At 45.7% G+C, this 72,089-nt stretch overlaps 2 protein-coding genes across 5 annotated transcripts; both read left to right on the top strand.

Moving 5' to 3' along the window:
• The first annotated feature begins 22,491 nt into the window (after window positions 1-22,491).
• On the top strand, window positions 22,492-47,658 carry LOC142576004 (monocarboxylate transporter 9-like). Of its 4 annotated transcripts, XM_075685874.1 has the most exons (5): window positions 22,493-22,684; window positions 33,627-33,852; window positions 36,039-36,182; window positions 37,194-38,264; window positions 42,802-47,658. In XM_075685874.1, exons 2-5 carry the CDS (start codon window positions 33,660-33,662, stop codon window positions 43,020-43,022), a joined length of 1,629 nt encoding a protein of 542 aa, XP_075541989.1. In that variant the 5' UTR covers window positions 22,493-22,684; window positions 33,627-33,659; the 3' UTR covers window positions 43,023-47,658. The 4 variants fall into 4 exon arrangements, with proteins under 4 accessions (XP_075541991.1, XP_075541990.1, XP_075541992.1 ...); XM_075685876.1 differs by lacking the exon at window positions 33,627-33,852 and having other exon boundaries at window positions 22,492-22,684; XM_075685875.1 differs by lacking the exon at window positions 36,039-36,182 and having other exon boundaries at window positions 22,492-22,684.
• A 5,817-nt stretch (window positions 47,659-53,475) lies between these two features.
• Window positions 53,476-69,832, top strand: LOC142574598 (uncharacterized). The gene is made up of 6 exons (XM_075683644.1): window positions 53,476-53,538; window positions 54,633-55,012; window positions 56,432-56,655; window positions 63,732-64,168; window positions 68,232-68,507; window positions 69,354-69,832. The coding sequence occupies exons 1-6, from the start codon at window positions 53,480-53,482 to the stop codon at window positions 69,697-69,699; spliced, it is 1,722 nt and encodes a 573-aa protein (XP_075539759.1). The 5' UTR covers window positions 53,476-53,479; the 3' UTR covers window positions 69,700-69,832.
• Window positions 69,833-72,089: the final 2,257 nt, after the last annotated feature.

The raw sequence follows: 72,089 nt of genomic DNA, 5'->3' as shown, positions 1-72,089 counted from the left end.
ATCGGGTGCTATCGTGCATACGCTCACCGGTGCTCTGGAAGTTGTGCAGGGGGCAAATCGTTTCTTTTTTTTTTTTTTGTTTTTCGCACCGGTTGGTGATGGTCACTGGGACGAAAGGAACTTGCCTGGAACACTGACATATGCCCTCCTGGGCGGTGCGATGTCTTTTTCTTGCTGAGGTTGTTGCGGATCCTCTACAACACCAACATTTGGCAGGGACTTTCTAACGGATTGTGGATCATCTGAGGTTACGGCGTCGGGCGGTTTAGAAGAATCAGTCGAATTCTTTAACTTCGATGTTTTCAATCTGTCGGCCGCTTTAGCTGTAAGTTCGGCAGTCTTCGACTGTCTGATTCTTGACCCACTGGCAGCAACAGAGCTTTTCGTCGTCTTGTCCTTCGCAAGCCGGCTGCTGTCTTGAGGCATGGCATCGTGCGACTTTGATTTGCCCTACGCAAAACGAAAGTGAATTTGATTAGCTATAAGGAGGTCAGATGAAGCTGGAACATAAAGAATAACAAATTCAAGAAAAAAAACACAGTGATTCCAAACGCACTCGACAAGTGAAAACACCGACATGAACACGCACGCACGCACGCACGCACGCACGCACGCACGCACGCACGCACGCACGCACGCACGCGCACACACACACACACACACACACACACACACACACACACACACACACACACACACACACACACACACACACACACACACACACACACACACACACACACACACACACACACACACACACACACACACACACACACACACACACACACACACACACGCACGCACGCACGCACACAGACGCACAGAGAGAGGGAAAGAGACGCAGACGAACAAGCTTGCTCATTAACGTTTATATGTTTGTGAACTTGTCTGCAATGGCGTTACTCTATAAAAATTCAAACATAACAGGCGTTTCGCCAGCTATGCGTGTGACGTGTCTTTCTATCGTAGCACAGTTATTGTGATTGGAAATGTTGATTTAAAATACTGCGTTATAGCACGGAATAAAGATCAGTAAATAGAGCTTTCGTGCTTGTTACGAATCCTTGCCTTCTGCGCTGCAACGGTGTTTACTGCGTTCGAGCAGCTTGTGAGAGCAGTAGATCAACAATTGTTTAATGAACATAACTAACCGGAGTGACCGGGCAAACAAAGGCACGTTTTAGGAGCGTAAAACTCTATGAATTTGGCTGGCATTGGGATGGCATTGCGAAGGGAACTTGCTGGGTGTGCAAATCGTTTGCTCGATACGCACTGGGCGTGCCATGTTTGCTGCCCCGTAATCCGGACACGCGTAATCATGCCACTCGCCTCGACTAGAGTAAACGCGGCAGATTCCAGCTACACTTAGCGTTGCCGAAGTTTGGCGCACGCTTATGAACTCGTTTAACTCGGCCTATTTGCCAATGAACAGCAAGATCGAGATGTGAGGGCCGATTGTTCGCTACTAACAAAATCAATTACATGAAAGTGGAAGTTTAATGGAAGCAGTGTCGCGTGAAGGGCACATGACCCATACCTTTGGAGACAATGTGTACGAATGTTCGTACTCAGAAGGGCGGCAGATTAGGTACTAGTTGGCATTGCATCATGTTGCAAGGGTGCACAGCACAGAAATGGTCACAACAATATGACAAGAGAAAGGGACTGGCGCTATATAACCTCTCTTGTTGTCCTGTCGTTAACACTTCGCTCAAAACACTCCGGAAGCGTGATGAATATTTGAAACTTTCTCGTCTAGCTTAAAGCTTCGTTCCCCCGACTCGCGTGATAAGTTTATGCCGCGTTGTAATGGTTGAGGCTATAACGCTCCACCCTTCTCGAAACTGAGAACTTGTCGAAATTGTGCTTCATCCGCTAGTATTCAGACAAAACACGTGGGGCCCTGCTTTCAACCACAGCGTCAGCCTTTACTGGCGGGTGACTGAGCTGCAGCTGCTGCTTCTGTTGGTGACGGCCGCAAAAACAGGCTACACTGCACTAGATTCCATTGCAGCTGGTTCACGGCTAACGCTGCATGCGAAATTTTCGTATTTCTCTCTCTCTCTCTCTCTCTCTCTCTCTCTCTCTCTCTCTCTCTCTCTCTCTCTCTCTCTCTCTCACACACACACACACACACACACACACACACACACACACACACACACACACACACACACACACACACACACACACACACACACACACACACACACACACACACACAAACACACGCACACGCACACATGCATGCGTGTGCGTTGCGATGTCGGTCACTGATGCGGTAGTAAAAAAATTTGCTGAAAGATGGCGCTGTGATACCACTTCGATGTGTCTTTGCAGAGTTGCTGAGTTTTGATCTCAATTCTATAATTATGTCCTTCGCTGATAAATCGTATGTCCAGAAGAAAGGCATACGCATTGGGTCCAGTGTCACGCCAGGGCTTTGTGAAATTTTCCTTGCCGCTTTTGACCGTGCGCTGAAGCTTAAACTGACTCATCGTTCGATTTTGAGACTCTTTGGATACGTAGATTATTATTTAGTCATACAAAAAATTTCACCACGCGACGACCTTGCAGAATTGGCTCTTGAGATTTTGCCAGTCTTTTCTAGTTGCTCAAGCCAGTTGAAATTCACTCACGACCTTCTGCATAATGAGACAATTCAAGTTTTAGATTTAAAGTTAGGTTTCTTTTCCGCTGATCATGCTTGCTGGCTCTTCAAGCCCAGTTCCGAAAAATAATCGCGTTTCGACTCATCTCATTCAAGGCCTAGAAAACGAGGTATGGTTTCGTCATATTTTAGATCAGTGCATTCAAGATCATGCCACCACAAGCAGCTTTCCAGTTCCCGACTTCAACTGTGCGTGTGTGTGTGCGCGCGCCCACGCACACGCGCACACACAGGGAGAGAAAGAGACGAGAGAGACGCAGACGGATAAGTTTGCTCACTAACGGTCATATGTTTTGAATAAATGCGTGCGCCAAATGAGATTGTCTCAAGCATTGCTGGCGATGGGTACCCGGTGCCCGCTGCGTAATTTAGGGCGTCCGCGCGTTGCTTTGCATATGAATGCGAGCGACTGCAAATGCGAAGCGTACACACTAAAAATAAATGTAGTAAAATGTAGTTGTGGATGTAGATAAAGACTTTATCAGTTATTACTATCTTTTTAAAGTCCCTTTTACTACCTCCAAAAATAGATATTAGGTTGTGCTTTCCTGCTTAGAAAGAATCCGCAAGCGCTACATTTACTAAGCCAGACTTGGTAAATGCTGTCTTTCGCTTGTCCGTGATCTATTATGATGTGTAGGTGCAGCGTTAGTGCGGCATTCAGATGAACTGCTCTTTATTCCATGGCGTTTGATTAACAGTTATGTGCTACCCCCATTATGCCCATGCGTTGAGACTGCACTTTATACAAATGCATGTTTGAACTTATACCCAATTAACTTATTTACACTAACTTTATTTATCTTAACGTATACATCAATTTATTTGTCCAAATGCAGAGGTATATTCGGTAATCCTGGCCTCCCAAGACTACCGACTATGCACATGATGTCGTCCACAAACACATGACGTGTAGTGTCTCGCTCGTTGCCTTGTGCGACATTTTGTTCACCTTTGTTGTTTGTCATTTTCTGCGCCACTCAACTAAACGAAGAGTGACGTCCTTCGTAAAGGTGATATTTAAATACCACAAATTTATGGTGTTAAAATAATGACAAATTCGCGTAACAATGTCTTTCTCGCTTCATAATATTTCACCTGAATAGACCACCTGCGATGGTATTAACTGCGGTTGCTAAGTCCTTTGTCAACTTTTCGAGAACCTTTCGTAACCTTTTAATTCGTAATGGGCCCGTAGCTTTCTGTAACAACAGTGCGCGCTCTCACCTCGTCTTGTGGCCCTTCCGGACCGCTCTTGTCAGGGGTCCGTCTCTTTCTGTGGCGACGCTTTTTGTGACGCATTTCATGGCTTCTCAACTTCTTAGGCGATGCTCGACGTGATTCGTGACCCTGGACAGCTTTGTCACCTTTTGCTGCTGACGCCGTGGTCGATGCAGGCACTGTATCCTTCCCTTGGTCCATTCTTCTTCTTCTTCCCCCAGAAGATTCTGGTACATTCATATTTTGAAACAATGGGCAAGAGTCATACATGGATGTGAATGTAAAGCCTTGACGTTAGTGGCACATACTTGCTATGGGGGGTTGGCCAAGGTCCGGGTAGTTCAATATTACATAAAAAATGTAAAAATGTAAATGAATGAATGAATGTAAATGAATGTAAAATAACGTAAAAACAACTTTAGCAAAGTTGGACGAGATTAAACAGATACAAATTGTAGATAATAATTTCATTTCTGTGAAGAAATAAGTGAAACCAAATATGCATTCATGCTTAAAATCGAACCTTTCTTTGTCTGCGGCGACCCACGGCCCACGGCGCTAAAAGCGGACGTGAGGTCCCACACCAACACGCCGTCCTTGGGATGCTGTCCTCATTTCCTTGCTAGTTGTCATCACATTGTCGTCATGCCGTCGTGATCGTTTCATGTTCGCCATGCCTTTGTAAGGATTTTACTGTCGTCATCCAATTGTCATCCAAAGGCGTGACTGTCGTCGCAATTCCGTCGTCTTCATTGCGCCTTCGTCATTCCACCTACCTAATCCCATTGTCGTCATGCCGCCGTAGTCCTTCCAGCCCATCATTGCCTGCGTCACACCGTCGTCGTCGTACCATAGGCATTATTCCAGTATCAGCATCAGGTTATCGTCGCGTCGTCTTTGTCATGACGTTGGGCTCGTTCCATTGTCATTTTGTCGCGATTCCGATTCCCATCACGTCGTTCGCGTCATGTCATTGCAATCGTTTTAGCATCGTCATGATATTGTTGTCACGGGGTCGCCATCATACCATCGGCATCATTATAACGGCCGTGTCACGTTGTCGTCATCCAATGCTCTGTCTACCATCGCCGTCATGCATTCATCGTCACTCCGTCGGGTCGTTCCACCGTCTTAACTTTGCCGTAGTGATTCCTCTGTCGCCGTGTCATTGTCACCATGCCGCCGTGCCCATTCCATCGTTGTCGAGCCGTCGCCGTATTCTTTCGCCGTCATGCCTGGCATGTGCATGATCCACCGCAACAAGTTTACGCTGAGTGAGGTGTTTCGCAGTTAAAATATGCGCGACTGGGCCATGTGGTCTCTACTTGCAAGATACTGCTAAGAAGGAGCAACAATCTTCGCAAATACTAATGAAAACTTCGCTTAAACTCATTCCCAAGTCGCGTGGGATCGGCACGTTTTTTACAGCGAAGCTGTGTGTGCCTAGGGCGCTTCCGTCATCCGCGAACGACCCGCGAACTAGCTCGTAGGCGTCCCTCGGCTGAACCACGCGAACGCGCTCGTGCCAGTGCTCATGCGTTCGTCGTCGTCGTCTCCTTCCGCAGCTGTCTCCGTTGCCGCTCATTGCTCAAGGGGGTGGGAGCCATTCGTTGGCAAGATTAAACTATCATCATCATCATCATCATCATCATCATCATCATCATCATCATCATCATCATCATCATCAATAATCAGCAGCAATGGCTCGAGCATCGTCGTCTTCTTCTACAGCTGGCTATTTTACCGCTCATCATTCCAGCGTACAATTTCATTTCTCTTATGTCGCCCAAACGGAGAGGCATAATCAGTTTTATTATTTACGGTGGTGTGAACCACTGCTTAAGGCGGTGTGGGCCGTTTGTGTACACTGTATATATATATTGAACATCATGTTATACATGTGACAATTACTTTATGCATAACGCCTTTCCGTGGGCCTGTGTGGTAATATTTCAGTCAGTGAGCACTCAGGCACCATTTTGAAGACGTGCCCTGCATACAGTGCTGTGTTTTTCGTATATGTTATCGTCCTGGTGGTATTGTGCCGTGATTGTGACTCAGTGTTCGTATCGTCTCTCGTTGAAGTAAACTTTTTCTAAACAATGAGCCATTCATTGTCTTTCGTGACGGACACGTATGGTAACAGAGGTGGTACGAGAATGTGTGTGCGTGCCTATCGTCACGACGACCACCGATCAGGACAACAAATACGTTCGGGCCTTCGTTCAAAATTCTACGTCACCTCTGTGCCGTGTGCGAAACAGCTTCGCTGGTCTTCCACCCTCACAGAACAAAACGGCTCACGATTTTTTTTTGAAGATTCAACTCGCTTAACGTTTCTTTGCATGTGCGATATATTACACTTAAGGTATTGCCGTCTATTGTTTGGATGTATTGACCACAGACGCATCTTGCGGCGGCGTCTTAGGCTAGTTTCCAGCGTATCGCGATGTGCGTAAGCAAAAAGGACGGTGGCGCTTATAGAGCTAAAATAGCTTAAGCATTAGGCAAAATCGTATCAGCGTAGGCGCCCCAGCTGCGTTTGAGGCCAGATGCGCCAAAACCGGTGACGGATGGTGGATGATGGTTTGATGCGTTGCAACCTACGCAAACAACGACAGCGCGGCCGTTGCGCCCAATGCCTTACCCACCACGGGCGAGAGCCTTGCCGTGGTATGTGCCGACGGGTACGCCGTGCAGAGTGGGGACGGAATCGTTGTCGCCCCCGTATACGTTCCTCTCGGAACGTCAAAGAGGGACCTTGAAGACCTTATGATCGGCATATTTGGGTGGATCCTCCCGGTGGGCCCCAATCCAGTCGTCATTGTGGGTCGATTTAACGTCGATGTGCTTCGTCCCTACGGACAGTGGTTCTTGCCGTTTCTCTCGGGAAGCTTCGGCCTTCAATGCTACATCGAGACCAATGTCTCCACTGCGCGCCATGAGTCGTGCATAGACATAACGTTCGCTAAAAACATCTCCGCTGTCGTCACAGACACCACGGTCGTCTATCACAGCGACCATAATGCCATAATTACTGTGGTCACGATATAAACGCAAACACAAATAAACATAACAATGTCCGTATTTGTGCTATATTGCTTTATTGTTTTGTTTTCTTTATATTTATATACAGCTCCACTGGTCATCGACCATCACAGAGTGGAATGGCTCTGAATTTTGGGGGGGATTATTTGTTTTGCGATATTATGTCGTTAAATTGCAATTTGCCATTTCTTAATAGAGGTCTTGTGATGAGTCGCAAAAATTCTTAGTTTACATATACCTAACTCCACGCGCCTATATGTCATCATCAGCCTGGTTACGCCCACTGCAGGGAAAAGGCCTCTCCCATACTTCTCCAACTACCCCGGTCATGTACTAATTGTGGCCATGTTGTCCCTGCAAACTTCTTAATCTCATCCGCCGACCTAACTTTCTGCCACCCCCTGCTATGTTTCCCTTCCTTTGGAATCCAGTCCGTAACTCTTAATGACCCTCGTTTATCTTCTCTCCTCATTAGATGTCCTGCCCATGCCCCCCCCATTTTTTTTTCTTCATTTGAACTAAGATGTCATTAACTCCTGTTCATTCTCTCACCCAATCTTCTCTTTTCTTATCCCTTAACGTTACACCTGTCATTCTTCTTTCCGTAGCTCGTTGCGTCGTCCTCAATTTAAGTAGAACCCTTTTCGTAAGCCTCCAGGTTTCTGCCCCGTACGTGAGTACTGGTAAGACACAGCTGTTGTATACACTTTTGTCTTGAGGGATAATGGCCGCCTGCTGTTCATGATCTGAGAATGCCTGCCAAACGCACCCCAGCCCACTCTTGTTTATCTGATTATTTCAGTCTCGCGATTCGGATCCGCGGTCTCTACCTGCCTTAAGTAGATGTATTTCCTTACTACTTCCAGTGCCTCGCTACCTATCGTAAACTGCTGTTCTCTTCCGAGACTGTTAAACATTACTTTAGTTTTCTGTAGATTAATTTTTAGACCAACCCTTCTGCTTGGCCTCTCCAAGTCAGTGAGCATGCATTGCAATTGGTCCCCTGAGTTACTAAGCAAGGCAGTATCATCAGCGAACCGCAAGTTACTAAGGTATTATTAATTAACTTTTATTCCCAATTCTTCCCAATCCAGGTCTCTGAATAACTCCTGTAAACACGCTGTAAATATAATTGGAGAGATCGTATCTCCCTGCCTGACGCCTTTCTTTATTGGGATTTTGTTGCTTTTTTATGGAGGACTACGGTGGCTGTGGAGCCGCTATAGATATCTTTCAGTATTTTTATATACGGCTTCTCTACACCCTGATTCCGTAATGCCTCCATGACTGCTGAGGTTTCGACTGAATAAAACGCTTTCTCATAATCAATGAAAGATATATATAAGGGTTGGTTATATTCCGCACATTTCTCTATCACCTGATTGATATTGTGAATATGGTCTATTGTTGAGTAGCCTTTGCGGAATCCTGCCTGGTCCTTTGGTTGACAGAAGTCTAAGGTGTCTCTGATTCTATTTGCGATTACTTTAGTAAATACTTTGTAGGCAACGGACAGTAAGCTGATCGGTCTATAATTTTTCGAGTCTTTCGTGTCCCCTTTCTTATGGATTAGGATTATGTTAGCGTTCTTCCAAGATTCCGGTACGTTCGAGGTCATGAGGCATTGTGTATATAGGGTGGCCAGTCTTTCTAGGACAATGTTCCCGCCATCTTTCAACAAATCTGCATTTACCTGATCCTCCCCAGCTGCCTTCCCCATTTGCATAGCTCCCAAGGCGTTCTTTACTTCTTCCGGCGTTACTTGTGGGATTTCAAGTTCCTCTAGACTATTCTCTCTCACATTATCGTCGTGGGTGTTACAGGTACTGTATAAATCTCTATAGAACTCCTCAGCCATTTGAACTATCTCATCCATATTAGTAACGAGATTGCCGGCTTTGTCTCTTAACGCATACATCTGATTCTTGCCTATTCCTAGTTTCTTCTTCACTGCTTTTAGGCTTCCTCCATTCCTGAGAACAAGTTCAGTTCTATCCATAGTATGCTTCCTTATGTCAGCTGTCTTACGCTTGTTGATTAACTTCGAAAGTTCTGCCAGTTCTATTCTAGCTGTAGGGTCAGAGGCTTTAATACATTGGCGTTTCTTGATCAGATTTGTCGTCTCTTGCGATAGCTTATTGGCATCCTGTCTAACGTAGTCAGTCTAATGCATTTTTAATGCGAAAATCACTTGCTGCATCTCATGTTCCAGGCAGTCCATCTGGCCCTCTATCTGCCTGACAAAACTTAAGCATGTATGCACATGTCAATAGCACTGTACAGCGTGCCACCAATAGCCAGAGGATCAAGTAGAGTTTGCCAAACCGGTTCGCGAACCGTTCGCGAACCTAATTCGAGGTTAGGAAAGTTGCTTTGGAAGTAGCATTCTAAAGGCACAATTTACTATTCAAGAACTAAATGCTGTGGGGATGAATGTGCGCCTGGGCGCTTTTGTGCCGGCATTGGCCTGTTCGGTTGTCCCTATGCCTGTGCCTTTTCACCCGCGATGGTCGCCGGAGGGGGGTGGCCTTTTCCACGGGCCTGTTTGCGGCGGTAGCATTCGCACGGCCGGCCGCGGGGGCGCGATCGGCAGAGCGAGCACGAGGGAGTACTCCCCGGGAGAGGTATGCACCCGTTTTCTTCACGTCCACCGGCCCCTTTGCCAGGTCCTGGGACTTGAGCTCGTCTACGATGCCCTTACAAGTATGGCGAACAGGTACCTTGCGTTGCTCCTTTTTTTTTGAACGCTAAGCCAAGAGCGGTGCCTATAGTGCTCGCGTATGGTCACGCTTGCACCCAGCCGCGCGTATGGTAGGGCCAAGCCGACGGAGCTTGCCCGAGCTCACGAACAGGCCCATTGGTTATCGCGAGAACAAGCAGCGTAGCCGCGGGGACTTTTCCTAGCGGCGTGTCGCGGATGCCAGAGGCGCCCCTGCCGCAGCGAGGTGCCAGCGGCGCCCTATGTGTATTTATCACCCTAGGCGTGGTTGCCCTTTTGAGTTCTACTTCGGCCAGAAATCAAAAGCGTTTTTTTTTTCGTTTGTGCAGTGCTGGATGTCGTCGGAGATAAACTGTTTCAGCTAATTTAAGGCAACTGTTTTCTTGCGTGCTCCGACCGACCGACCGAAGGAAGCGTGACCATGGGGGCGGGATCGGCTGGGAATAGAAAGCTCCGCCTTATACAGGGTGTCCCAACTATCCTGCACTAGGAGGGGAAAATATGCAAATGCCACCTAACTGGACAGAACCAAGGCAGTTTTGTTTGCCGCTGCTTCTAGATACTGAGATTATTTTTTGCATTCCGCCTAATTACATAATCAATCTTAAGTAATTAATCAATTTCTTAACTATTATAATTAGATGAAAAGTGCCAAAGACAAAATTGCAGAGTAACATGAAAAGCTCCCGATACAGCTTTCTGTAGCTCAATACGTGCTACACGAACGTGTTTTTCCGAGCGTGAAAGAAGCCCGCGAATGCATGCTAAGTGCTTCGAGCGGCCAGTCGCACGGCAAATTCGCCGTCCATCGACACCGACCTTGCGACGGCGAATTGGTCGGTGCCATCGGGCTATATACGTAGGGCTTTTGTGTATCCGTTACTGCAAAAGTTGTGGCAATGATACAGTATAAAACACAAGTTAAACCACAACCAGGGAGTTGGCCCCTGATGCTTTTAAGGTACATTAATCCATATTTGTACTGCAGAAAAACTAAGCATTCTTCTTGCGCGCTTTGGTCACCGGGGGCTTCCGGCGAGGAAGCCCGTGGCGATGCGTTCCGACTCGTGAACGCATCCGAAGGACGGCACAAAGCCTATTTTAGAGCTCATAGACGCTGTCGCCAGTAATACATATTCCTTCGCTTTGACGTTACCAACTTGAAATAGCAACATGCGCAGATGGTCGAGACGTTGCGAACAAGAACGTGCTATTAACTGCTCTGAAGTCAAGCGTAACTACCTGTTGCGGCCGGCAACAGGAACGAAATGCCATCAAGTAAGTACACTGACTTAGTTGGTCTTACTGAGTTGCTTATCCCATTGGACCATCAACGTCCTACAGATGTCCAGCGGGACATTCGAACGTCCATAGGACATATATAAGAAGCCTGTGGATCATTCTTGTATGTCCATGGGATCGTCCCATGCGCGCGAATTGGCGTTTGCAGCAAAGTCCCACGAACGCCATAATGGTATATTAGGACGTCCAAGAGATGTTTAAATATGGATTATTTTTACTGCAGAGTCCCGAATACGCCTTAAGGAGATTTATGTCAGGGCGTAGGACGCTTCTGGGACATTGTGTTACCAATCGTCCAAAGAACGTTAGCGGGACATTTGGTTGTGGGATTAGGATATCCACAGGACGCGTCCTTATTGATTATAAATTGACACAATAGGGACGTTCTTCATAATGTGCCCTAGCAGTGCAGCAGGCCTGTTTCAATCTACGTACCTCTAACAAAGTAAGTTTGGCTTGGTTTTGTGTTGACTTGTGAGGCAATGATGGAAAAGAATTGGATGGTTCTTGAAGATCCGTCCCAGCGGTCCAATAAGGCGATCAAACATTTTTGTCATGCAAAAGAGGAAGCATCAAGAGACAGGCCGCGAATACAGCCCTCCGCATCTCAAAGCACGCTAAAGAAGGCTGTAGTGCAGCTAAGTATTGTGCACATAATTCCCTGCTACGGTAAGCTAGTACATTACAGACAACTTGATAAAGATGCATTAATTCAAAACACATAGACATGCACGCTATACTTCTTTGTGCTAACAGGAACGAAACTACAGAACTAAGTTCTGCAGGTTGCTGAATCATTTGGCAATCTCATCAAAATAAAGCATTTATTTCATTAAAACTGTTGCAGGAAGATCACGAGTTCAACTCTCAAACGCACTCAGCAGTTTCCAGTAAAGTGCATCAATGCAAACAAATAAAACTCAATAATTTCATCACACAAGCTCAGCTATGAGGAGTTATTTATGACGCACCATGGTTAGTAAAAGTGCATATGAATGAAAATGTTTACAAATGAACTTTGGGTAGTAAGATAATTTAAGAATTCGCAGTGGGACCACTACGGAAGTTATCATGAGGCTTGCTGAGGGCTCACTTCCGTGGTCGCAGGCACATTAATGCAAAATTTGCTGAAAATTTCAGATATGTTAGCCATTTTAAGTTGCCAAAGCCTTTCCCTAGGCCATATTCAGTAGTCACGCACACTAACACGAGTTATGCTAAAGATGCCACAACTACATTAGGAGATAACGAAATTACTTGAGGATAGTTCAGCGCTCATATATATGTAGACACAAACAGCTGCTGTATGATCATTCATTTATAAAGTAAATGCGCTATGCATCCAAGTTCTGGTAAAGATCACCAGAGCAAAAATTGACACTTTCGTGTAGTTACTACACCATTTCAGCTGAGCTAATATTCTGCAGATGTACCTCTGCAGGTAAAAGAGCTTTAAAAGCCCTTTCCAAGGGTAGGGGGTACAATTAAATTTACTAGAAGGGCTACTGCGGGCTGGCTCACTTCAACGGTTGCAGGCACATAAATGCAATATTTGCTGGATAAATCACAGGTGTCTTAGCCATGAAGGAAGCTACTCCAGATCTTCTGCGGGCCTGCTTCAGTGGTCGCACATAGTAAAAGTACTAAAAATTTGATAGATACATTGGGCATTAATAAAATTACTAAATGATCACTTAAGCAGTAGCAAACACGAACATTGCTGGAGAGTTCACAGGTACAAAAGCACTTACAAGGCACTTGCTTCGGCACAAAACCAAACTGATTTCACAGGTACTAGAAATTACAAGATACTTGCTGTACTTGAGTGGTCACAAACACAAATTCACTTTAATTGTTCACAGGCTCGAAGGCTTCTAAGCAAGTAAACAGAAGCTGCATTCGACATTTCCGTGGTCGCAGCCAAATATTGCTGAAGCTGTAACAGGTACCTTAGCGACCACACAATTAACTTGCAGCATGCTCGCTTCAGCAGTCATAGACAGAAATATGAAGTATATAAGCTGCTTCAAAAGCTAAGAGAGGATTTGTGTGGGCTTGCTTCAGCGGTCACACACAAACACAAGTACACGCTAAAAATGCACGGGTATCAGACAGGCTCGATGGAAGTTACAAGAGGCAGAGCGTGGCTGTTCTTCCATGGCAGCAGATACAAATACTTCTGAAAAGATCACAGGTATCTCGGCGATTAAACATTTTACTAAAACCCACTGCGGGCTGGCTCAGCGGTCGGAGACAGCTACATTGCAGTTCACATGTAATAAGAAATTTAGTGGGGAATTTCTGCGGATATGCTTGAGCAGTCACAGAGACAAAAATGAACCCAGAGTTCGCAGGTGCATCGGCCCACAAGGAAGTTGCCACTCGCTGGGTGTAGCCTTTCATCCATGGCTGCAGATGCAGAACACATCACGGATACGCTACACAATTTACTAGTCATCCTGCAGGATCGGTTACAGTGGCTACAGACACGAAAATGCACTGTTAAGATCAAAGGTACTAAGAAAGTTAGCAGATCTGCGTGGTGCTGTTTCTGTGTTCATCATCAACAAAGAATGATGTCGACCCAAAGTGAGACCAAGCTGATGGCAGGAACACAGCATGGCTGTAAACTATGCAATAAAAACGTGTTAGAAATATGTACGAAAATTAGTATCCACCGTATGCATGTCAGCAACCTGCACTTTTAACAGGAGTCTTCTGGTTCTGACAGCAACTTTGCTTCCTTGTGGCTTTATAAAAACTTGCTGAGCTAACAGTTATCAGAAAAGAAGTAATGATTCCAACTCTGTACAAAGATAAAAGGAATTCTACCGGTCTCTACGTTAGCATAGCTATGTGAAGACAGCTGATAACAGCGGAAAATATCGCAGTTTCGTCCAAAAAGCGAAGCAGTGATTGCGACAGCAAATTACCAGACAGCTATTGCTGTAAGTATTATCGCCAGTGTAAATTACAGTAAACATTAACTTCCTTGTTATATTAACAAACTTGGTGTCGTGCGCAAAGCAAAGCGTGAACACATCTCACAGACCGTAAACACGCTGTATGAACGCTGGCGTGATGAAGCGGGGCAGCAGCGACAAGCGATCGCTTGTTGCTGCTTCCAGCTACAGTGAGTTTCCAGAGCCAAGTTTACGCGACCTTCGACACTACCGCTGCTCGGGAACAGCGTACATGAAGCCACAACCCACCGCGGCGCCCGTCAGCGTCAGAGGAATTTTGTCAGGAGTGTCCCTGCAGTTCCTATCGCAATAACAACAACAAAAAAAATTTGGCGAATGTCGACTATATAGCTTCACTAAGAATACAATGACAACGTAGGGATGCAACAGTCTCGATAGAAAATGCGAGAAGAAAACTGAAGCAGCACGGTTGGTCAACCGCCCTGTGTGAGAGGCGCTGCCATTGAAATACGAATGCCTACAATATAGTGCCCTTATTTGGACTTTCAGCGGTTGCACGATTGCTTCTGAAATCTCTATTACGGCAAACTCAAACGGCAGACGAAGCTTAAGCTACACACCTAACAAAAATTTAATGAACAGTCAAAAGAGACAAGCGTCCTCCGTTACTAAAGAATTAAATTAGTGGGTTTTACGTGGCAAAACCACGATCTGATTAGGAAGCACGCCATAGTGGGGGAGTCCACAATAGTTTGGACCACTTGGGGTTCTTAACGTGCACTTAAATCTAAGAGCACGGCTGTTTTCGCATTAGCCCTCATCGATATGCGTGCGCCGGGGCCGGGACTCCATTACTAAAAATACGACAACGTGCGAATTCGGAGCAATAGTGTAATAAGAAGCGTAAACGTTTCAATCGTTACAGACAGTTGCGACGTAAGCTTGACCTTCCCGCCATACTTGCATGCACCCGAGAACGTGTAAATAAACGACAGTACACAAGAAGTCGCCCAACAGTTTCGTCATTCCCAGAAACGAATGTGTACGGCATTCTTTGACAGAAACGCGTGGGAAAATTGAGCAGTGCGGCCAGCTAACCATCACATGCAACAAAAGTGCTTCGATCGCGATAGAAAGGCCCACAAATGTTAGTTATTTCAGCCGTACTCCATTTTACGATCGCTCTCGCAGTCGTGGTTACGCAAAGAAAACTCAAACGGCCGACCAAGCCCAAGCGACACGGTTAATCAGTGAGAGTGAGCACGTGACACAAATTTAGGAGACAACGAAGATCAACAGACTTTCCCCATAACTGATACGAAACAACACGACCACGTGCGAACGAGCTATAGTCTAATAGTACGCGTTGGATTGTGTGGGTTGATCCCGCATATGACTGATATGGGACACCCCGTTGAAAGCATCCTGCTGACATCAGTAGGATTAAAGTTTTGGGATTTTCTTTAGGTCCCAGAAGTTCAATCGTGTGGATGTCCCAAGGATGTCTTAAATAGGACATCACGAAATTAATGTCCACATGTTATCCACTGGACGTCCTGACCGGGACTTGGACGTTCGGATCTAATCGGGATGTCCAGAGGATATTCACGGTGCAATGGGATATTAACTCTATGCGAAATGCAAACGCTCTTGGCATTATAACTCAAGTTTTACTATCTACATCGCGCCAGAAACGATATTGTTTCTCATATTCCTTCAACCGGTGCGCTGTAACGGAATTCAATTACTCATGTCTAAGGCATGCGTTATCCGACACATAAAAAGTCATGGCAATCATGTGACCACTTATTCGTTCACTCGAGGGAGTGTTTACGACTGAAGAGATAAGGGCTGTCACCCGTGTAAAAATATATCTCTCCCGTACCACGGGCCGCCCTACACTCTCATTTTGACCTGGAAGTCGAGCAAGAGCCAGTGGAGCCTTGGACTGAGGGCCCCACCCGGACCTGCTATAACTCCAAGTAACTGCTCAGTAAAGTTCTTTCCTCCTCCTCCTCTGCTGAGCATAAGTGGTGCACCGATAGAGTTCTGAATAAAATTTTCAAGCTTTCTGCTACTAACGATCATGAATGCAGAAACTGATTCGGTGAGGTTACTTGGATTTCGTTTTAGTAATATTTTGTGCATAGTTACATAACAAAAATAGCGGGAATTAGGTTTTTTAAGGTCATAACATATTTATGGTGAGAATGTAATGGGGAAGGGGTGTAGAGGCAACTTAAACACGAGCCCTCTGCTACAAAAATATTTCAGCCGACCATGGCTTAGACCTGCAGTGGTGTGCGGGAAAGTTTGGTACAACATTTCGTTGCTGACGTAGCGTGAACACCAGTACTTCCGCCGAAATATAAGCTGGGCAGAGGTTCCGAAGAAAATGGAGAATTGAAGGGATCTACAGTGGTTCAACAAGGGATGTCTCAGGCTGAAGTCAACGTTTCCGCAACGACACTTGTCTTCATCAAGGCCTTGACAAGTTCCCTTGTTGAAACGTTAGCTGCATGCCGACGCATGTCTTTTGCTAATAGCATTACTCCACAGAGGCTATTATACTCTGCAATCTTGCTAGCAGCTGCGAATAGGGCGCCGGCACAATCCTGCTATGTGTGGGCTTATCGTATATAGGCCCACACGTAGCATGATTGTGCCGGCGCTGTGCTGTAGCAGATGACGCGTTACTCCATTCTTTGCTGTGCGAGACGCCTGCAGGACGTGCCTTGCAAGCCTGCATTGCTGAGAAAGCTACCGCTAGGCTGTCCAAAACAAGTTTAGTCCTAGCATCACTTGCCTTTTACTAGAAAAAAAAAACATCACTCGTTGTAACGTAAGAAATAGAACTGCTACATGAATAGGCTCCAAGAAAGACTAATTGGTAGGCCATAAGCACACTATAGCCGATCGTTAAGTATTGCCTGGAAAGAAGGGAAACCGAGGGGCCCGGTTTTGTAAGAACGCTTGCACGTGTTTGTTAGTCAGAACCGTGTGAAAACAACAGATAACGAAGAAACGGAAAACATAGGTCAAATAATTTGTGGTTTCTTATTGAAGCGCACAAATGAAAAGCTAATGGAGGAAAACCGAACTTTCTGACGGTGATAGCCGAATCCACAACCTCGGCATTAGACACGCGTTGCACTAGAAATTGTGCTACGGAGACGACGGCAGTTTCCACGTCCATGCAGTCTTATTTTGGACCACCTCGGTTTCCTTAACTTGCACCTAAAATCTATAGAATAATATACGGATAATGAATACCTTCTTCCGCAAGCGGGATAACCGAAAGTGGACGTGGTGGAGCCCCAATGGCGAGACTAGAAATGAAATAGACTTTATACTCTGCGCTAACACTGGCATTATACAAGATGGGGACTTACTCGGCAAGGCGCGCTGCAGTGACCATAGGATGGTAAGGATTCGAATTAGCCTAGACTTGAGCAGGGAACGGAATAAACTGGTACATAAGAAGCCGATCCATCAGCTAGCGGTAAGAGGGAAAATATAGGGATATCGGATCAAGCTACAGAACAGGTATTCGGCTTTAACTCAGGAAGAAGACCTTAGTGTTGAAGCAATGAACGACAATCTTGTGGGTATCATTAAGGAGTGTGCAATAGAAGTCGGTGGTAACTCCGTTAGACTGGATACCAGTAAGCTATCGCAGGAGACGAAAGATCTGATCAAGAAACGCCAATGTATGAAAGCCTCTAACCCTACAGCTAGAATAGAACTGGCAGAACTTTCGAAGTTAATCAACAAGCCTAAGACAGCTCACATAAGGAAGTATAATATGGATAGAATTGAACATCCTCTCAGGAACGGAGGAAGCCTAAAATCAGTGAAGAAACTAGGAATAGGCAAGAATCAGATGTATGCGTTAAGAGACAAAGCCGGCAATATCAGTACTAATATGGATGAGATAGTTCAAGTGGCTGAGGAGTTCTATAGAGACTTATACAGTACCAGTGACACCCACGACGATAATGGAAGAGAGTAACGCCGGAAGAAGAGCAAGTAACGCCGGAAGGAGTAAAGAAAGCCTTCGGAGCTATGTAAAGGGGGAAGGCAGCGGGGGAGGACCAGGTAACAGGATATTTGTTGAAGGATGGTGGGCAGATTGTTCTAGAAAAACTGGCCACCCTGTATACGCAATGGCTCATGACCTCGAGCGTACCGGAATCTTGGCAAAACGCTAACACAATCCTAATCCATAAGAAAGGGGACTCCAAAGACTTGAACATTATAGACCGATCAGCTTAAAGTCCGTTGCTTACAAGATATTTACTAAGGTAATCGCAAATAGAATCAGGAACATCTTAGACTTCTGTCAGCCAAAGGACCAGGCAGGATTCCGTAAAGGCTACTCAACAATAGAACATATTCATACTATCAATCAGGTGATAGAGAAATGTGCCGTATATAACCAAACCTTATATATAGCTTTCATTGATTACGAAAAAACGTTTGATTCAGTCGAAACCTCAGCAGCCATGGAGGCATTACGGAATCAGGGTGTAGACGAGCCGTATGTAAAAATACTGAAAGATATCTATAGCGGCTCCACAGTCACCGTAGTCCTCCATAAAGAAAGCAACAAAATCCCAATAAAGAAAGGCGTCAGGCAGGGAGATACGACCTCTCCAATGCTAATCACAGCGTGTTTACAGGAGGTATTCAGAGACCTGGATTGGGAAGAATTGGGGATAAGGATTACTGGAGAATACCTTAGTAACTTGCGATTCGCTGATGATATTGCCTTGCTCAATAACTCAGAGGACCAATTGCAATGCATGCTCACTGACCTGGAGAGGCAAAGCAGAAGAGTGGGTCTAAAATGAATCTGCAGAAAACTAAAGTAATGTTTAACAGTCTCGGAAGAGAGGAGCAATTTACGATAGGTAGCGAGGCACTGGAAGTGGTAAGGGAATATATCTACTTAGGGTAGGTAGTGACCGCGGATCGGGATCATGAGACTGAAATAACAAGAACTAAAATGGGCTGGGGTGCGTTTGGTAGGCATTCTGAGATCGCGAACAGCAGGTTGCCATTATCCCTCATGAGAAAAGTGTATAACAGCTGTGTCTTACCAGTACTCAAGTACGGGGCAGAAACCTGGAGGCTTACGAAAAGGTTTCTACTTAAATTGAGGACAACTCAACAAGCTATGGAAAGAAGAACGATAGGTCTAACGTTAAGGGATAAGAAAAGAGCAGATTGTAAATGCGTTACTAAAGCTAAAGCCCTCTATACTCTGCTGGTAAAATCACTGTTTTCGTTAAGCTGCACGAACATCAGGCCAACCTGACCCATCTAGGAAAATTATTTAGTTCACGCTAGCTTATATTAGAGTGTTTCAAGATACCTACATTCTTCAAATCGACTTCACAGTTATAGCTAGAGTTTTAGTGACTTTTTTGTATCACTTCAGTGACACGCTTCCTAAAATGTTGGCAACACTAAACTGTAATTGATCATCATGTACGATTGAAGACTAGATCTGTCGATGACAAAGATAAAGTTCACTGACGCATTTTCAGCCTTCTTTATTGAAATGACCACGGGGTAATCCGCAAGGGAGTCGGACATTACAGTATACGTGCCACCTGGGCCCGCTCTGAATATGCATTCTTCGCCCAGTCGTGAACATGAACTTTTGTATAACCTCCAATGAATATTTTCCAACAAATTAACATGTCGTTAACATCAAATAAAAGCACATTAAAGAAACGCATTAAAATAAGATTATTTATTAGATGTATTATAAGATATTATATTTATTATATTATATTTAATATATATTATATGATATGTTATACAGTTATATAATATTATAAGATATTATATTTATTATAAGTTTACACATTAGCAAGATAATTTTAGTTATGTAGTATTACCCAGTCTCATCGTACTCTGCATTATAGTGGTGCTGACTTGTTGCACAGATATCCTTGTATGAGTATATTAATCTAGTTTTCACTTGATTGTTGTTTTCATGATTTATGGGGCTTTTAATCCTCACAATATTATTATATTTGCTGTATCCTAATGGCAATATTTTCAACTTTGACATGTTCCCATTGTTTGGTTTTTATCACACGATTTATTTTTGATAGTATGCCTCGTTATTTCTTTTTGCGCTGTTTTCAAGTTTCTCGATTATTAATCGGGGGGCAGCTAACGTGCTATTCAGTCTCGCATTTTCATTCTGCTTCTTGCAGTTGTTGTGATACTAATTTCTAAATAACTCTATTCTGTTCATCTTATAGCATGTGCCCTTTTCTATGCTAAGGAATAAACTTTAGCACACTGCGTGTTCTTGCTGTTCGTCGTTGTATGTGTACTTACGAATTTCATTTACGTTCTAGTCATTGTTCAACAATTTCTTATTCATTAAGATTTTCTTTCTGGGAGTTTTAGGCATTTTTGGTGTGCTTTTAATTCGATTTACTTTGCATTTCTCATATATTTTGCTCAAACCTTAGATAAGCCTTTTTTTTCAGTAAAGTGTTGCTTTGTGATAATTGTCATTCCTCGCGCTCTAAAAGCCCTGGCCTGATAAATTGTCAAGACGCGCCTATTTCTTAGCGGGTTCTCATTCCTATTTTGGTTGTAAACCTCGTTGCTGCATACCAAAGGCGATATTCTGGATTCACTTTCGTGGAAATGCTCCTTTTCATGAGGCTTGGTCGATGATGCGTCGGCCTCTATATGCAACAGTGCTTGGTACTGCGCCAGGAGCTCAGTTGCACTAGACACCGCTGGTTTGACTCATCTGAAACCGGCGAAAGTAAGCTTCAGGTTATCGTAAACCTTTCGAGACTACTTTTAGACCACCTTTTTGATAACATCATAAAAGCGTTTAGAAATTATATATGAGGAGCTCTGGCAAAGGAATTATTTGTGTCTTTCCCAATCCTATTTGAAGACCAGCTTTTCGAATCCGTTTTGAAGAGCAGCTTTAGATGGGATGAAAAACGTAATTAAGGCATTAACAGACTTACACGACTTTTCAACAAGAGAGTTTTCTTACTCGTGTCTCCTTTAAACCGTTTTTATGGTACCGGGTAAAAGCTACAAAAAGGTATCCATCTTTTTTGTGCTACCTGAGGTGGTCTCTCCGCAGGTAGAGAGGCTAGATGGTGGCAAGGAGTCCGGGGAAGGTGCCTTACATGCAATCTTAGTGCTTCAGCTGCGGTGTGGGTCTTGATGAGGTGGCCTCTGGTGACCTCATCAGACGCTCAACAGGTGGTCTCAGACGCCTAAGGGTTCTCTGTCGCCAGTGATGTTCTTTTGATGTTTGAATGCATTTCTTCACTTTCATTAAATCTCGCATAAATTGTTAAAACATTGTGAAGGCCTGCGTCTAAGAAACGGTAGCCTGTTTTCTATGAACTGTAATCAGTGATACGCTTATCTTTGTACCTCTATTGAGTTTTCTGCGCTGAGGTATTGAGTTTCTTTTGGGGTGTCTTTGCACGCTCAAGATGCTTTTAGTGCCTTCCATCGAGTTCTCGAAGTTTCCGCAGGCTTCCCACAGGAATATCACAAGTAGGACAGTAGTCCATCATCACACTCAGCGCATTCAAAATGAGCACGATGATTACCGGTGTGCAATGCCGGTCTACCAAACTTTAGCTTAATCTCCAAGACACGTAATGAATGATATTTCGCACTTCCCGTCATCGGTCAGTCATGAAGCCACGAATACGCACTGTCACAGCACAAGAGAGAATGAGTGCATGCGATCCACGTCTTCCAGCATTGTAACTATGTTTAAGTTCCACATAACGATTAAAAAGATAAATGCGGCTATTGTTTGTGATTCTAAATTTCCGGTTGAGTTCACAAAGTTTTCCTTCATAAGGAATGTCTTTCATTGGCCATAGATAGAGCAATTGGCCGGCAGCTGTTAATGCGCGCTGCTTTAGCTCACGAAAACAAAATAGGAATCCCGGTTCCTCTTTGAGCCACTGACAAGCACGCGGCTGCGCAATTGTTCAGAACAACGCAAACAGTACCCAACGCAACTTTTCTTTTTTTTTTTGCACCGTGGCCAACTGCGATCTGGAACCTTCACGGAAGCTTTTTCAGTTTCATTTAGACGAAACGAGCTCTGTGAGCAGGTTGGAAGGTCGCTTTCCATCTGTCGGCAAGGACAGCGTGCTCGATTCAAAATAATAGCAGCAGTGTGCTTTAAAATTTCAGAAATGTTGAGCCCTCAGCTATGCGCCTGCATCGCACCCATTTGCAGCCGAGGCACTTTGTTTTCTGTTGCTGACGCACTGCCATGACGCTGGGCGTACGTAGTGCGTGCTATATAGCTTCAGATGGGTTTCTTTTCCAACGGAAACATAAAAGTGGCCGCCGTAAACAGAATGTCTACACTTCTTATCAACGCCTTTTTTCTCTTTCCCCATCGAGGAGGCAGCGGCGGGGAGGGGCGGAGGTGAGGGGACAGGTGTTTGTTTGCGTACGTACCGTTATGTGCGCGCTTGTTTCTGCATCGTGACTCTCTGTTTTCTTTTTTTTTATTTCGTGCAGTTGCTGCTTTCTCTCTCTTTTGCGAGCGGGAGCAGCCAACAGAATATTTTACTCCGAGCACGTGTGCTAAAGGACGTTTCCATGCCCTTACTTCTGTAACAGGGTTGCACGATTGTGGGGCATAACTGCTGCTGACGCGACGGCGAGAACTGCTGATGGCGAGAGGACACACGCGAAGAAGAGGTTCACGAAGAGGCGCTGACTGACGAATGTCCACTCGCCGCACTTGGTCGAAAGCAGGTGATGTGATTACCAGTTACGCGGCATTTATACCCCCTCACAGCTTCCTCCAGTACGCGATTTGTATACGTGCGGAAAACGTCGCAGTTTTTATACGGCCTCCAGACGAGAACAACGGAACGGTCAAGGAATACTTAAATGGCCGAAGAGAATACTCATTCACGACGTCGTTTTACGATGGTGAGGAGCAAGCCGACTTAAGAGTGCGCATTTGTAACACAACTGAGTCAAAATGCCAAACACGTGATTCGCCGTTTCCTCTCTACCTATGGATTGCGTTGGATATACTTTAACCTCATCCTCGCCTTCAATGTAGTCTCCCGTTTGATGCACGTTTGTGTCCACCTCGTGTTGTTTTTCGACTGCTACTGTTCATGAACCATATTTAACATGACTTACAGACTTGATCAATATTGTGCCATTTCGAAAGAGTGTCCTGTCTGAGCCCATGCACAGTAGCATGCGCAGCTGCGCATCGCAAGATGAAAAAGTCCTGCAGGCGGTGTGTCTTCGTGCGGACACGCGTACAACGCTATCGAAGATTTAAAAAAAGAACGCAATAACGTGGTCTCTAGCGTGGACGTCATCTTAAAACAGCAGGCGAGAGAACGGCACCGCTGTCTACGAGCGTTTCTTTTTTTGCTTCTTGTGATCGTTTTTTTTTTTTTCAAAACTGTCCGCTATAACGACTGACCATCACAACTGCCACTATATTAATAGCGTCAAGTTCATCACTGGAGGTCACTCACTGCACGGTGGTTAGCGTCTATACTAACAAAATCGCAACTGTTTTTAAATATAGTTGTACAAGAACTGTCTCGAAAGAAAATAAGCTCACTTCGACGAGCTGTGCTGGACTTCGATATAAAGGTGAAAGAAGCTTCGCCCCACTTCAGCAGATACGGCAACGAATCCAACTTTGAGAATAATTAATTTTAAGTCAAAAACCTCTGGTATTGCTGGGTGTTGGCCCGTCATCCGGTGGCACTTTTCGTAATTCGCAAGTACGAGGTAAGCGCTAAAATAACTAATTAATTAATTAAATTCTAAGGGAATACGTGCCAGAAGCACGATATGATTAAGAGGCACCGCGTAGGGAGAGTTTCCGGATTAATTTCGACCACCTGAGGTTCTTTACCTTACACCATATGCATGACATACGGGCGTCTTTTGCATTTCGCCGTAAAACGTTAACGAAAAAGTTGTCACGCTTGATGGGATGTTTGACGACGCAATACCAGCTTTGTCAATGGAAGTGGCGACCTGGTTAAAAACATTGGAAACGTCAATATATGTTATTCTCTAATTAACCAGGTAATTAGTGCAATCCTGGTGGCGAAGGAGGACCGATGATCGTACACAGAAGGTATCATAATCGTATAATATGGAACCAGTCTTTTTTTTAATAGCATGTCTGACGTTAGCGGAGGGACGCCCTGTATGTCGTTAATTATATCCGTTGAGATACTGACTCAATCGCCAATCCTACAACAGCCAGATGCAGCGTCCGCCAAGCCAAACCTGTGAGGAAAGACGAAGAAAGCTTCGTTTTTGAAGGTCTGTTTTTGCGAGCTTTTCGAAACGCTTTCACTTGTATTTCGAAATTTCACATTTTACATAGAGGCGGCAGTACTCTGCGCGAATCTAGGCTTTCTATGCGGTTCGAGGTTTTGTTACAATTGGTCTTTATGAAATGCATCTTTCTGAGATGCATTTGTGCTGTCTTCGTGATGACGTGCGATATCCGGACAGCCCGCACAAGACCTGGTTTCACATTTAGGCTATTTCATCACCACGTATGATAGTTACATTGCTCAATGATGCACAGACTTTCATGTGGAGCGACGTAAATGGAAACAAATATTGCATAAAGAGTTCAACTATACGACTGACACTGGAAGCGTTGAAATAATGTAGTACTGGCGGTACAGTAAAAGTGTGATGTTGTGAGATTTACGAAGCCCATTTCATATAAGTTGCGCTGTTCACTTCCTTGAGTTTCCCCTATAAGTTTAGTCACTTGTAGGGCACCGATATTTTTTAGGCCAATACATGATGCTTGACATCTCATGCACAGCGACTCTGCGCCTCATCCCATTTTTTTTTCTATGTGTTAACGTATACAACCGATGTTCACGATAAGTGATATATCAGGTTTCAAAACAGAAGCCACAAAGAAACGAGAACAACTGAAAGCTGGACCTGTTGGGCAATATTGATGCTAAAACTAGAGCGAAGAAAGAATGAAGGACAAAGGTTTTGTGGACAAGCGCTGACTCACATCTCAGTATATATAGAAATGATAGCGGATTATCGGCGAAAGGTTTTTTTTTTTCTTTCGGAACTTCAGTCCTGTTATTTTAATTGCACTTTTATTGGATCGCAAGGAGCATTCTTTGTGTGGAATTCAGGCGTGTGCATTGGCTCTGAGATATCGGCAGTCAGCGACATTTTCCTGGCCCGAGTGGACGAAAGCATTGAAGCTGGACTTGAATGGTTTAGTAAGATGGGGTTTCCCATTTGCTGACAAATATTTGGTTATGCCTGACAGAGCTGAACGCGGCTGCAGTGTTGTTAACGTCCTAAAAGGGTACCGCGTATGTGCAAAGTGCTTCATATTCACTCACGAGGCCGTCCATCAAAAGTAATTACTATTTCCAGATTGGACATTGGGATTACGATCAGATCACGTTTGCTGGATGCATAGCCCTAGATAAGCTTTTTTTTTTCACTATAACTCCGGCCATTTGTAAATTGTAAAAAGAGGAATTGCGGTCTCTTGACTTACGGCGGCCTCGTTCAAGTTGCGTCGCGACAGAGTGAAACAAAACTTTTCGAGTGAAGTAATCAGACTAAATTGGGTGGGGAAGGGGGGGGGGGGGTTTCCCGGAGCACATTATCTGTAGAGCGGCGGAGAAAATTGAAGAAATGGCCAAGGTTGTGAAACCAAAAGGGCCAGGAAAGAGCCGAAAAGGCACAGAGCGATAGCGCGTCCTAGTGGTGCATTACGTCAATTGCTTTTCTCGTGGAATAAAGAACCTGACTAACCGGCTTGGTGTTGATGTTGTTTCCAACGCCCATAACAAGCTACAACGACTCTGCAAGGCTGTGGCAAATAAAACATTGACAACATAGGAAGTAAATGTGTCTGTGCTTTGAAAGAAGTTGTTGACTGAATGCCATATGTGCCTGAGTGAGCCATCCGTTGTACTCACTGACGAAGAATTCACCTTTCCCAATAACACGTTACCTTTTCATTTCGTTGCTGCGAATGTTTTGCCCATGTACATTGCAGTTAGCGGGAGTATGTATGTGTAATCCCTTCCTGAAATAAACTGACTTCCAGGGTCAGCGCTCGTTTGTCAACCACCTGTGTCCTTCGTTCATTGCGTGCTCTAGTTTTATCATGACTCCAAAAAAAAAAAAAACTTTTGGCGCGTTACGTGCCGAAATCACGATGTGATCACGAGGCCCACCGTGAAATGGTGGATCCAGAGTAGTTGTGACCATTGGGAGTTCTTTGACGGGCACCCAACGCATAGTATACGAACGTTACTGAATCCCGCCCCCTATCGGAATGCGGCTGCCGTGGTCGAGATCGAACACGCCACATCGAGCTCAGCAACGCAGCAGCACAGCTCCTGGGATACACCGCGGCGGGTTGAACAGAAGTCTGCAGCTATATACCAATGCGGTCTGTTGTAAGACGACAGCTTGTTTTGCGTCCAGAAGTTGCTCATTTGGATTTGAAGGAGGATGCAGTGACTATATAGAGTACAATTTTGTCCATCGGAAATTTTCATAAAGTGTGCGCGAACCTATCTGCACGAGCGGTTTTGCAATTCGCACCGTTCACCATAACACGGCCGCGAGTTCAAACCCCGATGTCGTGCTCAGAGAAAGAACGCCGCAGTCACTAAGCGAACGAATCTACTACGCAGCCACTAAGCCACGTACACGTTTGGTTGCGCAGTGTGTCGGCAAATTTTTCGAAGCTCGTCCGCGAGATCGTATATATGCATGCAAGCCTCACGAGTTAAGCACGTGCGTGGATAAGAACAGCTGGACGAGGTGGGAGAGAGCGGCGCTTTGCGTCTCTCGTGGCCCTCAGTAACAATATAGGTGCGTATCGTACCAGTGCTTTCCGCCAATCTCAGCTGTTAACGCGCGAAAGCCGGCGCTTGCGTTGCACCCCAAACATTTGACGCTCGTGCACCTGTTACGCGCCCGTCGAAACAACCTCACGCGTTCTCTCCGTTCTGCCGCCAAGGTCCCCGAAACACGCTGTCGCTGTCGAATGACATCCTGCCGTTCCTGATAAACATCCCGCTGTGCTACTACGTTTCGATGGGGCTAGAAAACATTATTTATTATTTATTTATTTCAGTAATACTGCCAGCGTTCGTTTGAAGGCTCATGGCAGGAGTGAGTGTCACGTGAAGCACAGAAAGGCACAAGGCAATAATACAAGGCAATAATAACAAAACCGATTGTGTGACGCCACTAAACATCGTACTCAAAGACAAAGACACGCTCAAGGAATCACTAACAAAGGATGCCGCGCACTTTATGCGGGGCCAAGCCTTGTGCACGAGTGATACGTCCAATGTTTACATTGAAGGTGATAACAGCGCTATCATACTCTTGCTGCCATACTTCGCTATCATGCAACACTAAAACGAAGGGTGTGTTGCGCGAATTCGCCAGTGACTAGCAAGCGTAGCACCATGTCAAGAAACACGAATACGGACGTGCGCACACAGGAGCGAGAAGAGAAATAGTCAGACTACCTGAGTATGACATTGAATGATACATAATGCGAGATCAAAGCTGAGAGAAAGGAAGGTAAACTTAAGTGAAAACCAGCAAAGTTTAAAAAAAAGAAATGATCTAAAGCATCTTTAAAAATGTCTCGAGAGTTCGACACTCCATAGCATCGCGGCACTGACTATTGCATTCTCGAACGGTTCGCGAGAAGAAATTCTTAAAATGGTCAGTCTTACAAGCAAAGTCTTCTAGCTTCTTGGAATGGTGCGACCTCATTGGAGGCCGAGAAATGTGTTAAATGTAGCGGTCTCTGTTTAGCTTATAAGCTTCCATGGTAGATCAGGTCCATTTATTTCAGTCTTTCTCGGCGTCTTCTTACCGGCATTGTTTCTAGGTTAGCTCTGTCTAAAACAACACTCGATGATTACCTGCCATAAGAATTAAAACTGAGCCTAACTGATTTTCTTAGAACATTTTCAAGTTTTGTTATGCTTGCTTGGGTGTACCGATCCCAAAGAACCGCGGCGAATTCCAAGATAGGCCTAACGAACGTTTTATAGGCTATTAATTTTACCTCATGTTTGGACTGCCGCAAGGACCTTCTTAAAAAGCCTAGTTGGCGCATAGCTTTATTTTGGATATAAGTAACATGGTCATTCCATTTAAGATTTGATGTGATGAAGACACCTTTATATTTGTAGGTATCTACGAAGGATAAATGCTGACCGTTAGTCGTATAAGAAAAGGTTAATGGCGGCTTTTTGCGAGTTATTCTCATGGCTACTGTCTTTTTCTCATTAATTTTCATCTGCCATGTTGAGCCCCAAGACTCAGTTTTGATAAAGCTACCTGTAAAAGAGTGTGATCGCTTGGGCTTTTTTTCTCTTGATGAATAATACACTTTTCCGCAAATTACTTATTATTCACAGGTATAGCATGAAGGATGCCGTTAATAAAAACCAAGAAGAAAAGTGCACACAGCATGGAGCCCTGCGGTATACCGGATCGAACTGATGCTGCACTGGAACTTACGCCTTGAAACAATACACTTTGTTGCCGATCACACAAGTAGGCCTCAGTCCAAGCAATCAGCGTACTGTGTTTCAACATGGCTTGCAGATTTAAAGGTAGTTTCCGGTGGGACACGCTATCGAAAGCCTTTTCAAAATCTAGATATATGATATCGATCTGGCCCTGCTTATCAAATACTTATGCGAAATCATGGATAGCTTCCAGTAACGGCGTTATTGTCGACAGCCTTTTGCGGAAGCCATGCTGTCTGGAATCAATTAAGTTGTTGTTTTACAGAGAAGTCCATGCGTTATTAAACATAATGTGCTCGAGTGTCTTGACGCACAAGGATAGTAATGAAATTGGCCTGTAAGAACCAAGTAGCGAGGTATTTGGCGATTTAGGTATTGGCAGTATCTTTCCGTATTTCCAGTCTTTTGGAATGTCTGCTCGCGATAACGTTTCATTGAACAACACGCACGAGTATTTATTTTGAACACCATTCAGCATATCTGACAGGGTAGGCATTAAGTGCACTATCTATATCTGGCGATATCATTTTGCGTCAATGTTTAACAAGAGCGAGAACACGCTCTCTTCACATATATTTCCACATCATCAATTGAATTGGAAACTTGGCCTTCTACCGTTGTCCGTGAACACTGAACAGAAAAACTGGTTTGAGCAAGTCAGCGCATATTGAGTGGTTTGCTATAGTTACTCCGTCGACGCAAAGGTTTGCTACGGACTTCTTTTGAGGCCTGAAATACCGCCAAAATTTTGGTGGGGACGAGAGAACAAAATTTTTAGCTGACACAATGTGGTAGTATCCTATGGCTTTTTTTTATGGACTGCTTTAGCTGCAGACGCCCCTCGGCGAGTCTAGAAGCGTTATGGACGGAGTGGAGGTTTTGGTCTTTCGTCCCCGCCGTACACCCTGTTTCGTCATCCATTGGTTTGTGCTTCGCACTGTTTTACGCTTCAAGGGAACAAGAGAGAGAGAGAGAGAGAGATGAAGAGGAAAGGCAGGAAGGTTAACCAGATAGCAGTCTCCGGTTTGCTACCCAGCAATGGGGATGGGAGATAGGGGTTAGAAAGAGGGCATAGAGGAAAACGTTAAAAAGAAGAAAGAAGCACACGCACACGGATACATGCACACACAAGAGGCGTTCCAGTTAAAGACGTTCACAAAGGCCGGTAGATCGCAAAGAGCGCAATAGCGCTTGCACGGCCTTCTTCTGTGACGTTAGGTCCTTTCGATAATGTAGAATTCTTTTTTCCGATAGTGGTTGGTCGTCCAGCTGGTCAAGTTAGTGGCGAAGGCATTCCCTCTGTGGTGCTGGTGGGAGGCGCACAAAATATGGTCAGTCGATTCTTCATGGCCGCAACGGTCACAGGTTGCGGTGTCGGTCATCCCTATGCGGAACGCATAGGCTTTGGTAAAGCAAACGCCCAACCACAGTCGATGCAAGAGCGTGGCGTCTCCACGGCGAAGCTGTGATGGCGCTCGAAGACTTCATGTGGGATCAAGAAAGTGCAGTCGAGAATTTCTTAAATGTGGCTCATTCCATTGCGACGTGGTGCACTGCCGAACAAGCAGGCGGAGCTTCCGTGCTGCGTCAGTTCTAGGAAGTGGAATTGGTACGTGGTGTTCCTCAGTATTGGCTGAGCGCGCAGCTTGATCCGCCCGTTCATTGCCGATAATTCCGCAATGACTTGGAACTCATTGGAAAGTTATACTATGGCCTGCATCACTTATATGGTGTAACGTCTCTGTAATGTGAAATATTAACTGTTTGTGCGGTGCGCGTCTTAAAGGTGACAGTAGAGACTGCAGTGCCGCCTCTGAATCGTAGAATATCATCCACTTGTGTGGCGGTTCATCACCAATGTAATGAAGGGTAGTAAAGACCGCTGCGACCTCCGCTGCCGTCGATGTTGTCGCGTAAGCTGTCTTAAATTTCATTGTTGTAACTTTCGCTGGTATCACGATTGCCGCGGCGGACCAGCTTGGCAGGACAGATCCATCAGTGTAAATATGCATAGAGTCACGGTAGTTCTCGTACAAAAATAGTAGCGTGAGCTGTTTAAGGGCTGCTGATGGTAGATCAGTCTTTTTCGGGATGCCAGGTATTGTGAGGTTAATTTTTGGCTGAGCGAGGCACCATGCAGGAATCGAAGGTCTCGCAGCCGGAGTGGAATAGGCTGGCAATGATTCATCATGTGCGGTTATCGTTTTCACTGAAAGATGTGCGTGGTCTGTCCGCTGGTAGAGAGGCTACGTGGTGACAAGGAGCTCTCGCTAGATGCCTTATATGGGTCCTGAGCGCTTCAACTTCAATATGGGTCTTAACAAGGTGGTTTCAGCTATCGCTATCGTAGCCACTGTTGAAGCACTCTGATGCAGGCCTAGACAGATCCGGAGCGCTTGAGCCTGAAGGCTTTGTATTGTGCGTAGATTCGTTTTACCTGTGTTGGTTATTGCTGGTTATTGACACACTTATATGTTCAAACATACGTACAAATGCGACGTTTTGAATACAGTGGCGTCACTAGGCACTGGTACTGGGCAATACAGACGCTAGATGTTCCTTCAGAATAGTATTTCTACTCGCCGAAAAAAAAAACACACACAACTCGACCCGATCTGTTCGATTTGCACGTATCTGACGGGGACAAAGCAAATCAGCCTGTTACTTGCTGCCACCTACCTGATCTCTCTCAAATGTTGGTGCAGTACGTTAAAAAAAACTAATTTCACTAACTTACAGATACGTCAATGGGGTCACCTTCATGATGCTCCACATTAGATACAATGTATTGGTTCTAGATCTTCTTCCATTGCTGGAAGCACCCTTAGAAATCCTCGTATGTTAAACGCTTCGATATCATTTCCGTTCAAATTGTCACATCCACAAAATGGTTCCCCGGAGCACCCTGTTGCACATGGATCGAAAACAAGAAAAGAAAGAGTCAACCAACTGTGAACACTAAAGAAAATGATTTAATGTTGATTGCTTTCATTATTCGCTCATTTCATATCTTGACCGTATCGTATTTCAAGCGCAAATAGCTCGACTTTGTGTTGTTTAGCGTTGACACTTGGCCGCACTCTTTCGTTCTTTTTTTTTCAGCGTTTGCAACACTGGGAGGCGCCTATCACCTGGTATTTTTTTTTCCTTTTCTTCCCCTTCCGCGCTAGCGCGAGACATAGGCCTGGCCTGTTAGGTTGGTTGGTTGGTTAGTTTGGGTTTAATGACACAAAGGCAACTAAGGCCATGCAGCGCCAGGCACAAGACAAAATGAAATGCAACGTTGGCCTGTTAGCTCCGTGTGATTATGGCCTCTGCACAACACACGCCGAAGGCTTCGGCGACGCACTCGTGCATCCGGTTGCTGTCCGCACCAAATAAGCTCGTCGAAATAGGAAAGACGGTTAGACTTGTATGGAGCCGACCGGAGAACGTCAGAAGATCTCCACAGTGTACGTTTCCTATGCACGTGGTTTCGTGTACTCCTTGAGCGCCCGGTTCCAGTTTCCTAGCGAAAAATTGAGAAACGTGCTGCAGGACTTAGGAAAAGGACTTTTCGCGCAATTTGATAACTGATGTGACATCATCTCTTCTGCAGCTACTAACTTTGTCAGCGGGCACGTTGCCGCGCTAACTAAAGAGATTAATTATTATTTTACCTAATAAGCACGGAAATTGAATCGCATAACCTATATTCTGACGTTTGCCGTTTCGGATAATCTGTTTTCTTTTCAATTGCATATTTATTGCGAGCGCTGCATTTTCAGGAAATTTTGGCAATCTTCGCAGAAACAGCATGTATATACAGGGTGTCCCACGAAGTTTTAGCCTAGCTTGAAAAGAAATATGCGAATGCCACGTAGCTGGGCAGAACCAAGGTAATCTTATTTGCCCTCACTTGGAGATACTCAGATTATTAATTTTTTGCATTATGCCTAATTAACCAATTAGTCTTAATTAAGTTGTGAGCTTCTCAAATATTATTATTAGATTAAAAAATGTAAATGAGAAAGCTGTATCGGGAGTTTTTCATGTCCCTCTGCAATTTTGTCATTGCCAATTTGCATCTAATTATAATATTTCAGAAATTGATTTAGTAATTAGGACTAATTATGTAGAAAGGTATAATGCAAAAACAATCTGATTATCTCGATGCGACGGCAAATAACATTGCCTTCATTCTTTCCAGCTGCGCGGAATTTGCATATTTTTAATGTTTGGCTAATGTTACGTGGGACGCCCCTGTATGCGACGCACGTATCCTTAGAGGGGGTCTTCAAGTGCTCTCTCCCATATAAGGACACATAGTTCTCATCAACTGCATTGTAGCTAGGGAGTGATTGTTATGCATTACAGTGTCATTTACGCTGCCTTCTATTCTACACTTTTTTCCTCAGAAGAACAGTAACTTTGTTGGGAAGGCTGTGTGACTTGAAGCGAACAGTTGTCTATGGCGCCATGAACCTCCCAATTACAATAATTATGTCCCTCACTTGATCTCCTGTGTGATGGCTCAGTTGCCATTGGCCTCTGGGGCTGACCAAGAGGAGCGCGTTCGACTCCTAACCTGGGCGGCCGCATTGGAAAGGCAACGGAAAGCGAAAACACTGGCATACACAGGTAGATCAGAATAAAACTAAAAGATTAGCCCGGCTGCACTCCAACAGCAAGTGCTGTTTTGAAGTTGCCAGATCGGCATGTCACAGTGCGAGCAGCGGTTCAGGCAACACTCCGAATTTCAGTGGTCGATGTCTTCGAAGCTTCGCCCAGGCTCTGGGACATCAAAGAAGCGGACAGTCGTTGAAGTGTGGATGTCGAACCAGCGCTGACACACAATGGCCCTCCTGGCAACGCCATTATATGACGTATTCAAATGACTATTGGTGACCCGCGCTTTCCCAATGTCACGTGGTCTTCCACATTTGCCACACTTCCAAAATTGTGGTCCGGAGTTGTCAACACTAATGTCGAGCCTCCTTCAACGTCGCCTGTCATATCACAGTTATTACTTTAGCGATCAATCAATCAATCAATCAATCAATCAATCAATCAATCAATCAATCAATCAATCAATCAATCAATCAATCAATCCCATTCATGAACCATCAAACTTTCCCTCTGGGCGACTGCAGGCGCTCGAACGGAATTCGAGAACAGCACCCGGGATGCCTCCTCCAGCAGAGTTGCAGGACCGGTGCTGGGGTGTTCCCTTGGTGGCGACCTTGTCGGCTTTCCTCGTCTTCCTGCCAACGTCCAGTGCGGGCCTGCTGTACGTGCTCTTCATGGGCGAGTTCCGCATCAGCCACGAAATGGCCGCCTGGCCACAGTCCACGTACACAGTGATGTCGAACACAATAGGTGAGACGCCGGCCTGTATGATCGAGTTTTCAGGCACCCTGACAGGTTCGGATATATAGTGGTCGCAGTAAAGCTCTTGTTTGGGCTAGTTAGTGCATCCTTGAACGCACAACAGGGCAGTGCGAAAAACAAGTACGAAGAAAGGTGCGTACACAAGGATGGGCGCAACGCCTGCGGTCAGCTTTCCATTGCGGGAGAAGGTGTACAGTTTTGTATCGTTTCGATGATAAGTTTTGAACGGCCGGAGAGCTTTTCCCGGTTATTTTTTTCAAAGCGAAAACACGTACGCCTCTCCGCCACACCAAAAATAATGATATTAGTACTCGTAGGCGATATAGCAAAAACACTTTGGAACGATGAGCCCGGTGCCTCAACCTAGGTGCTTAACTCGTGCATTATTCTGATTCGTGCATGGATAAAATGGTGTCACAGCCATTCGAATATATTACAAGTTCAACGTAATGCTATCGCAGCTTTAATATGAAATACAAGCGTACATGATGATACAAAGTGTCCGTTACAATGCCACAGGTATCAGTTTTAGTGCAGAGTGAACTAACAAAGTACTCAGGGGGAAACTTAAAATAATGAATAATACACTACACAACAATTTTGATAGCAACTGCACATCCACATACATTGAAAACTTCGTGTTGCCTTTATCACACGGATATATGTCAATGTCTTGATTCTTGTGTGCGACTTGCGATGTGACCCTTTTATATGCAACACAAGTATCGCAAACAAAATGTACATTCCAACTTCTTGAGACACTTATGCCTTGCAATCAATAGCTACCATTCTCTACAACCACTAAATAGGTCCAGTTTAGAGTCCATTGAAACAGGTCATTTTTCGCGGAAGCACATACGGGAAAGGTTAACAGTGGCTCTGGGGCTATGGGGTATTACCGCGGAGCGCAAGGTCGCGGGTTCAATTCTGAGCCATGGCGAACGCCTTCTTATGTGGGACGAATGCAACGAAACACAAAAACCGCTTAGCGTTCTTTGAGTGGTCACTTAAGAACCGCGGGTGGTCTCAACTATTCCGGAGCCCTTGCCTACAGCCTCTCTCATAGCCCCTCTTTTGCTTCAAAAAGGTAAATGTTTTTGGGAAACCTTTACTGTATGCATGCGTTTGCAAGGGCCGTTATTTAAACAATGAATTTTAACTCTTGCATATGTCTGAACTTTTTTTATGGTTTATACTTCTCCTATACTTTGGTTATAGTTGCTCTACCTATTTTATTTCTTTGTGAGCCAGTATTCAGACCTTCGGTTCTTCCTGGTCTTATAAAGTTGGTTGGTTGGTTTATTGATTGATTGATTGATTGATTGATCGTGATTACGTCGTGTTTAAAACTAGTGCCTATTGGGGTGGGGGGCGGAGAACATTAACATAATTTTACCTGTTATGATGCCAATAAGCATTTTGTTAAAGATCCCATATGTGTCTCAAAAAGATTACTTCACTAAGGAAGATCTCAGTGAAGCAAAGCCTCGATTCCAAGCGAATTCGTTCACACGCCATCACAACACAATTACCATTGGGCGCAGGTTTACTCCAAGGAAATTAATTATTAATGGCGAGTGCTACATTACAGACCCTAAAATTATTAAAAAACAAGCTCGCTTCTTCCGTTCAAGGATAGAGCGCTATAAGGAACCCTTTGTTTGCCCATAAAAAAAAAAGAATAGAACCACGAGGAGCACTGAAAGAAAATGTGAACATTTAAGGCCGGCAAGCGCATGCAACGCTGGATGAATACAGCTGGCGATGACGCGAAACAATGAATTGTAGTACTTTTCTTTAGGAATGCACGTTGCAAGAGAGCTAAAGAACATATCGAGCTTAGTAATAGCAACAGTATAGAGACAAAAGAGAACACAAACAAATAAATAAGCTTTGGTTGGCAGAGAGAAGAATGGAAGGAAAAGCCTAGCGTTGGATTTCCAACCCGCCCCGTCAGTTCTAGTAAAGGGTCAAGGGAAGTGACTTAGTCTCTATTAATTAGGTCACTGGTCACCATCAGGTTACTCTGTACTGCTGTGAACTGCTGGTATTAAACCGGATAGATCGGCGGTTTTATTTCAGCAAATGGCTCAAGGCTTATTTGGGGAAGTAAATAAATGAGGTGAGTTTAAGGGGTGCAGGCCTGAGCCGGAGACGCATTCTCATCTTCGCAGGTCTTGTGCAAAGCGTTCTTCAACAGAGGGTGCCCCTTTACCACCTCACCCTGTTTGGAGTGGCGCTTACCTGCGCAGGGTTGGTGGCGTGTGCTTTCGCACCGGACATCGTATGGATGGCAGCATTGTACGGGGGCGTGTACGGTAAGCGCGCGTATGCATAAAGACTTTGATTCATTGGGAACGATAGAAAAAAAAAGATCCTGACTAACATGAAGGGCACTGTTTCGAGTTTGTTCATCGGATGAACAGGTACACCAATTAGCGCCTTCAAGAGCAATCGTACGGCGCCATCGCTGGTTACAGCCATAGGGAAGGTTCTGCGCTACATGCCGGATATAAATTCGCAGCACAGTGAAAACACCTCATTGCAATATGTGAATTCTGTGAAACAGAAACAATTAAGCTAGTAGGGGCACAGAGGATTTTGCCACTGTTATACATAAATAACTTAGCTGAACTAGGTGCCGAAAGATTGTAATAACAACATACGCGCTGACAAAGATATCTTTGACCAATTGCCAATATAAAACAACACAGTTATGTACATGAGATGAGCCTTGACCTCTCCTCATCCACGGACGGCCTCCTCGGACGGCCTTGCCGTCTAGATCCGCGGAAGTCCTTGCCTTAGCCATCTGTTGGAATGTAGAATGCAGACTAAGCGTTATAACACAGCATAATTTGGTATTGAAGGTCGTCAACACAAAGTAGCAAGTAGAAAAGCAGTTCTGTGGAAGCCCGCAAGGTGAGGCAAAGCTCATATAAGAAAAAAATTGTCATCCACCCGACTTCGCGGACCAGTATGAACCCCGGACCAGGGCGAATTTTCCTTTAGCTGCAATACGTTCTTTCTGAGAAATCCGTCTGGGCTTCATTTGTAGGTTCGTGTACAAGTCGGGTGGACGACAATTTCTTTTAACGTTTTTTTCCTCTTTCACATAATAGGAAAGCCTGGAAAACACAGTGTGACATCAGTAATCTGTTTTGTGTGGTGTCATCAAAACGTGATTACAAGCCTGTTGACGCAAAGACAGCTTTGTTAATATTCAGTGTTGGGTAGCGAACTGCGCTTCTTTACCGAAACGTCAATAGAGAACAGATTTGATGCTGCTGGAATCTATTTACTGATAGTGTCACTTGTGTACCACCCAGGAGCCGGGGCTGGAATCTCTATGATCAGCCTATCACTCTACCTTCTACTATACTTCGACAAGTACCGTGGCACTGCCACCGCTTTCAAGTACAGCGGCTGGGCAGCGTCGGGCATTGTCGGTCCCTCCTTGATCGGCTACGTTGCCGAGACCTACGGCGCCCAGGGAGCTCTTCTTCTCATCGGCGCTATGGCTATGCACGCACTGCCACTGGTCATGCTGCTGAACGATCCGCAGCCCGTGACCATACCGGCGTGGTGTGTTAGAAAACGGGTGGAGGCCTCCTCAATGCCCGCTGCACCGAATGGGCTGCAGTATATAACCAAAGAGGATCACCTGACACCAAAGCGACGGCTTCTTATGGGCATCCTGACGAGGCGATGCGCGACGAAGGAGGAAGCGAATAAAGAACCCGCGGCGAAGGACAAGGCGTGGGAGAAGGAGACCGCGAAACACGACTCAGTCAAAATCCTGGTGACGGACGTCACGAAGTTGGACGTGCCGACAATGCGCATTCCCAATGGCTTGCCACGTGCGAACTGTGTCGCGAAGAAGCATGTCGGCGCCAAGCAGATGAGGGTCGACTCGCCCAGTCTGCTGGCGCACTACGCGACACTCTTTCGGTCGCCCATGTTTTACGTGCTTCTGGTACCCTTTGTGACGATCGACTACATGCTGGCGATGGTCGACACCACCATCGTCGAGTACGGAATCGACAAAGGAGCGGCGACTCTACAGGACGCCAAGCAGCTCCAGACCTACACGGCTGTGGGCCAGCTGGTCGGTCGCATTGTGGTGCCCTTTGTCTCGGACAAGATCGCGAGCAGTCGCTGTCCGTTCACGGCCGCGAGCCTCGCTCTGGCCGCCGCCTGCCTACTACTGATCTCCAGCGTTAAGGATTTCACGACACTCGCTGTCCTGATTGCCGTAGTCGGCGTGTGTGAAGGTTATCTGCTGTGCATCAAGGGCGTGCTCATCGGCGACTACTTGGGCGTGGAGACCCTGGCGGCTGTCTGCGGTCTGCTAGGAGTGGCCAGTGTCCCTGCCTTGTTGAGTGCGCCGTCCATTATAGGTAATGAGTTTGCTGTAGTGTTCGTTGCTCTTTTTCTTTTTCTTCAAGCGACGGCTCCCGACGGTTTGTGCACGGCGTGTTTTGCCGAGTCACTGCACTGAAGAGGACGAAGCATGGAGAGTGCTCAGTTCAACTGATCTGATATGGCACAAAGCTCAAATTTCGGAAAGGTCTAGTTACGAGAGTACTTGGGAACAGAGCAGAAAAGACGGAACAGGAACAGACAGCAAGGACGCTTGTTGTTAGTTCTTGTCCAGTCTTTCCGCATTGTCGTGAAGTATTGACGTAGTTTTAAGTTTCGCATAGTATGGTTTTACCAATCGGCCATTCTTTGTTCCGCATTAATATTTACATAGCTGTTGAAGCCGCTGTTTACGCTGAGATGTATACAACTTTTGTTCCCTTGGCGCGCATTCGGGCGAGCCAAGTCTCTTCCATGCATGACACTGCCTCAGGAATTCACAGGTTCATCGCGGAATAATACTTGAGAATTTTAAGCGGCACGGATTTATTGTGAGAATTCAAACGGGTGTAGCGTACGCGGGATCTGTGTACCTTTCCGGCCTCTTGGTAAAAAAAAAAAACTACCCTTTCACGCCTCCAGAGTGTCGTAGCGAGGCACGAACTGTAGAAAAATGTAGATCTCACCGAGACAAAAAGCGAAATTTAGTCATCGCAGAGTCGGTAAAATAAGCAGTACAGGCGTCATTAACTCCAATACAGTCGGACATTACTCGCATTGCCTCATAGGCGTCACTATCGACCCACCGTTTCTCTTGGTCAGAAAGAAAAAGACTTGTCAGCCAAAGTCGACTTGAATGGAGAGAACGTTAGTGAGATGTGCTTAAAAAAGCAACATAAAGAACTTGATATGAATAAGAAATCGAAAAAGCGCGAGAATACAATATCTCACAAAGGAAGGAAAAACATAGCGCAAAAATTACAAAACATGCAATTGTGCAATATTGCATGACCTTTAATGCCCCAAATTTCAGCATATATGTATACATTTACCGGGTACGTCGACCGTCTCTTCTTTTGTGTCAACTTTAATTGACACGACTTTCTTGTGCGTTTACAGTATGCGCGTTAAACTGCGCAGCTTCAGTGACATAGGCAAGGATGAGAGCCTGACTTGTTTATGATTCAGCATGCTTAGTTCATGTAAGGTGCTTTGGTATTAATTGATTTTAGACACCTCGGCCAAGGCTTCTTGTAGTGCTGTGGCAGTCGTCATCAGTGCCGTCAACATGGCCAGCGTAAAATAGTTAACATTTTTGCTTTTCATTGTGCATCATATATGCAGCGTTATTATTTATGGTAGTGTTGTTTTACCAGACGTCGTTTATTTGTGTAATTACGTCGACGCTGGCTGCCCCAAAGGCCTGCTTACAGTGGTCGCTAGAGGCCTGTTAAAGAAGCCATCCGCTTTAATAATAAGGTTCAAGAAGCAGAAAATCATAAACCAACAAGGGATAAGTTTGCCTTTGTGCCTTATGCACACGGCCTAGCCTACAAACTAAAGAAGATAACTGGAAAAGAAGGCGTCACAGTTGTTTGTTTAACACCAAACCAGCGTATTCAATGTGTCCACAGGACATGAATGGCCAGAAAAGTAAGCAACGTCCAAAAAACACAATAACAATTAAGTACCCTACCTGCTAGAAAAGGGTGATCTACGATATAGCTTTATCGTGTGGCAGATGATAGGACAAGCAGGCACATGCCTGGATGACAGGACAACATGAACATGACAGTAACATGCAACATCTTTGGAAGACATCACCATCGGGCATCTCGCTTTTCAACATCACCATTACCATTTCACCGTAAAATTTCATGGTATCAAAGCTTCGGAATAAAGTAAACACACGTTGATGAGCGGATTTTTTATGTCATGACATTGACGGAAGTGGGAAATCATGTATCAATGCACCATCGATACTGCTAAGAGAAAGAGGAAGAAAAATATATCACGGATGATTACGACCCTCCCTAATGCGCAGTTTGAGCGCAGCTCTATACGTGTTTTCATTTCGCGATATACTGGCTGGCGCGGACAATGTGTATCGTGCGGTACATTGGAAGCGAAGAGAAGCGTGGCGCAACTGCCTCGCTAATCGGAAGACCATTAGAGGAAGCGCTTTGAGTGACGCGTGGGCGCGATTCACAGCAGACACCGCATACATACCTGCGCTAATGGAGAGGTTTGTTTCCATATATGGTATCGCTGGACGCGCTCGCCGCATGCCGTCGGTGAACAGGCGACGGGGCGCTACTTTAGCGCCATCTCGTAGCGGTCTTCGCCGCAGAGCCCGTCTTGCGCTGCACTACGCTTTTCTCCTCACGCTTTCGGCATACCCTCATCCTCCGCTTTCCTCCTCGCGCTCTTTTCGCTATCACCGTCTTTCTTCCCCCGCTGCGTTCTGCGTTCGCTCATTCGTCCTTCGCCGTGCTCGTTCGCTGGGTTACTCCGAGGGACCACGCCGAGGGACCACGCCGAGGGATGCCGACGCTAAACACAGGAACGGGCGCCTAAGAACAACGCTCTAAAATGTTACTTGCGCAGTAGTCTATCACCCTAAGAAACGGATGATCGGCGTCACAAAAAGAAAGAAAAGTAAATGCACAGCACTGGCTGTCTCATACTAAAGAAAGTATGAAAACGAGTGGTAAACATTTAGGGATTAGTCCATGCAGTATGTATCGTCATACTTTCTGTCCTGTTCAGCACTTCCTGCTGGAAACATTTCATGCTATGGGAAACCCACGAACTCAGGAAAACCCTATTCTGAAATTTGCCTATTACTCAAGGCGGATGCATCCTCTCACTAAGTGCCGATTGCAATATCCCCGATATAGGTTACCACACGCCCAGCAAGACAGTGCTAAGAATGCAAATAGAAGACATGAAGTTTCCTCGCTTATCATCGACAGCGAGCAGTATATTCTCACCGCATTTCTTACATGAAGTGTTTCCTAGTTTACTATCATTAAATTTTTCCCAGTCGTCGTACAAATCGCGGTGCGGAAGCTGAGCTAAGCTTCGTCCGTCCGTCCGTCCGTCCGTCCGTCCGTCCGTCCGTCCGTCCGTCCGTCCGTCCGTCCGTCCGTGCGTCCGTGCGTCTGTCTGTCTGTCTGTCTGTCTGTCTGTCTGTCTGTCTGTCTGTCTGTCTGTCTGTCTATCTGTCTGTCTGTCTGTCTGTCTGTCTGTCTGTCTGTCTGTCTGTCTAGATAAGAAGCGCCGGTGGTGGCGTCCGAGTTATTCGGTGTGTGACAACGCGCCGCGCTGATGCTAGAGATGAGGTGGCAGACAGTTGCACTAAATTGTGCAGTGGTTTACACCATAATGCCGATATAGCCCGCCGTCATCAGGTTCGACTTCTGACAGGAGTAGGATTGTAAGTTATTTTTGACGTACCGCTGATAAACGGCCGGTAGCCACGTGCAGACGTTGCAAGACACCACGTAGCCGTGCATTAGTACAGACGTGGAGTAGAACTCTCGCATTGCTGTGTGCTTTTTAGGACTGAGGGGCTCATTAATGAATGCCGGAGAGGTGTCATGCCTATCATGATACTGCATTTAGGAATGAAGAGAAAAGAAGTGATCCGCACACTGCACGTCACAGACAGACAACATGCACAAAATACACAGGGCTCAGCAAACAAACTAATTGAAATATATCGTGTATACCACCGAGTCAAAAAGCGATTCGTGCGCTCGCTGTAATCAAGTGCAGAGGTTTGGTTTAAAGTACGTCGATGTGCATACTAGCGGAGAAGCATTTTGTATGGCAGGGAAGCCGCCTTCAAAGGATTTCTAATGCTTCGGTAAGATGGCGTTTCTATGTAGGAATGGACACTTAAAAATGTAATAAACACGACTCGCAACAGCTACATCAAATGGAGGAATTCTGAAGATATCTGTCTCAAGAAAGAATAATCCTTTGGCAACATCATTAGCATACGCGGTTGTCTAATGAATCTCAAGTCTCTGCCAGATGAGGTTGCATATTTGTGTGGCGGTATTGATAAAACGGAGCGCTGTGCGTGCTAAGTCTACCCAAGCAACACTACTCTTCTAATAATGTTCGCAAACGGGACGCAGTTGGAATTTCTTGCGTCTAATTCACACCCATACGATTGATATAGTGATCGTTGAAATAAGATAAGACCTTTGAAAATGGTTTTGCTTCTAGAGGGTACTTGATTACATGTTTTTTGCCCTTGTTGCGGCGGTTCTAATATATGATGGTGTCCTAAAGCACTTGGAAGGCCAGAAACAAACACAGGTATGCTGTCTCTATGAGGGCCTTCTAATGTTGTTGGGTTTCTGACAGTTCCGGTATCAGACACCCAATTCCAAGTATGAGATAGCAATGCATGACATCGCGTGCGACTGTTGCCATTATAAAACTCCACATGGCTACTAATTGCTTCGGTGATGTATTGTAGGAAGATAAGTGCAAGAAAAAATATTCTGCATGCAATGGTCGCTTTATTCATTGTCACATTTTTGCGTTTCGCCTTCGCAGGCTTTTTCAGAGATCAACTGGGTTCGTACGACAAGTTTTACTGGATGCTGGCAGGCGTATGCCTCGTCTCTGCCAGCATCATGTGCTGCATAGCAGTGACAGACAGACTACATAGGAAAGCATGGGACGTACACATTCCCAGCAAGAAACCGCCAGGAGAGATTGTAGAAACAGCCCAAGGGACAGAGAGACCTGCTCCGAAGGACCGTTTGCCATCGTAGCGCCTGGCACAGTCTTCGACTCGATGTTTCAAGCAGGCGCAAGCAGCTTAGGTGTGACGCCCATGGACGTCGAAAGCTGGGACTCGGCTAGCACCACGCTAAGACGACGTTATGTGTCATCGTGATAACACTTACATGATAATCCGTGGCTTATGCATACGGAGGTTATCGAGTACCTGAAAAACTGCGAGATTCGTTTCGAACTCTCGCACAATAGATATCACGCGGCTTTGGAATTTTCACGCAATGCTGTAAGATATGAGACCCCGTGACACAAGGAAACAGACATAAGTGGTATAGTACAGGTGCTCATTGCTCAGAGCAGCCTACGCTTTGGTGCGTAGTTTACAAGAGCTGTATGCCTACAAGAAGTGCGTATGTTTTTGAAAGTTAAGAACAAACTTACGTTTAAAAGAAGAAGGTATTCGAAATCCGCGGCCAGTAAAACAAAACATCGGGGAGGTTTCTAAATTGTAGCAAATGTAAAGAACATGGGGTTGAAAAAGTTGTCACAAACTGCTTTTTATGCTTACCAAAATCAGCGATCGTATTGTCAGAACCACTTTCCATAATAATAATAGCTTTACGAAGACACTGGCCTCCTTAACAAGTACTAAATATTGCACTGAATAGTCACACGATGTAACTGCAACTTCATTCTATAATTTCTAATTATTAGAGCTTGTATATTATTTGTTACACTCTTTTGCATTGTGCGTATTCTCATCTTTTTATATGCGCATCACAGCCCGCATCAAGGTCACTTGTGAGTGTTTGTGACTTTGTTCACAAACTCATTGTGGTGCGACTTGCCTTTGCATTTTATATTTATATGTTTGTGGGCTTATAGGACTGTGTCCTGCGGATTTCTGGCCCTGTGACGTGGTTTCTTTTCATTTTCTTGCAATATATATATATATATATATATATATATATATGTTGTTGTGGCTGCTATGCGAAATAGAGTAGCTGTCACCATTACAGGTTCGCTACATGTCTTTCTTTTAGTTTCATTTCAACAGAAAAAGAGCATTGCTCTTAACACATTTCTTTCTTATGGCTAGAAATCTAGAAGAATAAATTGTGAGGCGTAGAATCAAATTATTTTTAACAATAATTCTTCCGTACGTGATAATGTAGGTACCACTGGGAAAATAAAATAAAGATCACCGCAATATCTGCAAGCTTACTTTATATAGCGGTGTAATTTGCGGGGCGTTTCTTATCGGCACATTTGTGCTAAGGAATCATTGAAAGCACTGGTGCGACTTTATTGCGCAGCATGTTTGCTCTCTTGTCAAAAAGCTGCATCAAACGCTGCACGTTAGACTTACCCCGCCTTCCTTTAAGGGTACTACTGAAAGCTACATTTAATCACAATTCGTGTCATCGTTACAGCGTTTTACGCGCATGGTTTCTTTATAGCCACTAACCACATAAAAAGCCGCTATCGCTGCGCAAAGAAAAGGCACAACAGGGCTATCTCGCCCTCATAGCACCCGAGCGCTGCCCCTGACCGGACGGGCTGAGTTGGCTGCCCAGAGTACTAAACGTGTTATATTGTTTTCATGGCATGTGGCATGTTGCACAATGAGCTGTTTCATGTAGCGGTCAACGCACACGGTTTTCTATCGTACACGCTAGCAGGAAACTATATTTGACAACCAAACTGTGCCAGCATGTTTTTGACACTTACTTGACACGGTAGAAGCTCGGGACATGCATACGAAATCAAAGATCCGGAGTAATCATGTTGCGCCAACTGCACCTTGGACATGTATTCAAACTAAGATGTGTTAGACTCTCGCGTTCGAACTGGAAAATAGTCATTTTATTTCAAAAAAAAAACAATAGATTTGTGGTGCTTTAATACGTGAGGTCGACTAGCTGTAGTAGAGTTTAGGAGGGCTTGTAATAAAAAATTCGAGGTGGTCGAAATAATATTTTCTAGTCCTCGTTAAGATATTGAAATCTTTTTCTTCGAGAGAGGTTCGGCTGTGTAGCGTAACTAAGACAGTACAGTCGACTTTCCTCTACGTACTATATAACGTGGACACATGCACCGATGACGTGAAAGTCTTTCTTGACAGTGACAAGTCCCACAGGCAGGACAAAAAAATTGGTCCATCGTCTCAATGATTATGGCCCAACCAATGGTTTGGCGTCTCGGTGCGTCCCATGAAGAATACATATCGACGTGTAAACATCCATTAGCCTACGCTTGGAGACCAGCACTGCTCTGTTAGATTTCCAGCCGTGGCCTAAATGACAGGTGATGGCCTATCCTGAAGAGGGCTTTGGCAATTCGCTGAGTGGTGCGGATCTCTTTCGCTTGCTTTTCTATAACGCTCAAGAGAAAAAATCCGAGGACACCTAAGCAGTTTTTATGATTTGCGAATGCGAAAAGATTAATGTCCAAGTGAACATCGCTGAGTGGTCCTTCGAGTTATGAAATCCTCGCGGGCTAGCGAGGATCCTTGCTCGACTGCCATAGAATCTAACGGGACGCTGACGAGTAAGCCCAGCATCATCTACACAGCACAAGGCCTGTTCACATCGGTCCATGACGTCATGCTACCTGACTCGACTGCCATAAAATCTAATGGGGATGCTCCCGAGTAAGCAACAGTGATGTCGACGTCACTAATTTCGTCACGCCACCCTTAACAATGGAAATTTCGGGCCAAGTAGCATGATGTCTTGGATCGGAGCGAACAAACCATGTGCCATCTAGGTGGTGTTGGTAAGCCGAGCTGGTTTTGACGGCACCGCTTTCGTCACACCGGGCTTGGCAAAGGAAATTGCGGCCCAAATAACTTGACGTCATCAATCAGAGTGCGCAGGCCAAATCGGTGTGGGCAGGAAGGTCATTCCAGTCTTAGGCTAGTACATAAGAAAAAATGTTTTTACAAGTCGTTGGTCTGACTCGTGGAGGGTAAACGGCGTTTTGTTGCCTGCTCATGCGATGCTCATGTGGAATGTAACTGCTGTTTTGTGCTGAAGAATACAATAACTTAAGAAAACGGTATTGTCATGGTATTGTACGATGGGAGGCGAGTGTATGAAGACGAAATAGTGATTTGATGATGGTAACAATGATACGGCAGAAGTAGTTAGAGATAATGAAGCTGAAGGCATAGTGTTGGAACGATTGAACATGTTAACTAAATTAGCTTGGTGAGGATAAAAAAATGGACCTAGCATATTTAAGCTTAGGTCGGACGAGTGTTATATAGGCGAAAAGTTTGACAAAAGGTGGGGCAAGACTAGATTAGCGCGCAAGTAGCCTAGTTCTGTAGTACGCGATTTGAAGAATTAGTTGTTTGTATAATACACTCGGAGCAAGTGAGATCGCAAGAAAGCTGAACACCAATGTATTTAATAAAGGTTTGTGTATATTCGAAGCGTTCGACCAATGGATCGTATATGTCCTTATTCAAATGAGTATTCGAGTAGAATAGTGATTATTTGTAAATATGAATATTTAATATTCGAATAGTTTTTTCGATGTCTCCAATCTCCACTTGCGCACGATAAAGCATAATATTGTAGCAAATATGCAACAATGTGAATCCCCGCGTCCATAGCAAACATAATAAACGAGAAGTTGCGTAAGGGTGCGCTCTGCGTTGCTAAGAGCATCAGTCATTTTTGGCGAAACCGCGATCATGCGCACTATGCGAGTAAGCTGTTCATTTACGATTACTGATCTGTTTGTGCTTTAATTGAACATTCAATTATTGCCAAACAGCCGCGTGTTAGACGGAACACAGGAGGATTAAGCCTGCGTATCACGAAACCGTGGCTCATATATCCACAAAATGCCATATGCGCAACCAGGTGCACATACTTACTACTTTCTTCTTTACTTTTCTGCGTGTCCCTGTAATGAAACAATAAGAAAAAATATGGGGTTTTACGTGCCAAAACCACTTTCTGATTATGAGGCACGCCGTAGTGGAGGACTCCTGAAATTTCGACCACCTCGGGTTCTTTAACGCGCACCTAAATCTAAGTACACGGGTGTTTTCGCATTTCGCCCCTATCGAAATGCGGCCGCCGTGGCCGGGATTCGATCCCGCGACCTCGTGCTCGGCAGCCTAACGCCATAGCCACTGAGCAACCATGGTGGTTGGAACAGTCAGAGATCGCTCAGTTTGTCCGTTGTACCCTTTACCGCAGCAAAGAGGAATTCAATAAACAACTCCGGTAGAACATTTCACGAAGGTAGTCTCATGTTTTGTTTTTGTTTTTTTCTCGCAGCCGAGTTTCCTGAATTTGCATAAGAGAGGATATAGTTTTCCGAGTTTGTCAGGCACCGAAAAATCCAGTGACACTCCGTGCCTGCCCACCACTTTTTTGACACAATGGGAGAGTTTGTGAATATAGGACACACCTTGAGGATTGCGTAGCAGCCGTCTCCCCATCAACTGCGCGTTTCAACTACTGCAGTAGTTTCTCTGAAACGGCATTTATGAGTAAAGACGGGAAGCCTGCAGCCAAGAGCCAGCTCACCTGATTGTTAAAACTGCGATGCGTCCTGTGAGGACGCAGTTTCATCACCGCAGACCTGAGGCAAAGTGACGCGACGCTTCTTTTTACAATCTCTGAATGCACAGCATCGAACGGCAACAAGGCTGTGTTAACTCGGGGATGATAACACTAGCAACGGTGCTCATTGTTCCACATGAGCCGCAGATCTATGAACTGCAGGTAAGCTTCTTGAGATCATCATCATCATCATCATCATCATCATCATCATCATCATCATCATCATCATCATCTTTTATGTACTCTGCAGGACGAAAGCCTCTCCCTTCGATCTCCAATTACCCCTGTCTTGTACCAACCGATTCCAACTAGCACCCGCAAATTTCCTAATTTCGTCGCACCACCTATTCTTCTGCTGTCCTCTACTGCGTTTCCCTTCTCTTGGTGTCAATTTGGTAACCTAAATTGTCCAACGGTTATCTAATCTGGGCATTACATGCCCTGCCTAGCGCCATTTTTTCTCTTGATGTCTATTAGAATATCGTCTATACCCGTTTGCTCTCTTTCGGTCTCTTAAAGTTATGCCTAGCATTCTTCGTTCCATCGTTCTTTGCGCGGCGGTCCTTAACTTGTTCTCAAGTTTTCTTGTCAGTCTTCAAGTCTCTACATATATGTCAATACTGATATGTCTCTGCCCTATATGTAATATGCACTGATTGTATACCTTCCTTTTCAATGATAACGGTAAGCTCCCAGTCAGGAGCTCACGATATCTGCCGTATTCGATCCAACCCATTTTTACTCTTCTCTGAATTTCCTTCTCATGGTCGGGGTTCCCTGTGGTTAGTTGACCAAGGTAAACGTACTCCTTCACAGACTCTAGAGGCTGACTTGCGATCTTGAACTCTTGTTCCCTTGCCCGGTTATTTATCATTATCTTTGTCTTCTGCATATAATTCTTCAACCCAATTCTTACACTCTCCCTGTTAAGGTCCTCAATCATTTGTTATAACTCGCCCGCAGTGTTGCTGAATAGAACAATGTCATCGGCAAACCGAAGGTTGCTGTGGTATTTGCCGTCGATCCCTACTCCTAAACCTTCCAAGTTTAATAGCTTGAATACTTCTTCCAAGGACGCAGTGAATAACATTGGAGAGATTGTGTCTCCTTGTCTAACTCCTTTCTTTATAGGTATCTTCCTACTTTTCTTGTGCAGAATTCAGGTGGCTGTGGAATCTCTGTAGATATTTTACAAGATATTTACGTAAGCGGTTTGTACTCCTTGATTACGTAATGCCTCTATGACTGGTGGTATCTCTACTGAATCAAATGCTTTTTCGTAATCTAAGAAAGCCATATAAAGAGGCTTATTGTACTCTGCAGGTTTCTCAATTACCTGATTACTGACATGGATGTGATCCATTGTAGAGCATCCCTTCCTGAAGCCAGCCTGTTCCCTTGGTTGAGTAGAGCCCAGTGTTGCCCTTATACTATTGGAGATTATTTTGGTAAATATTTTATATAATACTGGGAGTAAGCTAATGGGCCTATAATTTTTCAGTTCTTTAACGTCTCCCTTTTTGTGGATTAGTATAATGTTTGCATTCTTCCACATTTCTGGGACCCTTGCAGTCGATAGACACTTCGTATAGAGAGCCGCCACTTTTCCTAGCATTATGTCTCCTCTATCTTTGATTAAATCGACTGTTATTCCATCCTCTCCTGCTGCTTTCCCCAATTTCATGCCTTGCGAGGCCTTTCTGACCTCATCTCTAGTTTGTGGGGATGCGCGACTCTCACGCGTCGCCCGATATGTTGTTTTCCCGCATAGCTTCCGTCTCCTGTTCTCCGGCTTCGCCGCGTGGCTTTACAGAGGCGGTCGGTATGCTTGCAGGCAGCACGAGAGATGGCGCGAGTGTTGCTCTGCTAACGCCACCTAACAGCGGGGTTACTTGGGCGCAAAAAGAAGAAGGCGCTTGCTCTTTGGCTCGGTTTCGGCTAGCGGCGCGGACGTTCTGCGCGTGCGCCGATCCATGCTTCTGCGAGACCGTCTCGTGAGGCCTACCCCGGAATGAACGAACACGATCGTACGAACGCGCCACCGTCCGCGTGACCGTACGCGCAAACGACCAGGCATTGGTGTCCAGCACGGGGAGAACATATTCGCTCGTTATCCGATCGCGGTGAGTCTGACTTCCGCGATTTGTCACGCGCATATCGGCATGTTTTGTGATAGCGACTCGGCTAGCACGCATTAGTCTATGAAAGGTGCAATAAATGCCCTTGTGATTGTTTGCACTACTGTGTTGTCGTTCCTTTGTTCGAAGAGGACGAGTGAGAGAACCCCACAAGTTATGGGAGGCGTTTCTGTATACTGTTCATTATTGCTTCGAATGGAATACTCCTGAGTCCTCTGGGTACTGTACAGGTCAGTATAAAATCCTTCCGCTGCTTTTATTGTACGTTCGAGATTGCTAATGATATTACCCTGCTAATCTTTCAGTGCATACATCTTGGTTTGTCCTATGCCACGTATCCTTCTCACTTATTTCAGGCTGCGTCCATTTTTTACGGCTTCTTCAGTCTTTCTCACGTTATAATTTCGAATATCACTTATTTTCGCTTTGTTGATTAGTTTTGACAGTTTTGCGAATTCTATCTGATCCCTTGAGTCGGACACTTTCATTCTTTGTCGTTTCTTTATTAGGTCCTTTATTACTTGGGAGAGTTTGCCTACTGGTTGCCTTGGTGCCTTGCCTCCTACTTCAATTGCTGTCTCTGAAGCCAGCCTCGTTATGGTTTCATTCATTACCTCTATGTCATCATCATCACCTCGCTGTTCTAAGGCTGCACATTTGTTTGAAAGTACCAGCCTAAATTTGCCTGCTTTTACCCTTACTGCCTCTAAGTTCGCCTGTTTTTTCTTGACCAATTTTACTCTTTCTCTGTTCAAATTGAGGTTAATCCTAGCCCTCACTAACTCATGATCACTGCACTTTACCCTACCTATCCTTTCTACATGCTGCACTATGTTCGGATCGGCAGAAAGTATGAAATGAATTTCATTTCTTGCTTCACCATTAGGGCTTTTCCAGGTGCACACTTTCTGTTGCTACGTTGCCTGAAAAAGGTGCTCATTATTCTCAGCTAGACTATAAAGGTAAGGCCTCGTCCTTGCTCTTTGAAAACATTTAAAATGACTTCAGTGGATGTAAGGTCCCCCTGTTTATTTAAAAGGATTAAAAAGCCAGGGACATTCTGAAAACCTTCAAAAGCTGTCCCCCTTTAAAAACATTGTTTAGAGCCCCATCTCTATCTGTCAAAAAATATCACATAGAACTGGCGCGACACACGAACCGATGCAAATACCCTGTCACCACAGGTAGGGCTTGTTGTGAAAGGTAATAAAAGTTTCATTCAGATAAAATTCAACAAGCGATAAAAAATTCTCAGCGGTTACACCTGCATTATTTTTACTTCTCAACAGTTATGCGCGCGTCTCTTTCCTACCCTGACGAAATTTTTGTTCATGGCTGACAAAATTTTTTCGTTGATGATCGCCGTGCTTGTTTACCTATATTAGTTTGAAATTATTTTGTTTTGAAGAGCGACAACAACATCTACGGTCCCTTATTCCTCATGTTTGGCCGGACGTTGCGAAGTAGATTGCCATGAACATTCTACGCCGTCCAGAAGGCACCTGTCGCGACTCTGATTGGCTTTCGCCGACAGGTCCCGGTACAAGCCGACCAGCTCGTGAGCAGGTATGGTAGGCGTAACCACATACTTTGGCCCCTTTTGAAGCAGCTGCTCGACGTCCTCTGGGATGCTTGCGTTCTCGAGCATGACGACGGGCCTTCGTTCTTCATGTCGCATGTTGTGGCTGTGTTCGGTGGTTTGGTGACCCGCAGACTCTTGGCAAAAGTGCAAGAAGAACAGCACGCGTGGCCCTATAGAAGATTTCTTCATTCGAAAGAACGAGCAGAAGTGCTTCAGTAGATCATCTATATCTTTGTTCTGTCGATTTGTGAATTCAAGGTTGTCACCAACATATTCTGTCTTTCTGATAGTGACTTCAATTACTTTTTTTCCACACATGTTCAACTTTTTGTATAAATGTGGGCCTACATACCAGCAATAAAACAGTTGGAAGTACGCGCTCTGTGTGTGTGGGGGGGGGGGGTGCGAGGGGGGAGAGTCGTATCTAATGTGGCTGCATGTGGTTGTGTGCGTGGTTACGAGTGTACCTATTTGCGCTCTTGTAATTATCTAAGATATGTTACAAACTAGCCCAACGTCAAGTTCTTTTGTCTCCGAACAGGTCATATCTGCTCAGTAATTTTACTGCAAATAGTGATGGAAATTGAGCGATAGTTGATTGGGGAGGACTTGTCGCCTTTCTTGAAGACAGGAACAGCCTTACAAATCCGCCAGTTGGTAGAGATTGAACCTGTATTCAGAGATTGCTGAAAGATTAGAGGCAAGGTGAAGCTACTTATACGTGTCCTACTTTTAAAGAATGTGCTGTTTATGCCTCTTGTTCCGATCGAGGATGTGTTTTTGAGTTTGTCTATCCCGTGAACAATACCAATGGGCTCAAGAGCTATCCCGTTTATTTGGGGGTGCACACAGGTTGAGGGCGACGAAACGTTAGCAGGTTACTGGACAGGGAATAGAGAGCGAAAATCATTTACTTAACATGTTAGCAACTTCACAATAAGGGATTGTACATGACAGAGACAGTATTGCAGTGACAAGAGAAATTGGTGTAACCTTACGTTTCAGTGGGTGCATGGTCACTGTGGCGGGCTCGGCAATGAGCCGGCCGATCAAGTAATGCTATAATTGATGAAGTGTTCCTTGGCTGCTCGCGAGCTGACACCAACTCGCTGATTACATCAAACATGCATAACCACACAAGGAAGTACATGCTGACCACGTCCACAGGTGCCGTCATGTCTTTGATTCATACGAAAAATTCCGCTTACCCCAAGGGTTACGCGAGGCTTGGCATCGCTGCTGAGCAGGATACATCGTGGCGTTGCTTTCACCTGCCACTACGCACACCTGTTCGGGCGGCTGCAAACATTGACAGATGCTTTAAACGCGGAACGTATGCTATTTCCCAGCATAGCTCTATAGAGCGCTTCACACTAGACAGTTTCTTAGAGATGACAAGCAACCACTGTCAGAGGTCGCTGTTCTAGGCCAATGGTATGTTTCTACAACTGCCGTATGAAATTCGTGCAAAATAAACGTTCTCATGGAATTATTGCATGCCGAGGGCACAGGATGCGTGGATTTTTTAGTGCCGTTTGTGCAATATCGATAAGCGTTCATTTATAATATTTTACGACTCCTCCTCCCCATTAATCACTGCATTCGCTCACTTTCCTCTTACAAATGGCAGAGTACCGGGCTACAGCACACCGATCACGGCCGACCGTTAAGTACCTCCTTTCTCTCTCTCTCCCTCAATCGCGGCTAACTACTTTGCAGAGAGTACCTGAAATGCCTCGAGAATCTACTCATGTTCGCACTGTAGGCTTTGCGGAATAATATCTTTATAATTTCTACAGAATTACTAAATAAAATCATGTGAATGACTACTATTGCGCTTTGGGTGAGTGAGTGAGTAAGTGAAACAATTTTATACGGTCCACAATAGACACGAATAAAGTCAACGTCACCTGGCTATGCCAACTCGGGCACCATCAGGTGAAACCCGACGGCCCTCTCGTGGGCCCTCTGGACTGCCAGAATTTTAGAGGTCTGGTCCTGCAGGCCTTAATGAGCTTCATCATTTCCTTTTGGGTGAAAGGGGCACCGGCAGAAGCGCAGCGCCACAGGACACATATTATGCGGATGCATAACAAACGTGTATGCGACGTGACGAAGACGAGTTTCCGCTATAGCTGTCACGCCCCACGCTTGCACGCGGAAAGAAGAAGAAGCTGCCCACCTTGATGACTGGCGGCGTTCCTTGCTCCGTCGACATCCTGGCTGAAAATACGGCAACCAAGGCGTATGTATTGCAACTTATCAGTAAGTTAGTCTAACCATAGTATCATTACTTTTGATATTTCCCAGACAAGATCAACTCGTGCTGTTCGATCACCGTGATAATTGCTTTCTGCGTTGCTAAACTGCCTCTCGCCAACCCAGGAAACACTATGCGAGCACGGATGCGTCTGATCAGCCAACCGACGTCCCAATAGAAGCATTTCTATTGACTTACGGTGAAAAATTTTAGGTACTTGTTCCAACGACACAAATCACTATCGGAGTTATAGCAGAGGGTTCTGGCGTCATTTGATATCTCGCTGGTGTTCATGGTGGGCGCGTTTTTAGTCGTTAACTTGCTGATGTTTTAATGGTGTCGTAGTCTTTTCTGAGGATATCAGAAGCCACGTGTATCGTCAGGAGTAGAGCTTTTGTTACATTACGTATTTGATTTGCGGACCGTCTGCCACTATTTCAGCTGCGTTGCCAACGTCATGCGAGGCTGATAAAATCATTTACATACTGATTTGATCAAACGGCTTTGAGGCGGTCGAGGTGGTAATATGCTGCAATGCTGTCATCGAGGTACCTTATACTTTTTGCTGCCTACAACTGACACAGGAAGGAATCAGTTTGAGACAGTATGTTAGCATAGTGTATGTGCCTAGACACGTGCGATATTACCTAGGCTGCCTCATTTCCGGCGTCGCATGGCCAGAGCGGCGAACAATTGAGGACCGTGTAACCAGCGGTAGAGCAGAGGTAATATGAATGAGAGAACTTCGCTAACTGACGTTTCTTCTTTTTTCTTTAATGCCGGCCACAGTGTCACGCGGAACAGACCAGCGCAAGGAAGAACACAAAATAGAAGAGGATAGGACAAGCGCTAGCCTCAAGCTAGAGTTTATTGCGCCCTCGCCACTCTCACTTATTGTGGGATAACAGGTTGAGACATGATGAATAGGAAATGTGTAGGCTTAGGATGCAGTCAGTACGCACAGAACAGGGTCGCAACGGAAGATCGCTGGGCGAAACATATGTTTCGTACTCCCGGTGGAGTAAAATAGATTAATCGTTCTCGTCATTCCGGCTGAATGAGCGGAAGTGTGCGCACAGGGAGGCCGCGGCGTCCACCGGCGAGGATGCCGCGGAGCCGCTGTCTGCCATCCAGTCCATCGAGCAGTACCCGGGCGAGAAGGCCATGGAGGCTCTGCGCAACTGGCAGCCTTCGGTGCGGGGAGGCACGCCGGCCTCGCCGCAGACGGTGGAGCTCGCGACGCCGCCCATCCAGCAGGGCGGTGGTGGCTGCCTGACCAGCTGCATTCTCGTCGCCTGCCTGGCATCGTGCGCCGCCGGCACCACGCTGGGATACGCGTCCACGGCCGCGCAGTCCATCGAGCTCCAGCCCTGGTACACGCTCGAGCGCCGGTCGCCCGACAACCGCTGGTTTGCCGACCTGCTGCTCCTGGCGGCCGCGCCCAGCGCACTCACCACGGGTGCGCCTGCGATACTGTTTTGTTACGGAAGCAAACGCACGGACACTGTAGGCGCGTTCACGACGTCACCATCGCCGCCGTGCGGTCCTGGCATCGACGGCGCGTGCGCGGCCCACATGCGTTAGAGGCGCGTGCATTGGCGCTGCGTGCGCTGGCTGCGAAAGCATCGAAATGAAGCTGACGCACCGTCACGCTCCACTGATTGGCTTGGCATCTCTAAATAACGGCGGAATTATTCCGCCTTCCGCTGCTGGCACGAGCATTGCGCGCACGCACGCTGCCGCTTTCCTGCTGAATTGATGTGTTCATGCACACTGGGGTGGTTCTTGAGTGACTACTCTCTGGGATTTGCATATACGTTCCTTGGTGAGACCACTCTTGGGGATGCTTTCACTTTCGCGATATTTCGCGTGACCGACGCCGGGTGCATCGATGTCTACGAGCGACATGCAGAGTACTTGGCACATTGCCAAGCGCGCTGTCCTAGCACAGCCACAGGAACGCTGTCGCAAAAAAAAAGACGAAAATCGCAGAGTACGGGGAAGCCGAGACAGGCTACAGTCCCACCAGGAAATTACACAGAACTTTAGGCTAAATGGCAGAACCTTCCCTCCGGGAGATGCACAGCTAGATAAGGGACGGAAGGTAGCCTGGCGACGACTCCGAACAGAGACGTTCCCATGTTCCCCCACCCAGGTCAATTCTGAAGAAAATGTAAGTGGCGTGATTTCCCCTTTGGAAAATCAATTCCACATCAAGTGGACGCGTCCCAAACGCCCTAAACGACCCTTAAACCCCACACCCCAGGCTCCTCAGCTCCTACCCAAAGATCCTCATCTCCGCCGTCGCCCCAGCCGAGGAGGTCGTCATAGCCGAAGGGCTGACAGTCACCTAGTGGCGAGACCACACCTAAAACCTTTGACCAATAGAAGTTCTTCCTCCTCTTCCTTCTCCTCCTTTTCTCGCGAAAATGAACGTATCTCCTAGAGCGTTCTTCGAGAATATCGCACCTGTTCATATAGCATACTGGACAATACACGAACACATGAACCCACCCCTAAACCTACCTAATTCTCTCTATGGGCGCCGAAAAGAGTCGACGATGTTGCTTCGGTCTCATCTCGTCCAGCAGGGAGGTGCCATGGTGTTCACGCCGCTTTCGGCGCTCCTGATCGTGTCTGCGTTGGCACGCAAAACCCGGTCATTTAACTTTGATTATTGCTATTTTTTGATGTTCAAGCCCGCGAGAGCGTAGGCTTGATGCCTTGCCTCACGTCACGGTCTTTTTTCGCTTGCAGAAGTTCAATTAACTGATGAAGGTTAACGTAACTTTGTTCTTTAGAGCCCGTTTAGCAGTCATCCTGGAGATAGGAACCTTCACTTGCTCTCAGGAACTACACCAGTCGTGTGTGCATGCAGGACTGCTACTGGACATGGTGGGAAACCGGTTGACGCTGTTGCTGGCCTCCTTTGGCCTGCTGGCCAGCTGGGTCACGCTGCTCTTCTGCTCCAACACAGTTTCGCTGTTCGTGGCGCGCATCATGTCCGGTATCTTCCTAGGCGCCCTCTCCAGCTGCGTTGGTCTGTACGTGGCCGATATCTGCCCCAGCCGTCGCAGGGCCTTCTTCCTCGGACTGGTAGAGGTATGGCGACCCAAACGTGCCACTTATTGTGCGTTTCTTGACAGAAGGCGAGAGATAGGTTGAAGGGTCGTGAAACAAAAAAAATAATAATAATCATGCATAGGTTTTTCTGCGCGCATTATCAAGAAGGAAATACCCACCAGCACTGTCCGGCACGTAACACTGCTGCATGTGCCATGTAAGACTTCGTAGTACCTAAATGCTGAACATTTACATACTCAATACTCTAACAGAAATAAAAAAATGCAATTTCCTAATAGCCCTCTTCCTGCTTTCCTACTCTGGGTAAAGAAGGAACATGCAAATCCCATGCCCCATTGGAACCGGCGTACATGAAGCTTTAGCAAGACAAAAATGGGGATTTATTACAAGTGACGCACTGTAGATTTCATGATAATCACGTCTTTTAGACATTATATAATACCTTGCAGAGGAGAGGTGATCTTTACATCACGTGCTACATGGGGTCTGCCTGCGTATGCTACGCTCAGACGTGAAACTCAAGTTCAGTATGACCAGGGCCCTTCAATACTTTTCATCTGGCCACGAAACTTCCGCGTAATGCTGCGGTAGAGCTTCAGCTAGCGCCCGCGGTGGACCCACCGCGGCGCAGGCGCAAGTAGGAGGTGGACTGGAGCAGACGCCGAACGGACGCCGAAGACGCTCGCTATTGCGCAAGGGTCGACTGCCTGTATCGGCATGTGAATGTTGTCGACGCAACGTGCAAATCGCCGCCCTGTTTCTGCAAATTATTGAGAAACTCGAACGCGAACAATTTTCAAACAACTACCACGATTTGCTTCATTTCCAGGTTCAATTACGTTCGCAACAGCGGCTTAATTCATTGTTCAAATCGTACACTTCGGCTACTCCATTGTTAGAGATCGACTTCAGAGCAAGTTCACGTCGCACTTTTGTCTAAGTGCGCGTGAGAAAAAACTGCGTTTGAAACTAACAAAGCTAACCAACTTATTAACTCATGAAACAAATAGGTAATTACTAAACTGAGAAAGCAAGCGAATTGACTGATTACTAAATGAATTACTAATATAATTACGAAATTACTAACTTATCACTAAACGAATTACCAACTAATTACTGAACTAGAATATCTAATCAACTGATGAAGTAACCATACAAATAGGTAAATACTAAATTAACTATCAAGCTAATAGCTGACAATAATTACTAACTTATCTAGCAACTACAGTAACTAACCAAACTCAATAATACGTAACGTAAGAAACTATAGTAAGAAAACAAACTCAACCAACACTCACTTATTATTAAGTAGTACACCATCTATACTAACTAAATAAATAGGTCGCGGGATCGAATCCCGGCCACGGCGGCCGCATTTCGCTAGGGGCGAAATGTGAAAACACCTGTGTACCTAGATTTAATTAATTATGGTGTTTTACATGCCAAAAACACTTTCTGATTATGAGGCACGCCGTAGTGGGGGACTCCGGAAATTTTGACCACCTGGGCTTCTTTAACGTGCACCTAAATCTAAATACACGGGTGTTTTCGCATTTCGCACCCATCGAACTGCGGCCGCCGTGGCCGGAATTCGATCCCGCGACCTCGTGCTCAGCAGCCTAATACCATAGCCACTGAGCAACCACGGCGGGTATGTACTTAGATTTAGGTGCACGTTAAAGAACCCCAGGTGGTCGAAATTTCCGAGTCCTCCACTACGGCGTGTCTCATAATCAGAAAGTGGTTTTGGCACGTAAAACCCCATAATTTTTAACTAAATAAATAAGGTAACTAACAAAACTAATTAACTAATGAAGCGAAAAAGCCAATCAACTAATTAAGTAAGTTATCTAACTGAATTCACTCATCATCATCATCATCATCATCAGCCTGGTTACGCCCACTGCAGGGCAAAGGCCTCTCCCATATTTCTCCAACAGCCCCGGTGAATAAATAAATAAATAAATAGTGAATTCACTATTCACTATTTATTTATTTATTTATTTGATACTTGCTTCGCCTTTGCAGGCATTACAGCAGGGGGATACATAAAATAAGCATCATATTTGAGACCAATAAAGAAACTAATTACACAAAGCGTGGTAAAAATTATTATTCAACACAATGGATACAATCATAGGCGGAAGATCCCCCCCCATTCCACTCTCTTATACATCTAACAAAAAACGAATAGCGCAGGATGTCACCTTTAAAGGAAAATTCATTTACTTTGAGACTGTGGTCCCTTCTTTGGGATATATAGGATGGCTCTTGGATGTACTTCTCCTTATCGATTCCAGCTTTAGAATGGTAGATATTATGGAAAAATTTCAACCTGAGCTTTCTTCTACGATCTTTCAAGTCCTCCCATTTAAGTTTACTTTTGCTTTCTCTCATACTAAGTTGCCGATACCAATTACCTAGAAAGAATCGCACTGCCCTATTCTGTATTTTTTCAAGTGTATCGGCCAGCTCTTTGGTATACGGATCCCAGCAAACGCATGCGTACTCGAACAATGAGCGCACATGAGTGAAATAGAGTTGTTCTTTTAAGTTAAATGGAAGTTCGCTGAAATTTTGCCTAAAAAAACCCAAAACACGTGTAGCCTTAACTTTGATGTTGTGAACGTGCCTAGTCCACCTCAAATCACTCGTTAGACTCCTAGATATTTATATTCCCTGGCCGTGCTTAAAGTAGTGCTATTTACGGGGTACGTATTCAACTGATATGAACGTTTCCTTGTAAAGGTGACGTGAACACACTTTTTAAATATTCAAGGACATTTCTGAATGGGCGCACCAGGATGATATTACATTCAAATCATGCTGCAGGTATTCTGAATCACGTTCATTCTCTATACTCCTGTAAACTACACAGTCATCCGCGAACATTCTGAACGAAGTTTTGAGGCCAATAGTAATATCATTTATATACAACAGAAACAAAAGAGGGCCCAGAACTGAGCCCTGGGGAACTTCTGAGGCCACGGGAACATATCCGGAGGAACAACCGCTGAGAACTACCGACTGCTGTCTTTGAGAGAGATATTCGGCTATCCATGCAATAACAGATTCATTAAGTTTATGGGCCCGTAATTTACTAATAAGAAGGTCATGAGGAACAACACCTAATGCTTTTTTGAAGTCCATGAAAATACAGTCAACTACTTTACGCTTATCTATTGCTGGAGCCAAATCATGCGTGAACTCAACAAGCTGCGTTGAGCAAGAAAAACCTTGCCGAAATCCGTGTTGACTAGTATGCAGAAGATTGTGTTTAACCAAATGTATCATTATACAACTATAAAGGACATGTTCAAATATTTTACATGGTATACTAGTTAACGACACCGGCCTGTAGTTCTCAACGTCATTTCTTGGTCCATTCTTATGTACAGCTGTCACACGTGCTAACTTCCAATCACGTGGTAGTGCTTTCTCAACTAAGCGCTTCTGAAATAAACAGTGAAAGTACAACGGTAACGTTGCCGAACAGTTCCTTATTATCGCTGCTGGTATATCATCTTGGCCACACGCTTTAGCTGATTTGACATTTTCTAACAATTTTCGAATACCAGCCCACTAAAAGTGACATCAGGCATTACTTCTGCCTCAGTTGAAACCATGTTAACAACGCGTGAACAACTTTGACTAAACACGGACGAAAAATAATTGCTAAAGATGGCTGCCTTAGACGCATCATCGTCAACGATTGTGTGAGAATATTTTAGAGGAGGAATAGATGTATTTTCTTTACCATTGAGACGTATTTGCAAAACTGTTTCGAGTCCTCCACGAGTTTCTTACCAAGACTCGAGAAGTAAGAATTCTTAGCTACTTTAGTTAGACATTGAAAATTAAGTTTCCTTCTTTTTAGCTCACACTTGTTTTCCAAAGAATTATTTTTTTTTACATTTCCTGTACATTCGCCTTATACGTCGCAGTAGAGTTCGCAGCCGAGTGTTAAACCATGGTTTATCTCTTGTGCGTTTAGTTGACAAGATTCGAATGGGAACGAAAGTTTCACGCAGATCAAATGGTTTTTGTTTAAACACGTTCCATAACTGTTCAGTATTCAGTTAGGCTGCTAGTGTATAAAAAGTGGGAAAATAGGTTTCAAATTCCGAATTAATTGCGTCATAATTTGCTCTACTATATGCGTACACCTTTCTGGCAGCTTTTTTGGGAACAGATATAGTCTCAACATTTACATCAGCCACAACTATATTGTGGTCGCTAACACCGGGTAAAACTTGGACATTCGATACAATATTAGGCATATTACAAAGAAGTAAGTCAAGAACATGACCTGTACCGTCATTTCGAGATGCCTCACGGACAAACTGTTTAAATGTGTACTCGTCCAGAATATCAAAAAAAGTCGCATATAGTCGGCCTCCGGCAGTATAACTGGTTCACTGCTTGACCAATCAATATGTGGAAGGTTAAAGTCACCCCCTATCAAAATATGATCAGCTTTAATCGTTTCTAGACACTCAGACAAATTGAATAACTGTTCGAACGATGCGCTAGGACCCACTAATAACCTACCTAACTACAATAATTAAGCATATATAATTACCTTACTAACTAATCCACGAAATAATAACATACTGAACTGGCTAACTAAATATAACTGACTTATCTAAGTGCGAATAGAGACAGCAGAACGAAATAGTTCTCGCGAGGAAGGCTACTAGCGGCAAACGGGCGGTGGAAATCATGAAACGGTGCTTTGTATAATTTAAAGCAAGCACATCGCACATTAAACTATTTTGCGAAAAGCTTCCGTTGTATTTTCACTGTACAAACATGTTGACATAAATGTGCGAGAGGCGCCCTTCCTCGTGAAGGATTTGCAAGAGCACACAGCCCGGCCATCTGGTGCAGCTGATCGTTAACCTTCTACTTACCCCTGTGCCTCTGATGCCACCTTCTGCGCTATATACAAAACTTTTGGGGAAGTTTCGTGACCAGATGAAAAGTATTGAAGAACCCTGGTATGAGCAATAAATGAATATTTTACATAAAAATAATTCGCTGCAACAACGCGCTATTTATCATTGGTCCGCAGCCGCCAAAGCGATATTTACTAAATCTGAATCCATCTACCTAAATGTTTCGGGTCGTGCCCAGTTCTCCTGTCCGTTACGCGGCCTCACAAGACCGTGAAAACCCACCACGTCAAACTGATGCGTTCGCGCTTAGATTAATTAGTGTGCTATACAAAACGAGTGTTATTCGGAACAACCGGAGACAGCACTATACTGAAAGGAATACAAGATGATTGCCCGCCGATCGCTCTAGAACTGGTTACCGGAGCTGCTGGCGACAATGGGTTTCCTTGCGTTTAAAAAAAAAAAATCTGCGGTAGCATAACGTCGTAGAGCCCTTTTCGCCACGTACAAAGCAGTCGCTATGCCAAATATTCTTCGCTGAAGATACGTTTTATCGCCATTTTAAGCCCCCCTTGCACGCTGCCGTGATTTTCGACCGGCCACCGCAAGCTGCTCAAGAGTAAGCGGACCAATCGTAGACGCCGGCACCACTCTCCTAGCACGGTTGTCTACTTGGAAGGCGGTAGCTTGGTCCCACCATAACCTGCTCCACTTCTGCGCGCTCCTCGCCTCTTGTGATCCAATTAAATATGAAAAAGGTCACAGTTTCGCCCGAAATTCGAAGCACTGATTGCAACAGCAATTTATTAAGCAGCCATAGTAAGTACGGTTTAGTCGTTTTATCAGATCCGTAAACTACTGTGTATATTATCTAACTAACTAAATTAACAAGCAGAAGCACGTAATCATGTGCGCAGATCACTCGACGAACGTGGACACTCGCTGTCAGAACGCTGGCGCGATGAAGAGTGGCAGCAGTGGCGAGGGAATCGCCCTTCGTTCTGCCTCTCACTTCAACATGAACTAGGCGCGAAAACACAGCGCACACAACGCCATCAACTATCTCAGGTCGGCTGGCCTTCGAACCTAGTGCAGACTGCCTCCAAGATAGGACGTGCGCGGCCGTGCTTAGCCACCGCAGCTGGAGTAGAAGAGGAGATGCGCAGCACCACGACGGCAGGTAAACGTATAATTGCACGGACCATTGAAGGGATAGACAACTGAATATATTCAGAATTGAGTGCATGAACGAAAGAATGAAGGAATGAATAGACGAAATAACAAATGACCGCGAAATAATGAACCACTAAAGCAAGAGATGAATGAATGAATGAATGAATGAATGAACGAACAATGCATTGAATCCACTAGTGGCTGCTTTTGCTCCTTCAACAACCTTCATAACGGCGGTGTTTGTGGAGCACACGAAATTAGGAAAGGAAGGACAGAGACGAGTAAAGAGCGCTAACTTCCAACTGATCTTTATTTGCGGACGAGCATAATATACATGCGCGACAAACAGGAAAAGAGATAGAAATGATGGGGGATACGCAGCACCAGCATGTCAAGTCAAAACACTTCACGTGTCCACGAATGCCCTGCGCTCGGCCAGGTAATATAGCTCAGGTCGTGACAGAGCAACGAAAGGGGGGCTTACGCACCGGTCACCTAGATTGTGAATGTACTCCGCTTCTATTATTTCACGGGTTCATTGCCGGGATTGTTCATTGCCGGCATTGCAAGTGCACCCTCCCCCCCTCCTTCATCAGTGCGTGGAGTTGGCAAGGCATAGGCCGCAGTTAACCCGAGAAATAATAAAAGAAGCGAAGTGTATACATTCACAACCTCGGCGTCCGCTGTGTAAGCACCTTTTCCATTGCTGTGTCGCGACCCGAGCGAGATTACCTGGCCGAGCGCAGGGCAATCGTGGGCACGCGAACTGATTTGACTTGGTATACTGGTTCTGCGTATCCCCCCTCTTTCCTGCGTGTTTTCCTGTTTGCCGCGCACATATATATTATGCTCGGCCGCAAATAAAGCTCCGTCGGATGCTAGCGCTCTTTACTTGTCTCTGTCCTTCCTTTCCCACTTTCGTGCGCTACGCAAACACCGCCCGTTATGAACAAGGACCGAGTCGCCCACGCCTCTGCCCTAATCTAACAGCCTTGTGCCTAGAAACGTTGCTTTCAACCGCAGGTAACGCGCAACGCGGGCATCCTGATGGCCTACGTGCTCGGCTACTGCTGCTCGTGGGAGGTGCAGGCCGGGCTGTGCGTGCTGCCCCCTCTGCTGTTCGTGTGCCTGCAGAGCCGCGTGCTGAACAGCCCCCAGTGGCTGATGCGCAACGACCTGCTTTCTGAAGCCGCGCATGCGCTCTACCGCCTGTACGGAGCGAACGTGCCGCCAGAGTTCAATGTCCGGGGAGCGCGCGATATGAAGAACGCGTGGGACAGCGTGCCGGCGGCCACGTCAGCCAGGCGAGTACGCGCGACAACTTTCTGCAAGCGCCGACGAAAGCTGCGGGGGTGGAGCTATTACTGCGCGGAGTGCTGTCCGGCACAGCTTCACGACGCTTTCGATTTCTTGGAGCAGATAATGAGTCGGCTTAGCTTCCACGTGCGACGGTTTCGCATGTGCGTATAAACGCGGAAGAGGAACCAATGAAGCATATCATGCTTAAAAATCATTGGAGTACTTTCTCCATTTCGCTCCATCTATATTCTTTGCCCTTGTGCGCACTAAAACAATGCTGATAAGAAAGTGAGGCAATATTTAGCAGTGATCTTACATGTGCTGGCTTTGCTTCCATAGTTTTCACTTATTGTCGCAAGAAGGTGCCTACGATTATGGTTTCGGTGTATGCACAAAAACACCCGAAATACACTGTTTTCTGGACTCCTGTTAGAGTATGGTAGTTCGGATAATGTAGGAATCGCTCTTCTAAAAAATGTGCGATGGGTGTCGGTCGTGATGAGTTGCTTGTGAAACGCTTACATATTCTAGAAGGAGCTGCGTCTACTTACATACCAATTTCTTACGTTATGGATCATCGAGGTGCGTATTGAAGCCAACTGACAACTTCATTCTGGTTCGGGGTTGTATTCTGTACTTCCTGTATTCGAGGGGGATTGTCACGCGTATTAATGCTTATCTTCGGATTCTATATAAAAGTAAATCGCATAGTCCCGGAATGCATAATGTCAACTGTTCTCAATGCTTGGCATTTATTTTACGAACGCTGCTGGTAGAGGAATCATAGCAACATGGAACGAAAGTGACGCACGACGAGCTAGGAGATGTCCGACGTGTTACGGTTCACTGCGTGCGGCGACGAATGGAACGGATGCCAAGCGCCTGAGACTTGGCGTGTCTAATCGTGACGCTCGTCAGCATGAAAAGACTTGCTCGTTAGGTGTGGGCGACGGGATTGTGCACCAGTGCAAAACCTACTTTCCTTTGTCCTACGTTCACCCGCTCTACGAAGGGGGTGGCGTTCTACTCCGGCTGCAACTGCGTATGTGGCGGCTGTATCTTGAGAGCGATCTGCGTTAGGGGCAGAGTCTATGGGTGCGTCGGGAGCTCGTAGCTTTGTGCGTGCTGTGTGTTCTCGGCGCTCACTCTGCGTTGAAGCGATAAACAGTACGAACGTCACTTCGCTCGCTGCTGCTGCCGCCTTTCCTTATGCTGGCGTTTTGACCGCGCGTTTCCGCGGTCGTCGGATGAGATTTGTTCAAGTTTGCTTGTGCGCGCGTTGCAGCGTGCTTTTTAATTTAGTTAGTATATGTATGTTTGCAAGTTCTTACGGCCAATAAAGCTACTCTCCTTACTTCGTATAGGTGTCCACTAATTTGCTATCGCAATAGATGCTACTACGCCTTTCGGGCGAAACTGCGACTTATTTTTTTTTCAGGAGTGCTCTTATAGATATGCGTGGTTAGGCTGCGTAGCTTTCACTTCATTGCTATTGAAAGTTGTCTGCGAGTATAAAAATGGCAGAGCGACCATCGCCCAACGCAACGTGGACGCACCGACGCCAGATGGCGGGGTGTCGAAATCACGCAGAAAATGCGTTCCACGTAATTTAATTTGACGAGCGGCTTCGTACTTCACTCTGAGAAACCGAGTCGGTGGGCCAAGTGGAGGAGTTTAAAATAGAGGAGAGCTCGCCGGTTCGTGAATCCTGCAATCTGCCACTGATGTGCATAAAGGCAGTGTACAAGTGAACGAGTTCGTGCTATGGGAGGAGCGGCTGGCCATAGCAGAAAGTACTGCGCACTGACCAACAGCCTAAACTGATGAAATGGCACACTCTCAGAGCTTGAAATTCGGAAGGCACCAGTGTCATATCGCTACTGATAGTGTTATGGCACAACCCTTAATGCCATAGCTCTTGTAGCTCACGGTTGTGTAAACCTGCTAAAGATAGTTTGTCTTCTGTTCAGTCCTCTATTTCGTACAATGGTCATGAACTCTCCGCTGATAACACTTAACGTCGCAGCTCTCTGTACCAACTCGTACCTCGACCATACCCTATCCAAGTGTTCAAAACGTAAAGTTTCAGCAATGAAGTTGTACTGCGTAGTTGTTAAAAAACAGGCAATAATCTTGCCCATTCACACGCACACGCTCTCCGCGAGGCTAAACAAAAGCTTTATTTTCGCTGGTCGCTACTCATTGACGTGTCGGCCGGGTAGTGCTAAAGATGACTGAAAGCCAGGGGAAAATGCAGAGAGCAAAGTGATATTCAAGTGTCACGTACAAGGAAGTTTTACAGTGAAGCTTCTTTTCTCTTTGGCCTTGAATATGTGCAATCCGTAAATGATACAGAATCCTTCGTGCATAATTCATAATTGTATTTCGGTATGTTTACCATATTTAAACGTGGTACACGAACCATCAGTGCAACTAGAACGAGACACACGCGATCACCACAGTGCCTCCTTCAACCGTCGCTCCGTTTTTCTTTGCGTTTTACGTAAATGTAGTCAACCAATACCAACTTGCCCAATTTTCTGTCTTGATTGAGCGCATTTGGGTATGTCTCGCAATTCTCTGTGCACACACCAGTCGTCCCCATTCGTGCAAGTTTAACAAGTGCGCATCTTAGACGACTAGGCGAAATAGAGACAACTAGCCTATGTTGCGTTTCGCCTGCGACACGCGGTTTTGCCGGCGCGACTGCGGCGGGGCGGCAGACATTTTGGCCCGATCGTCGTCGCCGCAACGCTCCCCGCCAGGTGTTTCCAGGCGTTTCCAGGCATGTTCCGATGCCACGTGTCTTCATGTGCGTGTGTGAGTGTATGTGCCATTGTGCCCGAACCAGGCGATGCGACAGCAGGGGTCATCCTCCCCTTCCAGTCATTGTGCCTGAACCAGGCGATGCGAAAGCAGGGATCACCCTCTCATTCCAGTCATTGTGCCCGACCGGCAGCGCTACGACAGTGTGCGTCACCATTAGCCCATTGTACATTCACGTGCTCGTCTATTGAGGGGTTCCTTCTTGCCCTCAACTGCGAGAGTATAAAAACAGCTGCCCCCGGACGCCAAAGGGAGGGCTCCGATTTCTTCTGTTGAGTAAAGTGCTCTCCCGTCTCTCTTCTTCGGTCAACCTGACCGCCAACTCTTTGCGATGTTAAAATAAACAAGTTGTTTTGTTGTTACCAGTCGACTCATGCTTTGCCGGGACCTTCGGATGCTTCCAGTTGTACCCCAGGCCGCCAGGCCAACGCTACCCTTGGGGCTTGCGACCCAGGTACAACCACGGGCGTCAGCGCCGAGTTCCCAACAACCGATGCCATCGGTGGGATCCAAACACCTAGCAAAACGCTCTCTTAAAATCATTTCTCCCTTCATCCTTGTAACATCACTGCGCAGACTTCTCACAGTCCGCATACACCTGATTTGGTGTGTGAATTTTGGCATAACTTGTGAAGTGAGTTGCGCATAAATATAAGAACAGTATGAGATTAAAATTTTGACGTTTCATATGCAATGACAAGAACATTGCATTATATAGTACACGTTGCAGTGGACGAAAATAAACGCAATTGTGCGCATCCGCGGTGGTTATATAGCTGGTTAGTTAGTTAAATTGGATTTATTGGTGCAAAAGCGACTAAGGCTATGCTGCGCCAGACAAAGGGTGATGAAATATCGTTAGTAAATGCAGGATACCCCGCAATAATTAAAGCTTACTTAAAAAATCTGTTTCGTCTGAAAAGCCGATCACATCAGTTACAGGTATCAGTGCATCATCCCCTAACATCAGCATCGGGTGAAACGGGGTGTATGACTTGTACAATACGCGGAAGTAGTTTCGTCCGTGCATTTCGAGATGTGGACACGCGATTAGAATGTGTATTACTATTAACGGTTCATGGCATTTGTCACATGTTGGTTGTTCCCCCAGACTCAAAAAGTAATTTTGTTTGATTCGCGTGTGGCCTATCTGAGGTCGAGAGAGAATTACTTCGTTAGTTATATAGCATTTAATTTGTCGCTTTAGTAATGCTTCGCTTCATATAGATTCCGACTTGGGCGTGGGATCAGCTTTCTTTTTTTTTTCTTGTCCTGGAGGTAACTCCCGAGGCTCACTCCGTGGGCACAAGTGTTTTCGGTAATTTTGGCGCTGTTACGATATAAGAGCAGGCAGGGACGCCAACTGCTCACTTCGCGACCCTCCGTGTTGTACGGCAGGCGGCTCGCCCTGGGCGTGCTGGTGCAGCTGGTGCCGTGCCTGTCCTGTGTGCAGCTCGTTCTGCTGCGCGCAGTCCAGGTAATGGAGGTCCTGGTGGCCGACAAGAAGGCGGCGAAGCTGGCGGCGCTATGGATGCTCGGAGGTCACGTGGTGCTGTCGGCAGGCTTCGCCTCTGTCACGTGGCTGGCGGGACGGCGACACCTGCTGCTCCTCTCTGCCGTTATGACAGCCATGTGCGTGGCCTTACTGCGTCCGCTCGACCACCTCGCGTTCAGGTGAGAACCGCGCTGGGCAGAGCAGAGCGAGAGGTAGACGGGAAGGCTGGGAAACACGGCTATTTCTCTGCAGAGACGCCATGAGTCGAGCAACGAATGCCAGTATTAAAAGGCAGTGGGCGGTGGTAAAGTAGAGCGTAACAAACTGGTTTGCTCATTGTTTTGGCAGTGAATAAGCTTCAGCTGGTTCTTTCTGTAGTGTGTGTTTTTGCAAGAATGAACGTGGTCGCTCTGGTGACGTTGCGGCTGAGATAGAGGCCGTAGTGGTCGATAACATTTGCTTGTGGTTGAGCAGTCCTAGTCAGAGTCAGTCCAATACCACTATGCGTGCTTGATGAGTTGTTCCCAACAACGGTTTTGAGTATAAGAATACGTCTCAGAATGCGCGTGATAAAAAGGCGCAACACTGGTGTATACTTGGGTGTACTACTCGGCATGGATTGACGAATCTTGGATTGTTATCGCTGCTGCTATTCAAGCTGAAGGTAATGAGTTGGTGGAAAATTTGGAAAGCCTCCATTGCCATTTCTTATTGTTAAGTCCTCTTTAACAACACTGATGATCGCATGTTCGCAAAGATAGTTATCACAAATCTTATCGGTCTTATTATTCTTAGACTGGTCACGGGATTATAAATCTTTCTGTATTTGTTTCATGAAGCGAGCCCATTCATTGGCCAGTCTTTTGAAGGAACGCGCCTGACCAATGCATAAAGATCACTTGCGCCTTTATTGTTGACCATTGGCACTTTGCTCGGTCCCCATTGGGATCGGTATGACTGCGCGTGCCACCGAACACACGAACCTCTGGCCAATCGACGTATACCAAACGCCCGGCGTTGCGCAGCGTCTGGTCCCGGGACGAGCCACCCGGACAGACCAACTGGCCCGGCGTGCGTGCCGTCGGCCTGCTGCTGGCCAGCTACTCCATAGGGCTGTGCCACGTGCCGGCGCTGCTGGTCGCCGAGCTGCTGCCCGGTCGCGTGCGGACCGTGGGCGTGGCGGGCGCCTGGACGGGCCGCTGGCTGCTCGCGTTCGTGTTCGTGCACTTGGACGGCTGGGTGCTCACGGCGGCTCGCTACAGCGGCTCGCTGCCGTTTTGCGCGCTGCTGCTGGCCTGTGCCGTGGCCGTGTTCGCGCTGGCGCCCGAAACCGAAGGCCGGACGCTCATCGCCATCCAGATGGAGCGCTGAACTGTGGACCTTTTTCTTTTTTTCATATTCAAGGGACACCCGCAGTGTCGAAATATAACGTATTTAATTTGAAGAGAACTTTCGTTAGTGTAGCAATAGACTCGACCGCCTGGGGAGCCACTGGCAGTGTTGAATTACGTTCGCGTTTTGATTTTTGTTCAGTGCATTTGTTTGTAGCGAGGAAATCGGTCACTATAGCTGCGTCGTTTTGATCCCCAAGCCAAAGAGAAATGCGCGTGGCCTGAAGGCAATAGTGCCGTGCGCTGTGATTGTATACATGCTGTGGTTGTATACGTACGACATTGTCAGCGTGAAGTTTTGTTCGTTATTACCGACATCGATTACAATTTTCTTCGCATCTAATTATCAAACTTCGGTGTGTGTACCGGTCGCAAAAACAGCGATAACCTGATTAATGGCGTTTAGGTAGTACTACTTCCTTTTTGGGGGTGCTATGTTTATTAGGAAACATCCTTTGCGTGTTATTGTTTGTAACTACAACTAGTTTTACGAATGTCTAGCATGACTTAAGCAGAGATTCTACAGTATGCAAAGCTTTTCTTTTTACTTTCTGATGTTCAACCCAGAGCACTCTTGTTACTGCTTTCATAATTGACATACGTGGTAAAGAGCAGAATCAAGTCCTTCCGCAAACTCAACATCAACGTCTTCTAAATTGATCGTTGGAGAGAGCGAAGCCTTTTTTTTAGACCCTTGTCTAAATAACGTGGTTCACGACGTACCGAAATATTTCATGGCCCGCAAAGTTTGGCAACACCGACAATTCATCATTCAGAACATACTGCTGATGAGACTCACCATCTGGTGCAGGGTGCTACGCGCTATGAAATATCTACTGAACCTATTTAGTTTCCTAGGAAGTATTTTGTTATTTATTTGATTTTGCCTTTTCCGGTGAATCACTTGAGAAGGACGTTACTGCGAGAGGAAATTGTAATGCTAACTTGAATGATTATTCAAGTTGCGGAAATAGCTTTTTAACTGCATACTTCAAGGCACACGTTTAAATAGCACCGTTACGAGCTCGAGAGTAAATGAACCATATGCACTAAACGGACACAAGGAAAAGCTTCGCCTTCGAAATACACGTACGTCTACATATGTGTTGCATCATAGGTTAGTGTTCCAGACTCGATAAAAGACAAAGTGACACGAAATCTGTGACAACGCTAAAGCGGAACTCATGATAACCATTCGCATGACGTACCATTCCCAGTCACGCAATTGGAATAACGTTTATATAAGCAGTACTAATAGTGCGCCCTTACTACAACGCGACTATGCGCGTTCAGTAACGGTTGTCCCCGTCTGTCCCTGCAAGCGGGAAAATTATCCTACGCAGTCGTTCGAGTTTTAGGTGTTATGGTAAAATTTGTAGTTCTCCACTCCGCCAGACGCGTGAGTCAGGTATAAATCCTCTAAAATGTACACGTCGACAGGAGAACCTACATGAAGGATTTTGACGGGCGGGAATTCTCGCACTTCAGTTTGGACGGGGGCTTACCGTGTGTCGACGCTTCAAGTACGCGGGAGCTCGGGGAGCGAGCGTCAGGCAACCTACAGTGCGGTGTCGCAAATATTGAAAGCTAAGTAGCTGGATGATATTCCTCGGCAATGTCCGCTTGATGACGTAGCCCATCTGTTTTTCAAATTGAACAGTACCTTTCAGATTTAATTTCATTTACAAACGCGATTTTATAATGCCATTAGCAATCTTTGCCTACTTTAGTCAGTTGAATCTGTGTCTGTTTTTCTTTCTTTCTTTCTTTCTTTCTTTCTTTCTTTCTTTCTTTCTTTCTTTCTTTCTTTCTTTCTTTCTTTGTCTGTCTGTCTGTCTGTCTGTCTGTCTGTCTGTCTGTCTGTCTGTCTGTCTGTCTGTCTGTCTGTCTGTCTGTATCCGTTCGTCTACGAGGTATGTGGTCGTGATCCTCATTCCGCCATGGTCGTTATATCGTCGCCATTCCATGTTTTTGTCATCTGACTCTCGTCTGGCAATGGTCATCACGTCATCGTTCGTCAAAGAGTCGTTGTCATACCTATGTCGTCATGACATCGTCATCGCGCTGTGGTCGTACCATCACTGAGTAGACCATAGATATGATCGCTTGGCGCAAACAAGGAAGGACGGGAGGGACCAAGCAGAGTGCCAACTTTCGACTATTTATTCTGTATTGTATACCATTCAATGTATACACGCAAACGAATGCGCAACATACAGGACAGCTTCAATCGCGCAACCCTCTAATAACAACCGGCTATCAGAAAAACTTTCTTTCTGCATGCAAAAGTGAAGCTGGGGTGCTATGCAGGATGCGCCGAGTTTGGCGAAACTCGGGATCTTCACGAGCTCTGGCGACACCCCAAGATGA

Source organism: Dermacentor variabilis, chromosome 3 (genome assembly GCF_050947875.1).
Source record: "Dermacentor variabilis isolate Ectoservices chromosome 3, ASM5094787v1, whole genome shotgun sequence".
In the NCBI taxonomy this organism is placed as follows: Eukaryota; Metazoa; Arthropoda; class Arachnida; order Ixodida; family Ixodidae; genus Dermacentor; species Dermacentor variabilis.
This window is presented reverse-complemented; position numbering and strand designations above follow the sequence as displayed.

Excerpts from the sequence above, each read along its gene's own strand:
- LOC142576004 (XM_075685874.1), top strand. The coding sequence starts at position 33,660 with ATGCCTCCTCCAGCAGAGTTGCAGGACCGGTGCTGGGGTGTTCCCTTG. Across the intron at positions 33,853-36,038 it reads AGTGATGTCGAACACAATAG|GTCTTGTGCAAAGCGTTCTT; the intron begins GTGAGACGCCGG and ends TCATCTTCGCAG. Across the intron at positions 36,183-37,193 it reads ATTGTACGGGGGCGTGTACG|GAGCCGGGGCTGGAATCTCT; the intron begins GTAAGCGCGCGT and ends TGTACCACCCAG.
- LOC142574598 (XM_075683644.1), top strand. The coding sequence starts at position 53,480 with ATGACTGGCGGCGTTCCTTGCTCCGTCGACATCCTGGCTGAAAATACG. Across the intron at positions 55,013-56,431 it reads GCCCAGCGCACTCACCACGG|GACTGCTACTGGACATGGTG; the intron begins GTGCGCCTGCGA and ends GTGTGCATGCAG. Across the intron at positions 56,656-63,731 it reads TCTTCCTCGGACTGGTAGAG|GTAACGCGCAACGCGGGCAT; the intron begins GTATGGCGACCC and ends TTTCAACCGCAG.